The sequence below is a fragment of the Aristolochia californica genome, unplaced genomic scaffold (genome assembly GCF_029961685.1).
Source record: "Aristolochia californica isolate CCGP_79_NKW_82.1479 unplaced genomic scaffold, dmAriCali1.0.hap1 SCAF_12, whole genome shotgun sequence".
Classification (NCBI taxonomy): Eukaryota; Viridiplantae; Streptophyta; class Magnoliopsida; order Piperales; family Aristolochiaceae; genus Aristolochia; species Aristolochia californica.
Window position 1 is genome coordinate 1919024 of NW_027181793.1, and position 72089 is coordinate 1991112.

The following is a 72089-nucleotide window of genomic DNA, read 5'->3' on the forward strand; positions in this document are numbered from 1 at the left end:
TCCCTCTTGTTGTTGCGGACATAGGAGAGCCTATAGCCTCTTATTGAACTCGGAAAAAGGGACAAAACTTCCCCCTTGGCTTCGGTAAGATTAATGCAAAATAGAATTCAAAAGGGGAAAGAAAAAACCCAAAATCAAAAGAGAACCTATACCTGAAGCTTGTCAAGTAGACCTCCCAAACCCTAGAACTCGTCAAGGAGAACTCCAAACCCTATTTAACCTAATTCAATGCTTGCCTTTCTTCTATTCCTTTACCCTCTAAATAGGGTTTGACATCATTAGAGTTTAGGGCTTAAAATTGACAATTCTGCCCCCGCGACCTGTATCCTTACATACGTAATGAAAAATTATACTTAAAAGTAATATAAAATATGAAAGTAAAAGTAATTAACTCAGTGAGTCATTGCCGCCTCCTTTGGGTGACTCGGTGAGCTATTGAGTCCTCAACATATCAATCTCATTATCCACCTGATTACTGCTGTTTCGTATTGTTCATTATCCAGCCAATTTATTTCTGGATAAGTTGCATTCATTCTGTATTTGAACGTCTCCAACTGGTGCATCCAAAGTCTGCTCGGATTACATCCACAATCCCATTGGATTCATTCTCTATCTACTCGAATTGTATCAGGCTTCTATTTTTGGATTCTAATTGTTCACTTACAGTGTGGGCCATAGCTCAGTTTTCTGATTTAGCACTAGATCATGCAACCACGTGTTGCTTTTGCTTTTCCATGTGACCAAGTTCCCCTCAACAAGGATACAATACACAAACATAGATTTTTTATCATCAGGTGATCCAACCCAATCTATATCTAAGAAGCCTTCTATATTGAATTGCCCATGTTTTTTATATAGCAATCATCTTCCTAGAGCACCTTTTGAGTATCGTAGTATTCTCTCCACAGTTTGCCAATGAGTAATTTGTGGTTTGTGCATGAATTGACTTACCACGCTCACAACATATGATATATATGGCCTGCTTACCATGAGATAGATCAATTTTCCCACGAGTCTTTTATATTTTCTAGTGTCAACATCTTCTCCGGTCGTAGCACATAATTTTCATTCGCATCCATAGGTGGATCAACTGGTCTATAGCCCTTCATTTATGTTTCTTCAAGAAGATCCAAGGTGTATTTTCTTTGAGACAATATTATCCCATAGTTTGACTGAAGGACTTCTATACCCAAAAAATATTTGAGTTTACCCAGATCTTTAGTTTTGAACTCTTGACATATCATATTCTTCACTTCTTGTATACTATGAGCATCATTCCCGATCAAGATAATATCATCAACATACACAACCAATAATATTTTCCCTTTGATAGTATCTTTGATCGATCGAGCACCGATGAAAGCCAAATCGGAGAAACGTTTGATTGAATTTATCAAACCAGGCCCTAGGGGATTGTTTAAGCCCATATAAAGATTTCTTGAACCGGCATGCAGACTCCCCCTCAACCACATATCCTGGTGGTTGGACCAAATAAATTTCTTCTCGAATATCACCATTTAAAAATGTATTTTTTACATCAAGTTGATATGCGGGCCATGATGAATTAGCAGTAATAGATAGGATGATACATACCGAGTTCAATTTTGCAACTGGAGAGAAAGTCTCTTCATAATTTATCCCATAGCACTGAGTATAAACTTTTGCAACGAGTCGTGCTTTAAGACAAGCAATTGACCCATCTAGGTTGTGTTTCACCGTAAATACCCATTTACAACCAACCAGTCTTTTCCCTTTTGGGAATGAAGCCAATGTCCAAGTTTGATTTTCATATAATGCATGCATTTCTTCATCCATAACCGTCTTCCATCCCGGATGCTTCAGGGCCTCCCAATAAGATTGTGGAATAGAAACAGACGAAAGAGAAGCAAGAAACTGAACACACTTAGAAGATAAGCGATGAGAAGACATAAAATTGGTAATTCGATGAGACGTAGTACAAGAACGACGTTCTTTTCATAACGTAATAGGCCGAGTATCAAATTCAGACTCAAACATAAGAGGAGAAAGATTTACCTCGGTTGGATCCGACAACTCCACAGATGAGGGGACGGTCAATGCTTCAAGGGGTTGAGTAATATCTCCAGTAAATGGCACGAGCAAGCATGGAGTGGTAGGAGAAAATGTAAATCCTAGAGGAGCCTCATGTGGGGAATAGAAGGAAGTATCTTCAAAGAAAGTCACATCCCAAGATACCATCAACCTCCGAAGGGTAGCATTATAACAAATGTATCCTTTCTGAGTTCGAGAATACCCCAAAAAAATACACCTCAGAGACCGAGGATCAAGTTTACTCTTTAGTGGTGAAGTATCATAAACAAAACATGTTCAACCAAACACTTTAAGAGGAAGAGAAAAAAGATCTTCACCATGAAAGAAAATGGAATACGGAGTTTGATTGCTAAGCACTGATGAAGGTAACCTATTGATGAGAAAGCATGTTGTAAGAATAGCATGAGGCCAATAAAAGTAGGGTACCTTAATGAAGTAGAGGAGGTGACATTTCTTTCTTTCAGCAACACCATTTTTTTAAGGGTATAGGCACATGATGATTGATGAACAAGCTCATCACCCTCACAAAATAATTTAAACTCATTAGACAAATATTCCTTAACATTATCAAATCTAAGGATTTGAATTTTCTTCCCAAATTGCATCATTACCATTGCATGAAAGTTTTTAAAATAGAAAGAACTTTTGATTGTTCTTTAAATAAAAACAACCAAGTCACTCGGGTAAAATCATCAACAAAAGTAACAAAATATTGAACTTGAGAAATGTTAGAGACCTTTAAAGGTCCCCATACATCAGAGTGTATTAATGCAAACGGAGCAGCACTGGTAGTTGTAAGACGAGTAGAATATGTACTCCTAATATGCTTACTTAATTTGACATGTGTCACAATTGAAAGTAGACAAAGATTTATGGGATGTAACTAAAGAACGAAGTGATGAGATAGATGGATATCCAAGTCGGTTGTGCCAAAGTTAAGCTTCAGATGTAGTGGATGAAATAGCAACTGCTGGGGGAAGAGAAAAATAGTATAATCCCTCTTTTTCATGGCCGCCACCAATCACCTGTTTCATAATTAGATCCTGAAATGTACACGAAGATGGTGAGAAGGTGACAAACCAATTCAATTATTTGGTTAATTGACTAACGGAGAGCAAATTTAATAGAAATTGAGGAACAAACAACACATCTTGAAGATGAATAGACGTGGTAAGAGAGGAGGAACCCTTGCCAAGCACCTTGGTTTAGGAACCATTAGCAATAGTAACAAATTTATGATGAAGACATGGAAACAATGAATAAAGCATGTGTTTATTACCTGACAAGTGTTCGGAAGCCCCGAAAGTCAATGATCCAAGAGGAAGGGGTTAAAGAGGAAGAAAGCATACCTGAAGTAATGGTAGTGGCAGTAGTAGGTCCTGGTGGAGTAGAGGACTCCAATAAGGATTTCAACTTCTGAATTGCAGCATAGTTTTCCGCAGTAATAGTCACATTCCCAGAAGAATAATCAACCATTTTCTCCTTTTTTCTCAACATTAACTGAGGCAGGATTTGTTGTAGCTCAATCAGTCTTGCCATGGAGTTTCCAACATGAATCCACAAGGTTCTAACCACCACAATAAGTGCACAATCGAGGCGCAATGCGGGAATGAGTCGGACCCGTTCGACCACTACTATTGTGGCCTCCTCTTGTATTTCTGTGGCCTCCTAGGGATTGAAATGATGTACCCTGTTTACCAAAAAACATAGCTGATGGAGCATCAATTGGAGGAGGAGATGGATCAGGAATCCGTAACAATGTAGCACTGATATCATCAAATGAGGGAAGAGCAGAGGAACTAAGAAGTTAAGTCTTGCCACCTCTAGATAAGGGTTAATATTGGTATAGCCTTTAGCCACAAGTCGTGCTTTAAAGCGGGCCACCGTGTCATCTGGATTTTGTTTGACACTAAAGACTCATTTACAGCCTTCCGGCTTTTTACCAGTTGGTAACGAAGCAAGGCGCCATGTTTCTCATAAAGATCTGCCATTTCTTCATCCATAGTTGTTTTCCATCCAAGATTTTGAAGGGCCTCCTGATAAGAGTGAGGAATAGCAATGGAAGAAATGGAGGCAAGAAATTAACAGCAAGATAGGAATAACCGATGGGTAGATAAAAATTTAACAATGGGTTGAGAGGTAGAAGGTTGGGTATAAGCCCAAGGTTCTCTCCGAAAAGCAATGGGTCGGGTGTCAAATGAATGACCAAATATAGGAGGTGGGGAAAGAGAGCTTACCTCAAAAGATTATGGAGACTCCACGGGTATAGTTTCGGCCAGTGCATCAGAGGGTGTGTCAGGTACATCAAGATGACCATGAATTACAAAGTCATCAATGGACACAAAAGGTTGAGGAAACTCATGAACTACAAAAAAACTAGGTGGGGCACTGATAGACGGATAAAAGGGCTGGTCCTCAAAGAATGTGACATCACTAGAAATGAACAATTTCTAAAGAAGTGGATTATAACAGACATAGCCTTTTTGAGTATAAGAGTACCCCAAAAAAATACATTTAATTACCTTGGAATCCAATTTAGTAGTATGTGGGGAAGTGTTATGTACAAAATACGTATATCCAAAAACTCTCACAGGGAGAGAAAATAACTTATCGCCAAGAAAAATGTAAGAATATGGTTTCTTGTTACCCAGCACAGAAGAGGGTAATCTGTTAATAAGGTAACATGTAGTGAGGATGGCATGAGGCCAATAGAAGTGAGGCACATGCATATGATAAAGTAAGGCTTGGGCAACCTCAAGAAGGTGTCTATTTTTTCTTTCAGTAATACTATTTTGTTGTGGTGTATAGACACACAAGGTTTAGTGAATTATGCATTTTTTTTTTTTGACAAAAAGATTGAAAATTTATAAATAGATATTCCTTGGCACTATTATCACGAATAATCTTTAGGGCAATATTGAATTGACTAGACACCATGGCACAAAAGGACTTAAAAAGAGGTAATACTTTTGATCTCTGTTTTAAGAGGAACAACTACGTTGCTCAAGAGAAATCATCCACAAATATAACAAAGTACTTTTGATCGTGAAACATTAGAAACATTCATAGGGCCCCATATATCAGTGTGAACTAAAGAAAATCAGGCAACACTTTTGGTTTCATTGCGAGTAGAATAAGTAATCCGTTGGTGTTTACTCATTTGATAATCTTCTCAGTTGAGACTTGAAATAGACTGTAATGTAGGAATAATCTATTTGAGACACTAAAGAGATGGATGTCCTATTGTGCCACGAAACAGTTGTATGTTGAGCACTAGTGGTGGTTGTTAGTGCTGGTGATTCAAGCTAGAATAACCCTCCTCTTTCACGGCCTCCACCAATAACATGTTTTGTATTTAGATCCTGAAGGACACAAGAAGTAGGAGAAAAAGTGATGGAACAATTAAATTGTTTTGTAAGTTGACCAATGGATAAGAGGTTTAATGGAAACTCAAGTACAAACAAGACATCATTTAAATGAAGAGTAAGTGTAGCAAATGTGGACCACACTCCACGTACCTTAGAATTCAGCTATAAAAATAAACTTTTCAAGTAAACAAGGAGATATAGAATTCAGGAGGGTACTATTACCTGTCAAGTACTCAAAAGCCCCGGAATCAATGATCCAGGATGGAGAAATAACTGAAACCATACCTTGTATAGGAAAAGCAACAGTAGGAGAATTTTTGTTGGAGGTGGCCTCTCTGTTTATCAAACGTTTTATCATATGAAATAGTTCAAATTCTTTGACAGAAATAAGCTTCATTGTAATACAATCTAAAATATCTTAGGGTACCAATCAAGCCTCCATCAAAAAGCCGACTAATCGAGGCAAAAGACAAGGTGGAGAGAACTGAGTTGACTCATGAATCTGAGTTTACCAAGTTGACCAGGCCCGAGGCAAGCCTTGCTGAGTTATGCCGAGTCAGCAGATAACAGTCCCTCTCTGGTTTGCTGGTTCAAGTTGTGATGAGTCAGCAACTCAAGTTTCTCTATTCTCACCAACTCGAAGAATTATCAACATGCATAATCACTGCAAGTCCGAGCCTAGAAGAAATCGACAAGTAATAATTAGAGAGATATTCGACAGAGATACTCGGCAAGCAATCAGCAACAACAGAAGAAGGTCCGAACCTAGAAGAAATCAACAAGCAATAACAAAGAGATGTTCGACAGAGATACTCGACAAGCAATCGACAACAGTAAAAGAAGGTCCGAGCCAAGAAGAAATAATAGAGATATTCAGCAAAGACGATAGCAGAGCAAGAAAGACTTTCGATGCTGGAAATACCAAGTTGACAAAACCAGCCGGAAACTCTACATTGTTAATCAGAGAAACACCAAGAAAGGAATGAGTTTCGATTAACCCGAGAAGATCTCGTAAATAGCAGCGAGTAATTGTTCCAATATAAGTTACTGAGTTTGACACGATGATAGCAGCAGCAGCAAAATACAAAAAATCCACGTGATAAGATAAGATACACGAAGATCTCTCTTAACTGGCAATTTTTTTATTTTATTTTTTTTCTGGGACAGATCTGTTTAAGAGGATAGGACAAGCAACCAACTCGAAAAAAAAATTCAGAGACAAGTGGCCAGCGTGAGTCGAGGAAGGTGATTCAAATCAATGACCAGACAGCAGGATCACCAGCAGAGGAAACAAGCTGATAAAAAAAACGGCAATCATGCTTTCGTTTTCATCATTTCGGCGTCCTTTCACTTCGGCCATGTCAAGTTCAAAGTCATATTGACAAGCGTCAGACAGTGTCGAGGTGAACTTCATTTGATTGCAGCATTAAATGCCGAGAAAAAAATTGAAGGCCGGGGCGGAGAACAGATGTTCACTTGGACGTAGATAACGATTCTTCTGTTTTTGACACCTTGTAGCTAGTGGTCTGGCTGTTGATTCTTTGAGCAACATTAACCTTTGAATCCCATTCTCGCGGGACTGTGTTGCTGCACTTGATTTTAATCACGTCTTGATGAAAATAGCATTAAGTATCATCAACCTTTAGACCCCAGTACGCAGATCCGAAACTGACCTTCTCTTCCTTAAGATCAGTAATCTTTACAAATTCAAGATCAACGTCCACCTTACCAGTAGTCTAGTGCAGTATGATGCAAGATTATGCCAGAAAACAACAAGATAAGCATACTAATGCACATTAGCATGCAATCAAATGTATGAACAAGCAACGGTTTAACAGCAATGAGCAGTTATAAACTGAAGAGAAGCATGGAGTATCGATTGCTTCATATTCAAAAACAAGAAGAAACAAACTTATCTTTGATATGTAGTTCCTTCTTGCTGAATGAATTATGATCTGAGTAAAACATCTGGAATCCTGAAATCACTACTCTAATACCATATTGATTTTATGATTCCGTAACATTGAGATCAACAACTGAGAGTATAAGAGAGACGAATTGAGGAGAAGACAATAAGTGGTGACAAGAGGTGAATGAAGAGAGAGACGAGAACTAATAAGAGAGTAAGATAGAGGGAGAGAGAGAGAGAGATACATGAAGAAGAGAGGTGAGAAGTATGGTTGTGGTGGATGCCTCAACCTTACCCCTTAATCTTTATTTATAGATGAAAAAGATAGATAAATTACAAACATACTCTTCACCCTAAAATTATTACAATAATGTCACTCAAACTTGTTTGTCTTTTAACATTTCGCTTCATAAAACCTATATATGTACACAATTAGTACAAATAATAATAGAAAAGCCAAAGTGGAAGCTAAAAAAATTCAATTTTTATCCTCCAGTTAGATTGATATTTTCTTGGAAATTGATGATTGTTATGGCAGTAGTGGGGTCACATCCAATTGCTTACTGGTCATGCTTAGAGGTTTATTGTGCTCCCATTTCAATATTGAGCTTGTAAGTAATAAAAGCCTCAATTTATAGTTAACATGTGATTTACACATTACAAACAGAAGGATTGAGCAAATTTAATATAAAAAGGTGTTACGATGAAAGATAATATCTACAAGAAATTTGATTCACGTTTTCCTGCATACCCTGTGCACTTAGAGTGAGAGGCAAAGTTTGCCATCCAAGAAAGCAAAGAACCTTTAATTTTCCTACTTAGTGTTGTTGGAAAGAATAAAAAAAACTCATATCACCCTAAAAAAGATAAAATCACCACTGGCATAACCGAAAATTGTTCAATACCATTATGTTGGTCACCATCTTCATCCACAAGAAAAATTACACACAGTAACTCCAGAAATGAAGAAGAAACGGGTCAACCTGAAGAGTTCAATTTCACTAACTTCAAATAATATGCTCCTTATGTGCATTGGATTCTTGTAACTTCTTCCTAAAATGCAACATACCATAACCATCTTTGGACATACATAGTAGTAAGAACAGTTTTCAACTTCTCAATGCTCCAACTCAAAAGATTGAGAGAATTTATGCAAAAAAGTTAGTGCTCTCCTACAAAGTACTTTTAAGCACTTGATAAAGTGTCTTGGATGAGGAGAGCTGGAGAGTATGAGATGCTAAACTGAACCAAACTTTTGCATTGATTAAGAGTGGTATTTATATACACTTTACAACAGAAAGATAAATACAACAAATAGTTTAACTCTAAACCAAAGGGAAGATAATCTTTTATTGTTATCTATTATTTAGATAATCCTTTATCATGCTCCGTCAAGATAGGCCACAGTTAGAGAAGCCAATCTTATCTCTTAGCAACTAAAATTGTGAACATAGCAATGGATTTGTAAGAAGATCAGCAAGTCAGTCAACATAAGCAATATGAGCAACACGAAGTAGACTAGATTGAACCTAATCATGTATGAAGTGATAGTCAACTGCTACATGTTTCAATCTGAAGAGAAACACGGGATTAGAGCTTAATTGAGTAGCACCAATATTATCACAAAAGACTACAGAAGAAAGACTGCAAAGTCACACCAAGTTCAATAAGTAGAGAGCACACCCACCAAAGTTCAGCAGCGGTAGCAGCAACTGATCGATACTCAGCCTCAGTAAAAGAATGAGCAATAGTGTGTTGCTTCTTTGAACTCCAGGAAATGATATTATGCCAAAGATAGATAAGGTAGGCACCAGTGGAAGAGTAATCATCTTTATTGCCTATCCAATCGGAATCTGAGAACCCATGTAGAGATAAAGGAGACTTACGATGTAGACGAAGTCATTTATCCAATGTGCCATATAAATACCTTAAAATTTGTCAATCAGTTGATACATAAACTAAGACATCTTATTGACAACAAAGGAAATATCAGGCTGAGTGAGAGAGAGATATTGTAGGCTGCCAATTACTTCACGAAACTGAGATGGATCCAAGAGAGCATGAGTTCATTGTGAATGATGAAGAGTTCGTCGGCAATGGAGGGGAGAATAGGTTTCGCATCTTCCATATGAGTCCTTTTGAGCAGGTTTTTTATGTATCTACGTTGAGAGAGTAATATATCATTGCAATACAGAGCAACCTCAACTCCAAGGAAGTAAGAAAGAGAGCCAAGATCTTTCAGAGAGAAACGATGAGCGAGGCAATCAACAAATTGAGAAATATGAACATCACTATTACCAGTAATAATAATATCATCTACATACACCAGTGGAAATAGAACATGCTTACTTGTATTAAGAGTAAATAAGGAAGTATCGAAGTGAGAATTCTTGAAACCTGAATCCACAAGAAATTGACATAGTTCATGATACCAAACCCTTGGAGCCTATTTGAGACCATAGATAGTTTTATGAAGTTTACATACATAGGTTGGATGTTCTGAATCAACAGAACTTGGAGGTTGTGCCATATAAATATTTTTTGAAAGTCGGCCTTGAAGAAAGGCATTGTTGATATCAAGTTGTCGAAGGGACCAACCATTGCTAATTGCAATACTAAGTACAAGTCTTAGGGTGGTGGGCTTAACAACCGAGCTAAAAGTCTCATGGTAATCCACACATAATCGTCGATGAAATCCTTTGCCCACAAAACAAGCTTTGAATATGTCAATGGACCCATCAGAGTGCCTTTTGATTCGAAAAATCCACTTACAACCAAGAAGATTAGTGATATCATTAGGAGGAACTAGTTCCCATGTCCCTTTACGAGCAATAGCTCGATGCCACTTATGATCTTTGAGGGCTTGAGTCATAGAAGTAGGTTCAAGGTTGGTTTGGGATGGTAGGTAGGTATGAAGGTTGAGTTTTTTCAATTGGTTTACGGATATAGTTTTTTGCTCGAGTGGCCATACAATGTTGGGTGTGTTGTTGGATGTAGATTGTGTTTCGATGGATGGATGGGTAGCATTTGGCGATGGTTGAATGGGTCGTGGTTGCTACTCCATTTTTTTTTAACGTGTTGGTGTCTCAAAGGTTTGTGAATTATCATCAGACGGAGGCATGTCTTGAGGGTGCCCTTGAGGTGGAGTGGTATAAGTCGGTTGTGGTGACGAAGTTGATGAAATAGTTAGCACAGGGAGAATCCAAGTATCTATGGTGGTGGAGGTGGGACGTATTAGGTGATTATTGAGGGATGTGTACGGGAAGACTAACTCTACAAACTTGACATAACAAAAAATAGATGTTTTTGAAGTAGATGGGTCAAAACACAAGTAGGCACTTTGAGATAAAGAGTAACCAAGAAATGCACGTGGTTTAGACCTTTGATCAAGTTTGTGAGATGTATCTGGACGAAGCAAAGGACAACATAAGCAACCAAAAATCTTTAGTTTATAATAATTTAACATTTGGTGAAAATTTAACTCATAAGGAAATGATAGATGGAGCATAAGAGTTGGCAACTTTTTTATTAAAAAGACAACAGTGGCAAAGTCGTAGGACAAAATGGTAATTAGAAGGAAGACATAAGAAAGTATGGTGAGACCAGTTTCAACAATATGACAGTGTTGTCTTTCTAAGCAATCATTGTGTTCAAGTGTATGGGGTGGAGTGGTTAAGTGAGAGATGCCATTTAAAAAAGGTAATCTTTGAGGCCCATATATTCTCCCCCATTGTCTAAATAGAGTGTGATAATTTTTCTTTTGAAGTAATTTTCCACAAAGGCTTTGTAACGGGGAAAAACTTCCTGAGCTTTAGATTTTTGTTTGAGTGAGTAAAACCATATGTATTTGGTATAGTGATAAACGAAAATAACATAGTATTTGAAACCATCTTATGACAAAACCAGAGAAGTCCATAAATTAGAAAAAATTATTTCAAGTGCTTGTGTAGAGATAAGAGATGAAGTTGAAAAAGGCATCTTATTGCAAAGACATGCATGACAACAAAACTCTTTTGGTATAGGAGTAGAAATTTTTTAATGATAACTAGAAATAATGTGTGTCAAAATAGGAAGAGCGGGATAACCTAATCAATGATGCCAATTGGATGATATGGGTTTTACTTGAGAGAAGGCAAGAATTGGAGAAGACATAAATTGACAAGTCAGTCACTCATACACTCCATCTCTAGTGTTGCCCATCATACGGATTGCCCATGTGCGAAGATCCTTTATATGAAAGGAAGATGAGAAAAATTCAACGGAAGTATTATTAATAGTGAAAAATTGAGATATAGGAATTAAGTTATTTTGCATGGTTGGTACACAAAGGACATCATTCAAAGTAAATGTAGTATTGAGAGTTGAAAGCGATATAAAACCAGTGTGGGTTATGGAAAAACTAGTGTCATTACCAATCATAACAACATCAGAACCAGTATAAGGTGTCTGGGGTGATGTTAACAGCATAATGAATTCATGGCAACCATGGTCTTGCCGAAGTATGAGAAAGTGAAATTTTTGTGTTTGTTGAAATGGATTGATACGAGTTGAAATGATGGACATCACTTAGCCGAGTGCCCTAGGATGCGACAAATCTGACAAAACCCCAGATATGGACGACATTGAGGCTGGCTAGTGTAAGATGAAGCACCCGATTTGGTAGCCAAGGTTGGTCGGCCAAGGTTGGCCAACGACTAGTGCCAACTCGCATGACCAGACATAGTGATTGATCTGGTCGAGTCGACGTACATAAGATAGGGAGTGAGCAGGCAGTTTTTGATTGTGAGGTATTTTTTTCCCTTCACATGTGTGAGAGTCACACGTGTGGTGCACACAAGCAGAACGCACTTCGTCTTCAACCTTGTGCGTGTCGTCTTCTTCCTCCCGTTGATAGGGTCGGGAGTGGGGGCACATTTGGATGGGTATTGCGGGATGTCGAAAGTCCATTCTGGTGGCTCAATTGGGGTCATTGAAGGCTCTGTCGGGGCTCAACTGGTGCGCTAAAGAACCCCGTGTTGCAAAGAAGGTTGTTGCGGGACGTTGGACCTCCATTCTGGTGGCACAACTGGGGTCCTCGAAAGTGCACGAAAGCTCAGCCGGAGCTCAACTGGTACGTTGAAGAACTGTGTGTTACAGAGAGAGCGTTACAAGTTGAGAAACAGAGGAAACGAAATTAACAAAAAAAAAAATTGGAATACGACAATACAGAGGATTGATCTATCAGCTTTGATACCATATGAGATGCTTAACTGAACCACACAATTGCATTGACTAAGAGTGGTATTTATATATACTATACAATAGAAGGATAAATACAACAGAGAATTTATTTCTAAACCGAATGGAAGATAATGCCTTATCATTATCTACTCTTTAGATAATGACCTCATCAGAGAGAACACTGTTGTGTGTCATCACCTCTCCTTTTGTACTCTATATATGAAGCCTCCTCTTGAATGTTATCAAGCACCATTCTAGATTGGATTTCATAATCGTTTCGGTTCTTTAACAGTTTCCCTAACTGTATATAACTGCCTTTTAACTATGCCACAATCTTCTATACTGTTACAATCTTCAATCATCAGACTTTCAAATTTTTGTATCAAAGAGAAGTGCATGTCTACATGTGTCAGTAACTATGGGTGTCTATGAGTATGTGCACATGCTTACACGTGCAATGGAACTACACATGCACAAGCCTGCACTGCACAGGTGCAGAGCCTGGTATTTCCTACCTGATTGGATCCTAAGATGGTGAAGATTTGTGAAACTGTTATTCTTTACTATTGTCAATTCATACTTTATGTTCTCAGCTGACATAAATATTATAAAAAAGGCATAATTGTAAAAACTAAAAATTACTCTCAATGTCGTCATGAGAGCATATTCCAGTCTTAACGCACTGAAACAAATCAGATCCTAGCAGACTTGATTTCCTGGAGCTTAAAACATAGAAATTAGACAATCAACTATAGAATTATCATCTTCAGCAACAAAGAGGCACAAATAACAATTTCCTTTGAGGTGATGTTACTTGCTTTGATAAGTCTTTGGATGCTGGAATACCATCGTTTCTCTTTCTTTTTTGTTTCTTAGTGACTTTTTTTTTTCTTGCAATAGCTACTGCTAGTCACAAAACACTATCTGAAAATTAAAATTCTTCTTTCGGAACTTGAAAACCAGGAATTTTTTAGAGTTAAATGTTGGGTTACCCACATTCCATCTCTGTCTATCAACTATGTTTTTGCAATTTGGCAGTGTTAGTAACCTATATGGATGAGCACAAAAGTAGTGAAAACAAAAAACGGATTTTTCTTTCATTTTGTTATAGTAAAAGAGATATTTGAAGTCATAAATGGATATTCTCTCTTTCTCTTCTTTCTTTCTCAACCCTTCTCAGCTCTCATCTTTGATGCTTATACTTAAATCTCTTATAAATATGAGATTCTAGGATGTTAACACATATAAAAGAGCTTGGCTTCATTTGGAAGAATGAGTTAAGTGGATGAAAAGAAAATTCTGGACCCTTGCATTAGGTCACTCAAATGTGTTTTTTCATGAAGTTCAAGGTATTTGGCATAGAAGATATGGATCTTTTCACCTATTTTGTCCCAATCAGATAGAACATTCATTTATTGGGAGGGACAAATTTCATTATAAAAAAAAAAAAAATTGTGCAATAAGAATTTTCTGATATGGTACAGATGAACTAATCCTGTTTCATGAAGCCAAAATCTGCCATTTTCCATTTGTCTCTGCTCCTTATTTCTTATTATAATTGAGTAATCGAGCTTACTGTGAGACACAATGAAGGATACGGTGGCTTACTTCTTCCAGCTCATAGGATATATACAGGAGATCTGTAATCTTCTTTTCAACAAAAACCAAATGCTTGCACTAGCTTGCAACTGTTTTGATGAGATAGACCTAAAACCTTAGATGAAGGCCTAATTATGTTCTTGGTGATGCAATTACCATATGCCCTTTTAGCTTTTTATTCACAATTTGCCATCTTCATTATAAAGAAGCAATACAACTTAAATTTCTGCTTACCTTTAAATTACAATCTTCACAGTAATGTCATCACAGACAAATGCTCAAGTCAAAAGAGATCTGAAAGCTTCGGAAACTTCTGGAATAGAAAAGTAAGTCCTCTAATTATAACCTGCATATTCATATGGAGAAATACTTCAAAAAAATACAAAGTAAATGAACCAAGGAGAAGGATCCTGTTAGGATAAGACTATAGAAGGGGCAGACATATTTGAGCAACGCTGTGTAAAATCAGAAGAAAATAATCCAAAATATCAGAATAGGAGTTCATTTGTTTCATTTAACATTAAACAAACACACATTTATTCTACATTTACAAAGGGGAAAAAGTGCAAAGCACCAAGAATTCAAAGACAGGCTAAGCAGTGAAACTCTCGTTTTTGTGTTCCATAAGTAGTAGTATTAAAAATGTAATGCTTCAGATGTATTAGAAGATTTACCTAAAGAAACACCGAAACACTTAAACATTAAAAAGTAGATCAGCAAGTATTGAGTTTGAAAGAAACTTCACCAACATGGAAACTATTACACCTATTTCATTTAAGGATAGGATGGAGACTATGATTACCACTAGACATCCTCCTCCTAGAGATAAAATGGGTGAGATATTGCTTAGTTGTTCATTCATACACCATGATAAACAAACTTACCAGAGCCATCTCTCCCGGCTTTAGAGCAGGCTCCACACAGTCTCGACCATATCTGTGTTCTCTATATTGGTTAGTCCTTTTCCACAAACACCACATTTCATGAAAAATTAGTAAACAAAGCAATCCTCAATTTTTTCCTGGACCAAGAAACTTACATTATCTGTCTCTTCCCATTAATCAACTCCAAGCGATAAAAGCTGCATCCCTTGCTAAATGGGAAGGGCTTCCCTTTCCACTCTGCCACAGTACTCATTTATTTATTAAAAATGGTTTAAATTAGATACTCCGTAAAAAATTCACTTAAAATTTTCTTGAAGTTCACTTAAAAAATTATTTTGCCTGTGACATATGAAACTTGTTATGACAAAGAAACTAACAAAAGTTCACGATTATAAATATTTCAGAGAAGTAGAGACACTAATCCATTGCATACCTAAGTGCCAAATAACCCCAACAACTTCTGAATCTCCTTCTGATATGTCATCAATGACAAACTGAAGATCTATGCTGATATAGTCAATGAATTTCTTGAAGAATTCAAGTATCGCCTGCATTGCTTGAAATATAAAAATAGTATTAGATCGGCCATCTATTTAACTTACATCAAGAGCTATTTGGACAGGTAGGTGAACAAGCAATATAGATAACCATTGAAAGTGAAAAGTAATTATGATCCCTCCATGATCTGTTTCCTTCTTGGATAGCTCATTTTTGTGTTGATAGACATTTTTATATTATATAGAAGCAGCAGTTGCCTCCATATCATAGGGAAGCGATAAAAGACGAGGGTTTGGGGCTCCCTAAAAAGGAACAGTGAAGCAAGAGCCTAGTGATATTGCCACAGACCGTTATCATACAGCATTTCCTTATGAACTCTTATATGATGTCATTCACCTTTTGACTCAAACAAAAAGTTGTAGTCTTATGTCATAGCACATAAAACAAATGTTATAAAACGCAACCCAGCCACTGACCCCTAAAGTGACTGGGTCCAGCCTAACCAGTTCAACCATACTGTCACGATCACATTATATATATGCATATATATATATATATATATACACACACACACATACATATGTATACAAGAAAAAGAGAGGGAGATTTTGAGCTCTAGCCCCAGCAATCCCACCATTCAATAACAGGGCATAGAGCAACCATAGATTATGAGAATCATGCGGGTCAGGTAGCGAACCAGAGCATATTTACCTTCTTCCTATGTCTTCCTGATTCTCCACTCAAATCCATTGTTTTCTGCCCAGTTGGCTTATGGTGATTCAGGGAAGACAGAATCAATACTGATGTTTGCTTGTGCACCATTTTTTTCTCTCTTTTTTTAATGATCCTATAACTGATTGGATTATGTTGATCATCTGCTCATCAGGGTCAGCAATTTCTTCCATGTCTAGAAATCTAAAATCCATTTCATCCTCAGAAAATCCATTTCTTTCTATCTAAAACTATTTCTTCCTTTATTAAAGGATTAGAAGGTCTTAAAAATCTGAAAGTTATTACGTGCAGAGAACGCAGAAGTTCTATGAAGAATGTTTCTCTTTGACAATCATTTCCTTGTCCTTCAATGGGTTTGCTTTTCAGATTACCTCCTCCTCAGTTAAAATCTGAAGTCCTTCAGCTGGATTAAAATGAACCTTCTGATTTCCTATTCATCAGTTAAAATGTGAAGTCCTTCAACTAGATCAAAATGAAATTATAAATGATTACACAAAATATCTTTACTTATTATTGGAATCAAAATATCTTCACTTATTGTTGGAATCATCTTTAAAAACGTCATCAAAATTCCTTAAAATCATTTTGTACGTTTTATGAGTCAAATCAGCCCACTTAAATCCGACTAGGATGGGCTTCTGGTCGGGCCTTTGGACTCAGGTAAGTCATCTGATTCAGGAACCCAAGTCAGTTCCCATTGTCGAGTCATAACACCGTGATTCTAACTCTCCCTTGGGTTTTAATTCTAACTGAAAAAAAAAGTCATTTGGAATAGACTTCTGCATAATTATGAAGTTGGGTCAAAAGCAAGTGTTTCCTACTGAACATTTGTAAGAACATTCCAAGGATTGTGCAGTTGGAATCTTTCGGTGATAGCATTTTACCAAAAAAAAGTTAATCCAAAAGATTAGGTGTCACTTGCCTTGCGGCCGGTGAAGGGCTGTGCAAAGATAAGATCCTCGTAAACGCATTTCTCAGCGATGAGATCTTCAACCGATACCAAATCGTGAGAATTAATACCACCGTAGAATCCCCTCACGACATCTGACGCCGAGGATGAAAGGATGGAAGCAGATGAAGAAGACAAGGAGGAGGATAGCCGATTGCTGGAAATCTCAGCTTGCGGGGTTTTCAGTTTTTCTGCGAATATAGGAATCCTTGACGGAAAAGCACTGACAATTGGTCGAGGAGAGAATTTGTACGAAGAAATCACAGAAGCCCCTTGCATGGCGTCTGCTTCAAGCATGGACAGCTTCTAGAAATTTAAATGTTAGCTTCTATCCACATTCCCCCGTTCTCATCTCACCGAGAACTCTGGAATTCCAGCACGAAACTTTGAGGACGAAAATTAAAATATCTTCCGGACTCTGAAGGAGGGATATCCAAAATTAAAAATATTATCTAGAATTCGAAATTACAAAATTTACATGGAGTCAACACGTCTGCGGACACGGGATTCCGACTAGCCCCAGGGAAATTAAGGTCCAGTCATCCGAGTTTGGCCAGTTTTTCTACTTTCATAAGCTGGACTCAGGTGAGTTATGAAAAGATGATAATGACCATATAGATATTTGAAATATATCTAACTCAAGGTGAGTTTGTTTGGTTATACCCTTCGAATGGACTAATGTCCAGCTTCTTTTTAGTGTTTAACAAAGGGTATTTTTATGCCTTACTTTTGGGAACATATTCTTGTTATATTTTTTATGATATTTTGGCTATAACAAAACCATTTAAGATCACCTTATTCACCTCAAATCTACTTGAGTCTTACCATCTATTTTGCTTGTGTGAGCTTTCCAAGTGCACTTTTACTACCACCTAAGTGCACTATTTACACCTTGTGGTGACCAATAAGGGAGCATTTGCTAAGGATGACTAGATTCAACTTATGAAAGATTAGTCTCCACCCACTAAGATCTTGGGTTCTTGGGCCAAATTGTAGAAAAATATGCATTGTTGAGCCCCAAGTATTGTTGATTTGGAGTTTCACAGGTTAGAGATTGAGGAGGCCATTTACCCACTATTTGCAAAAGTGTTCTACACCAACTTAAAGATAGAGGAACTCTCTCCTAACAACTTGAAAATTACTTCTTATGTAAAGAAGACCAACATCTCCTTCCATTCAGATGACCTCCTTCAAAACATCCAAGATGCAATTCAACTTGCCTTTAAACAAGCAATAGGAAGTTCATACATGGTAAAGATTAAGGACCTTAGTATAGAGCAGCGAGTCATAATGGAAATTGTCACCCATGTCATCAATCCAAGAAAAGGGACATTTTGTAGATTGAACAAGGGTAACATCTTTTGGATGTGGGCCATTACTCGAAGGTTCATCCGAACTTCTGTTATTTCATGGCTAGTCGGATGATGGACATAGCCTCAAGCTCCAGAGCCAATGGGTTACCATTCGCTCAACAAATCACGCCATCCTTTGACACTCCCGAGTAGACCTCACCGATAAGGAGAGTGTGAACATGACAAGGAAAATGACAATGAGTTTAAAAAGACACTATTGGAAAAGAGGCACCGCAACAAGTTGGCTCAAGAATGAGATGAGCCCAGAATCGCATCAAGCTGAACAATATGAATTTGTCAAGAGGAAGCGGACCAATGGCACATCCTCCTCCTCAGATAGGTTCCAACAACTCGAAGAGGCTATAGATAACTTGAAGGGGACCCAAGCTGCCATACTAGCGACTCAAGAGGAGCTCAAATTGGGTCAAAACGAGCTTAGAGAGAACTAGCTGAGAATCAAATCTATGCTAGAAATCTTCCTCGACTGCTCTGCTCTACTGCCACCACCTCAATAGGATGCCACACCTATTTCTTGACCAAGCCCCGACTACCTTTTATTGTATCAACATTGGCATTTTTTTTCTATCTACATCTTTTGTAAACACACACAATATATGAAAGGCCATTGAACCACTTTTTGTCTCAAATTCAAATTTTGAAATTTCTTTTTGAGTATGAAAAGGAGGGGGAGAAAACAAAAAGGCAATAAAGCACTAAAATTAAAAACTAAAACTTGAAATTTGATGTGGATAGATTAAGGGGTAGCTATTTTCCTAAAATTGAAAAATCCACTTAGCTCTGATTCTTAAGGAAGTTTTATTTTTAATTTTTTCAAAATTAATTTTTGTCATCGTAAAAAAGGGAAATATTTTTTACCGAGTGTTGACTCCCTTCTTGATTTTGATGATAAAAAAACTTAATTGATCTAATTCAAGCATTTCATATGCATTTCCTTCAAAAGACACAAAAGTCAAAGGTATAAGCAATGACCCAATACAAACTTCTCAAAGACCTCGACCTTCACAACAATGTCATAGTGTTCTTGAAGAAACACCCTCACAAAGAAGAAGCAAAGCATTGAAGACTAGAGTTTAGGAAGTTATGAAAATCTCAAAACTCAATCTATGTAAGAGCGCAACCCCAAACCTTCCAAACTTGAGGTAAAATGGAAACTTTTGAAGTTTTAGGTCATATTTGCATTCATATATGTTTTACTAAAGTGTACGCACATTTCAAACATGTTGGAGTCACTTAGAATCATAATCAATCATGCATTAAAAATCCACATAGTGAGGATTGATCAATCAATATCTGCCAATGATCAATCAACTAGAAATGCACGGGCCAAAAATATAAAGCATGACCAATCAATCTTGATCGATTGATCGATCATCCAAAACATAGCCAAATTGTGCTATAAAGCATGATTGATCAACCCAAGTGGATCTATCGATCAATATTGTCCAAACAATGTAAAATTATGTTGATTGATTGATCAATCACTAGAGTCTAATCTATCATACAGAACTTTGTCATCTAGGGACATAAAGCATGATTGATCATGGCAAAGTCATTGATTGATCATACAAAACATTGCCATCTAGGGACATAGAGCATGATCGATCATAGCAAAATCATTGATTGATCATACTTGTTATGCATTGCTAGTAGGAATTCTGATTGATCGTCATACCCTCTATAATGACAGATCAACTGAACTTGTAACACCCAACAAGAGGATATTGATAGATAATAGCATCGTTCAATAAGTCATTTTTTTACAAAAATATAGTCATTACACACGATTGATAAATCAACACTTTACACTGATCGATCAATGTAGAGTCACCTTTTTAAAAAAAAACAAGCAAAAAATAGGTAGTTTGGCTTAGGGAACTTATAAATACCCCACCAAATGTCCTTTTGAGAAGTTAATGTGCTTTTATTGGCATACCTAGTACATATTATTTTTAATTACTTAAAAATTTCTTCTTAAGTCCTTTTTGAGAAAGAAAGAGCATATTTTGCAAATCCATTCTATTCCTTTCTCAAATTCCACTCCTTGCATACATTCTAATCAAGCTCTTATCCATGCCATTATGCATAAAAGGCTGGAGGCTTGGACTTTTCAAGGAGAAGGTTGTCTCTCCACAAATCAATGGGTGTAAGTTTTTCTTTCTTGTTTACTTTTCATTTTCTTGATAGGTGTTGGAAGATGGGCTCCAGCCCACATGACCAAGGAAGGCTCACATATCTAAGAGTATTATAAAATGGGTCACACGACTAAGGAAGGCCCACAAGATAGGCCCAAGCCCATAAGAAGTAGGACCCACCATGATTACCACAAGCTGGCATCCTTATCACATAAGTTGAAAGATCAAGAAGGATTCACAAAGGCATCATTATCTTATGGTCACATCCTAGAAGAGTTCTAATTTGAGTTATGTTTGTCTTTTGATATATATAGAGTTATTTAATTATGTTAGGACTTATCTTTAAGTGTTAGAGTTTGGGTAAAGGTAGTTTTATTGTAATTGGATTCTACTACCTTCCTCTATTATAAATAGAGGTTCATGTACTCTGATTATAAGTAGTTTATGAAGTCAATGAAGTTTTTCTCTTTGCCATAAATTCAACAATAGGTTCATCTACAACTTTGCTCAATCTAAATAGAAAGGTTGGTTAGAGCTAGAATCTAACAAATCTCTTGGAGAGATAGTATTGTAATCGTGTATTTGGACATACAAGGAGAGCTAAAATCTTTTTCTTCTAAAATTTTAAGCTAATAGAGCGAATAGTAGTGGAATTTCCCAAGCACGAGTTCTTGGGCGGTGAATACCAATAGGAGAACAACGATAACAAAATATTTGGTATTCTTTGTGATGTGTGAATTTTGTTTCAATACCTACATCTTTTATTTACTCAAATTCTTGCAAACTTAAGTTGTAATTTTGTAAAAACTCAATTCACCCCCCTCTGCCTCCCCCCTGTTGGAAGATATGATGTAATTAGGGTGGCACTAATGTAATTAGTTTAATCATTTTTTCTCTTATTCACTCTTAGTAGGATAAAGGGTATTCTTATAATATTAGTACTTTTGATATCTATAAATACAACTTAAGGGGGAAGGTTTAGACAAGTCCTTGACCCTATTCTTCCTCCTCTTTTCTCCAAATTTGTAATTCTTCCTCTTCTCCTCCTAAAACCTTATCTACACAACTCTTCTTATTCTTCTCATCCATTAATCCTCTTCTAGTGTGATTATACATCATGGAATTTTAAGTTTCAATATGGTATCAAAGCGGGCAAAGATCTGAGATGGAAAAGGAGAAGAAGATGGAAAAGAAAAGGAGGAAGAAGAAAAAAAAAGAAAAAAAAAGAAAAAATAGGAGTTTCTCGTTTTTCCTTGTCTTTCTTTCCTAATTCCTATTTTTCATTAGACGTTTAAACTCTCTTATCATATATTTCATATAGAAAATTATATACCGTTGGAAGAGTCTAGTTTCCAAATAAAAATAAATCATTAAAATCAGATTTTTATAGAAAGATAAATCGACATCTAAAGTAGCAAAAGTCAAGCAGCAGAAAAATTTTATGCAGTAGCTGAAAGCATCAAATTTCAAGTCATTTTATGCCAACAAGAACAAGACTTTATATGGAGAATTATAAATCAAAATTAATATTTGTAGGTCTATTTTCTTACCCATTGAACCAATTCTCAATCTGAGTTTTTTATATGGAGATATCAATCTCGAAAGAGCCAATGGTCATGTTGGCCAAAGAAGAAAGAGTACTCAGTTTGGCAAAATTACAATTCAAAATTTATCAGATTATTTATCTAAAAATAAGTATATTTTATGAAGACAAATTATACTTGGATGAAAGCTATTTAAGTTTAGTTTCAAAAGGAGAAAATTTTATATTAATCTGATCTATATTTAAGGAGGTATTCACATTGGAAGAATCAAATGTCGTGTTGGTGTCCTGTTCCATGCAAATATCCGAATTTACGCCAAATTTTTTGCTTCACTTTTTTTATTTGTTGTTATTGAAAATATCAGGAAACTATCTCATGATCTACCCTTAGAATTTTTTTTCTATTAACTAAAAATATCTGGAAAGAATCTTCATAAGATCATTTTATTTTCATAAATTTTCCTTGATTTATTTTTCAAAGAGAAGAAATGTTCCTATTCTAAATTATGGCAACTTCCCAAAAAGGTAGTTACTTGATTTAATGCTACAAATTACAGAAGTATCTATGTAAGGAGATTTTAATCTAAGATCATATTCAAAACGTGTGTTTCTTCTCTGGTTATGAAAAATCCTTGCAACATATTAACATCATGTTGGAGTAATACTCGGTGTATTTATCCCCTTATGAAGTGAGCAACCTCACTTAACCTATCACTCGGTGAAATCCTTTGAAGCTATAACTAGTCTAGCCTCAAGCTTTGCATTCTGTTTTTTTTCTTTTGCCTTTCAGAATTAGTTTCATTCTGGAATTACATCTCTAACCGTGGACTATATTCAAAAACAGGACACTTATGTCATTTGCTACTAATAGTTGGTTTAATATGGTTATCTCTCTGTTTGGTGTCTAAATTATCACTGATGCAGTAAACATGGAAGCAACATCCATTATTATTTTATTCACTCTTCTCTATTTTTTAGAAGAACTTGCAGCTGCTCTCGAAACCAGCAACACTCAATTCAATTATTCTTTTTTAGAAGATTAGTAACACTTGGATTATTGGTGGCTTATAACTTGGTTCCAGTGTATTATTTGGTGCATATCTTCCTTATTCAAGGATGGACTTGCAGCAGATTATTTCATGTGTCCTTATTAAGGATTTTCATTATTTGGTACTTGTTATTTGGGCATTGGCCCATATCCATTGATGCTAATGTGTCTCTTTGACTGAGATAATATTATTGAAAAAAGACTACTAGATTGCTAACTATTATCAGCATTGGTTCATCTGACGCAGAATTTGATTTTTTGAGGAAAATAAATTACATGGAGGCCTCAACATCTTATCTTCCTCATTATCCATTACCCTCTAATTTGGCAGCCTTTCTCCTACCGTCCTTTATTTGACTCTCGCTAACACCTTTGGCCAAACATGTTTGGAGCATCGCTTTGGTTGGTCTCTTTTATTTATATGGGTATTTTAAGTCCTTTGGGACTTTTTATTGGTACTCGTGGGTCTTTTGTTGTCGTCTTGTGAATGGCAGACATCACCCACTCTATTTTGTATTGGTACCTGTTGCAACTTAGGATTTCATGATGTATAATCACAATAGAAAAGGATTAAGGGGTAGAAGAAGAAGAAGAGTTGTGGAGAAAAGGTTTTAGGAGGAGAAGAGGAAGAGTGACGAATTTGAAGAAAATAGGAGGAAGATTAGGGTTATGGAGTTGTCCAAACCCTCTTCCTTAAGTTGTATTTATAGGTATCAAAAATACTAATATTACAAGACTACCCTTCACCCTAGTAAGAGTGAATAAGAGACATAAATCATCAAAATAATTACATAAGTGTCATCTTTATGAGATGAGTCTTTATTTACCATCATGCCACCATTGTGCGGCTTGTGGGCCTTCTCCTTAGTCTGTGATCTTGAGCCCATCTTCTACATACTTGGACGTGTGGGCTTGGGGCCATCTTCCAACAGTACCCTTGGGTCTTTTATCATCTTATTGTAAACGACATATATTATCCACTTTAGTGATTATTATCACTATATTTGGTTGAAACTCTTTGAGGTTGGTTTGGACTTATATGCTATCACTAGGGGTGGCTTCGAATTGAGTCGGCTCGCGAGCGGCTCGAGTTCGGCTCGGTGCCGGCTCGGTTCGATTCGGTATCTCTCGAGCTCAAACAAAGCCCGAGATTCGAAATTGGCTCGTTTAAATTAACGAGTCGAGCTCAACCAAAGCCAGATTCTGCTCGATGGCCCGCGAGCTGGCTCATTAATTTAATGAGCGGCAGATTCGGGGGGATTTGGGAAATTGTCGGCAGTCTACCATCTCCCGAATTTTTTTTTTCTGTCTCTCTCTCTCGTGCTCTCTTGGTCTTCTCCTTCCCTCTTCTTCCTCCAAAATTTTTTTCTCCCTCTCGTCGCCGGTGCCCCTTCCGCAGTCGCCACACCTAATCCTTCCCCCCGCGCATCGCCTTCTCTGCCTCTCATCGTCGTTGTTGTCGACTCCCATAGTGTCGCCCTCACCTCGTCATACCCCATCTAGAGCAGCTGCTCTGAACCCTCTCCCATCATCGTCACCCCCCTACTACCGCATGCTACCGCTGTTAGATCAATCGGTCACTGCTCTCGCCGGAACGGTACAGAACCCCCCGATACCCTTGTTGAGGGGGGAAATTCGACGCTCCTTCCCGCACAGCGTGCGATCTCGTACGTGCAGTTCACACATGCTAGTTGTGCACGTGCGATTTTTCTATATTTAAAAAAAAACTTGCAAATCCTATTCTCAGCCTGTTTTTCCTCTGGACGATGCAATTTTGTCAGCCCAAACCACCTCTAGTACTGTTTTTCCTCCAGGCGATGCAACAATACGTAAAAATATAGTGTGTTAAAGTTAGCATTTGATCAAATTTTCCTGTTTATTTATTTATTTATTTATAATTAATCATGTGCACAGTTAATTGGCTCATGTAATTATTGTATTAATTTACAATAAACTTCAATCATTAATTAATATAAAATCTAATTTAATTAATTAATATATTAATTTATTTTAATTATACATTAAAATACTTATTCGTGTTGTAATCATATTTTTTTACCTAATTTGGGGTTTAAGTGTTATTTTTAATTAAGTATACTATTATAAGTTACTTATTTTCTTGTTTTTTATATTTTTCTCATTTTGGGACACTAACACCGGAAACTGTTTTCCAGTGTAAATGAACTTCTTACCCTAACTGGGATAAAGGTAGTTTAATAGTAATTAGATTCTACTTGCTTTTTCTATTATAAATAGAGGTTCATGTACTAAAATTCCATGAAGTTAATGAACTTTACTCTTTTTTGGAAATTCAACATGGTATTAGAGAGGGTTATGTGAGTTGACTTGGTCAACCCATAGAGATAATGCAATATTTTTCTGATCTATCATCTCTAGTAGTTTAGATTCATATTCTATCTTTTTTCTTTCTTTCCTAACCTAGTACCTGTCGATTTCTTGGCGTTTGCACCTCCATACTGAATTTTTTATTTTAAAAATTAAATATTGATAGAAATATCTTTGAGTCTACTTTCCAATGAAAAAATATTTTTGGCAATCAGATTTTTCTATGAATAAAAATAGATTTTTGAAGCGGTAAAGGTCAGACTTCAACAGAGGTTCGAGCAACAGCAAAAAACTTCAACTTTTGAGCCATTTTATGCCATCAAGAAATAAAATTTACATGTCAAAAGAAATATTAGTATGTCTACTTTCTACCTTATCAAACCAATTCTCAATTTGAGTTTTGTAGAGGATGATATCAATTTTACAAGGGTTAATAATGGTCATTCTAGCCAAAGAAGAAAGAGTACTCAATTCGGTTAGATTACGGAGTCTAAAATCTATCAGTTTCTTTCTGTCAAAAGTATTATATTTTATGAATAAAAATTATTTTTTTATGAAATTTATCGAACTTTAGTTTCATAAGGAGAAAATTTCATGTCAATCTGATCTATATTTAAGGAGATATTCGCATTGGAGTCGACAAGGGTCAAGCTACATAACGAAACAAATCAAGAGGTTATAATAGAATCAAGAACGAAGTTCTTTTTATGTCAAAATAAATATCAATTTAAACCTATTTGAGTCTAGTTTATTGAGATATAAACCGTTTATGTTTATGAGCTATATCTTTGGAGATATCAATATCAGTAGTACTATATGTAAGTTCTCTTGAAAATCTTTTTTTTTTCTATTATCTCTCCATGCATTGACGTGAATAGAGTTTCCTTTTCTCATAAAATCCGAGTTTTATATCCAAATTTATCTTCTAATAAGAGAGTTTTGGTCAAACTTAATCACTCCATGATGTGCTCATTCAAGGTAAGAAATATCTTGCTTCAATGTTACTTTCAAGTTTTGCGTTTTTGTTAGTTGGTTGTGTATTTTCCGCATAGTTAACTCCTAAAATTGTGATCACCCCAAAAGAGTTATAATTGGTCAAATTTATTAAGTTCTACCATTATAGTCTCCAATATTTTTCACAAAAAAATGTCACTTTGGAAGTATGAGTCTTGCATAGTTGCGTCCTTCAGGTTGAAGTTGTTTTCATCTAGTTTTTTTTTAGTTTGTCATTTTATGTTTTCATCACTCCAAAGAAATGCTTAGACCCACTACCTAAAAAGTATAGGAGTATACCCAACATCTAGCTTGAGTCAAGTCTTTTATCCTTCACCCAAGAGGTGATTTGTGTTTGTACTACACTTAAAAAGTTAGTAGTCTCTTTGTTAAGCCCTAAAGTTGGGTCATTTTTCGGCTTTTAAACTGAGCAGAGTGTGTTTGTTTCAGACTATTTCCATTTTGAATAGTGTATGAAGCTTTTTCATATGGCTAGGAGTGATTTTCATCTCACATATTGTGTTTTGTCCAAGCTGAGTCTCTATGTTCTTTTTATCCCCAGTTTGAAGAGAAGTAGAAGTAGTATAAAAAAGAGGTATTTTGCTCCACATGTTGTGGTAATTTTTATGTGACAAAAATATTCAAAAAAGGGGAGAACAGAAAATGAAGTTTTTGCAACTATGAAGAATTTTTTCAACAAATGAATATTGAATACCAAGAATCATTTTTATTGCAAGCTGAAGTTATAAACTCCAGCTTGAGGGGGAGTGTTGAAGAGTAGACATGGAAGAGTCTTGCATGACTCTCATAGTAAGAAGTCTCATAGAGTCAGAATTAATATGGTGGAGTCTTACAAGAATCTCACGAGAGGAGGTATCACAGAAGAGTCACAGTTAAAGGTGTTTTTCATTATGTTAGTTTTCTATTTATATTCAGTTGTTCAATTATTCTAGGACTTATCTTTTCATGTTTAACTTTTGGTGTAACTGGGATAAGGGTAGTTTAATTGTAATTAGATTCAACTTGTTTCTTCTAGTATAAATAGAGACTCATGTACTCAAATTACATCAAGTTAGTGAAGTTTTCCTCATTTTCAAAAGTTCAACAAAGTTTAAAATCACAAGCACGTGTATGTAACTCTTTCGAGAAATCTCTTTGTTTTGACAATTTTCGAATTGATTTGAAACTTTTCGAATTGATGTGAAAATCTCAAAACGTTTGGAATGCAAGGAGAGCTTCATTCAACCATAGTAGGCTTGGTGAACAGTATGGGGTGCAAATTCATTTAAATAGATACAATCAAATGGTATAAAAATTAACCATTTTAGTGGTGTTTCTCTACAAAAAACAACACTTTGTTTAGCAAAAGTTAGCCAAATCAAATGCAATAAATCTCATAAGAATACTTTAAATCATGATTTGAGTTGTTAACAACATGGTAAGTCAATTACACATTTTGGTGAGTAACGCCAAAATCTCCAAAGTTTCACTCATAGGAATTTTTGAATGAGCCATTCGGACAACTATGGTCCAATCGGATGACCTTCATAAAGCACTTCTTCTCTTTTCTTCAGTCTAGTCGCCTAACAGGGTGAGTGGGTACTTAAATCTTCTATCCAGTTGGATGGTGTGTATTTGGTTGGACGACCTTCTTTAACAAACATTATTTCTTTATTTCATTTTAAGTTCTTTTTGGCAAGTTGATCATATGGTTGGGCAAATGGATCACAATAGTGCCTTTTTTTCTCTTCTTTCGATTAGATGGACATTGGCCGGTCAATCTATTTTTAGTGGGTTATTTTTTTCTTTCGTGCTTGCCATTGGCCATTCAGTCAATTGGGCGACCGACTCCAAAAAATACTTGTTCTCTTCTAACTAGTTGGCAACTGTCCGATGATCAAATCGACTTCATTATTCTTTTGACAACAATCCTGAATTTTTACATAGGTCAATTGGTTGCTCACAGATTGATCGAATAGCTGATCTTTCAAATTTCTTCGTGAGTTTTTCTTTGTTAAGATTGATCAATCAAATTTTACGAAAAAACTCTCTTGTATTTGTTATTATCAAAATTAATCTTATGGATATTTTAAGACAAAAAATACTTATGCATAAATTATAACTCTTTGACAAAAAAATGAAATGACAATTCTTTGACTTCATATGAAAATGCCCCTACATAAGTAGTCAACTACACAAAAACAATCAATTAATTCAACATCAAAGAAGCATAATATGCAAAAGGTATTTTTGACCAAAGATTGAAGAATCAGTATTTCATATATTTTCATCTAAGAATCTTAATTTTATGAATCAATTTATCGATTATTTGTAATTTTTTCCAAAGAAAAGAAGTAAAATTTTTACTACATTTTGAACGGTAAATATTAAATAGTATCGTTTTGACCTCTGTAGCTTAGGGCCTATTAGTGGGCCTCTAGGTCAATTGAAAGTCAATTAGATTACATTGTCACTTTGACCCGGATGCAATAGTGTAAGCACCGGACACCAGTTCAAGTAGATAAACTGGTTCATCCACTTGAACTTGCCTATGAGTAAAGTGTGTGAATCAGGATTCCCACCAAAATCCTGACTCATCCTCTTAAACTCACGTATAACTCGCAAAAGTGGATCTTGCTCTCCTCTCGACGCTCTTGATCTTGTACTCCTGTCTCCCTCTCGCTCATTATTAATTTGGTACATTATCAAAAATTTATGTTTAATTATTATTTTTTTAATTAATTAAATTAATAATTTTAAAATTTGTGGAAATATATTATTAATTTATACTACTAAAAATCTATCTTATGTTATTAATAAAATAATTTATTTATTTATTTATTTATTATATTAATGATTTAAGAGTGGTAATTAAAATATTGTTAAAATAAACAATTGATCAAATATCTTTGTTTAATTATTTTATTTTTTATCTTTAATTAAACTAAATAATTTTTAATTTTGTGTAAATATATTATTAATTTATACAACGTAAAAATTTATATTATCTTATTAATAAAATATCATATAGAAGACGTATTCCAGATAACCGACTTGTGTTCTGACTGATTCTGACTTGAGCCACACCAAGCAAGACCTGTTCTAGAAAACCGACTTGACTCACGTTAGTCGCCTCGCCCGTTTTGCAAACCAACTCAAATGAGTCGCATGCAAGTACGAGGCAAAAGGGTAACCTCTTTTTTACGCCTATGCAGTTTGCGACTCCTAGATGCACACGTATAAGCCTCTTTTTCAACGCTTATAGCCTTCCTTAGAGTCATGGATTCCAGGATCTTAGATTTGGTTTTTAATAATTATTAATATAATGATATAAAAATTAAATAAACTAATTAATTTAATATAATATTCCTATCGGAATATTTCATATATTATTTTTTTACCACTTTTTAAACTGTAGAATAAATGTGGGTAAATAAATTAAAAAATAAGAAAATAACTTAATTTTTTTCAAAATAATAAAAAAAAAATTATCTCTAAAAAAATGACATGAGTCGTATCTTATCTTAAACTTATATTATTAAGTACATAGCCAATACTATCCAAAAGATGGACTTGTTAAGAACGTAAGGAATAATCCACATCACACCCACTTTCACAAGCTAATGACCACGACGGCCACACTCTAGCGGCAACCACACTCTAGTGACGGCCCACTCGAGTTTCTGCTAGGTCGCCCCCTCAGGACTCATGCCGCGAGGATTCGAACTCGTGACATAGCGCCTACTCTGATACCAAATGTTAAGCACCTAGCTAATACTATCCAAAAGATTGATCTAGTAGGAGCGAAAGACATATGTACTTAACCCAGGATCACAATATATAACCATTCAAATAAAAAATTATTTGTAGTCCATATCTGGACCTCTTACCTTTCGATTCCTCGAGTTCGAGTATGTTGATAGCATAAAGGTGTAAAACTAAAACAATTAATAAAATTTTACAATTTAAGAAAATATATGATCACATAAGTTGTTACATGTAGAAAACAAAGATTTTTTTTAGTGTGAATCACAAAGATTTTATAATTTTTTTCCGAAATTCTATTATTTTGTGAGAGAAAATTTATTAAATAAAGTTACAAATCACTTTTTTTTATAAAAACAGAAAATAAAAAAAAGCTTGAGAGCATCTAAATTTTAAAATATTACCTTTATTTTTTATTTTCCCATTGTATTTCCGCACTGCCAAACATGGGTGACACTCGTGAAAGTAAACTGGTGCTAAGTTTTTACGGCGACTGCGACGGTCACGTGGCCACAGTGGGACCAGGTGCTTAAACTCCTCCTCCGGCTACCGCCACGTTCATAAATCGGTCGCTTTCTGTCTTTTCTAGTTCTCCCTCTTCGTTCCTCACTCTTCTCTAGAATCACGCTTTCGCTGCAACGCCACTCCACCCAAATTTCCAACTCAAGCTTCTAGAGTCGACATCTAAGCAATTAAGCATGCATGAGAGTGATTGGTTCTCTTCCGGTTAAACTCTGAAGCATAAATGTAGAGCGTGGGAGCCTATCATAAATAGAAGATATTTTCTCCTGCTTATTAAGAAAGATCGGGTTTTTAGCTCCTTCAAAATCGCAGCAGGGGCATTTAACCGGACGCTTCCTTCAATTCGTGCCGAGTCTTTTAGCAGAACGAGGATATTTTTGCAGTAGGATCTTGCGACTGCGTTTCAGATTTCTCTGGTTTCCGACGAGGTACGAACTCTGATTTCATTCTTGTTATCTTTCTGTTTAGAATCAGATTGAGTGGAAATGATCGGCTATCCGGTTCCTGTTTTTCGTCTCCGATAGATCTGGTGTGCGGACACCGGAATATACTGCGTATAGAATCGAAAAGGATTAGCCGTTTTTTTTTTTATGAATTTTGCGACGGAGTAGAGCATGTAGGACGTTCTTCGCTTACTGTGGTGGTTCCATGAATCAAGAGGGAGTTTGATTTCTTCTCAAGCTATGCTATTGATTTGCTCTAGAAACAAGAAACGGAGCCAGAACCGATTCCGTTTCGACTTTTGTCCGAATCTGTTGAATGGAGGCAACTGAGTGGTTGGGACCTGGCAAGTTGCAAGTACTGACGAGACGACTTTGGTGGTGATAGATCTGGTTTTCCACAACTTCGGAGAAGTGATTCACTGCCCTAGTTTTTCCCTCGTCAGACTTTGGCGTTTTCGTTTTTTTTTTTTTCTTGTTTCTACTTCTTCTTCCGGTACGCGTAGTTTGTAGCCTATTTGTAGAGCGTCTGAGTTGCATCTCCTTCTATTACAGTCATAGGACAGCAGTCGGGCCTAAAACCACTTGAATGGCGTAAACTTATCTCCGGCGGTTCTGCCCTGCCGAATTCCCCTTCGATTGCGCAGTCGATGGCGATCTGGTAATATTCAAGATTCCCATAAAATAGCTCTTTAATCAGATATTAATAAATACGAAATAAAGTGTCGTGATCTAGCGGTTTTAGATAGGGCGCATGGCATGACTACCAAATCCCACATTTACAAACCCTGCGTGGTTTCTCTTATTTTTATTTTGTCGTCGGCAAGACACTCATGAAATCACAAAAGATGACAGACACTTTGGGTTTTCAGGGGCATTTCCTCGAACACTTGGGGACAATAATTCCTTTTTCTGGAAAGAGTAACTAGCATCTGTAATTCCAGTGAAGTAGCATCTGGTGTTGGCGGGTCCACTCCATTTTGACCCAGCAATTCATCCATGTTACTATGGAGATGCAGCATCGAAATAATGTCAAATCCTCTTTGTGTTTTATTTTTTCTGGTGGAAATAGGAACATCCGCTTATTATATTCATTGCGTTGTGGCCATCTCATGTGACCTTTTGTTTTTATCCCGTGGTTCACACCTTGTCTGAGCCGCTAAAGCCGCTTCCGTACTTCTGTATAGTAATTAATGGGACCTTCTTTTGATTGGATTATCTTCCTCGGCTTTTGTATTGCTTTAGAATATGCTCTCTAATTGCCCGAGTTTCTGTGTGCTTTCTGTGCTCTTTCTTTTTGTCCGTTGGTGTTTCTGAGCATTGGCCGCCAACAGCCGCATGTTCGTGCTGTCTATAGAGGTCAACAAGGCCTTTTATAGGGTCAGAATTTCCGCCTGAAAAGACGTGCTATTTTGGGTGCGCATGGCTGGGGTAGAGTGCCACGTCATTTCCGGAGCCTTAGAAGCATTAGTTCTTTACTCAGGGTGTCTACATCGAGTTTTGAACTCTTAAAATTTTAATCTGTTAGTACTGTATAAAATTTTCATGAAGGATAAATTTTAAGTAATTAGAATTTTATTTTAAAGCATATCTAAAAGTATAATATCGCTTACCATATTATCCGATATGTATGATCTGGTGTGGTAGATGCACTATGTGAGCTGGGCAATCCCTGATTTGTGCTCATGATTTGTGCATATCCCTGATTTGTGCAGACAGAGAAAGGAATCGGACTTCTCGGCCTGAGATGCCGGGTATCCGATTAGGCAAAACATTGATAGAACACTCTTGGCTGGGTCCCCTTGATAATCTGTAGGTAATGCCCCGAAATGTTTGGTCATTTTGGTTCATCATTGCATGGGAAAGGAAACGCCTTTTTCTTTCTTCTTTTTTTACGTTGGTTGATAATCTGTAGGTAATGCCCTGAAATGTTTGGTCATTGTGGTCCATCATTGCATAGGAAAGGAAACGCCTTTTTCTTTCTTCTTGTTTTTACGTTGGTGGTGGTTAGGGCCTAAATGTTTTAACGCTGTTGACTTGAGTAGTTCGACAAAAGTATTATGGTTGTTGAAAGCATGCATAGTATGGTACTTATATAATTTTTTAAAGAGTAGTTTTATTTGAGTCTGCTTTAATGTATTTTTTGAAGTCTGCTTTAATGTATTTTTTGAATTAGTGTTAGAAAACTGGATTGAACTTCTCGGTCAGATTAGATCAAATCGAATTTGTTCCTTCTTTTGGGTGGGTAATTGTATGAACCTGTTGTCCTCTGTTCTCCTTAGGCACAAGTGGGCAAGTTGAGAGATCCTCGCGACCAGAGAAGAGATTTTGGATATTTTTTCTTTTAATAACACATGGTGTTGCATGGCATCGTCCCAGTTAAACAGGGTTTTACCTGAGTTCAATTTGACCTGGTCTCCTCAACCTAACGTTGTTCGGCTTTGGAAACCAACGGAAGAATGCTCTTTTAAGCAAGAAGACGGAAGGCTTCAGATCCAGGAAGTGCTGGTGTAGTACAGTACTCGCCAGTCTTATCTCTGTTCCCTTTCCATGCTTAAACATTAATGGAAAGTGTCTGCCCACTCAACTTGAATAGCTTTAGGCACCTCCATTCTGGCTTTTAGCTGTTTTTTCCGTAATTTTTTGTTTTTTCATGGCTTTTCTTTCCCGATAGTTGAAAAGCTTATCCAGGGACACGGTGCGATAGGGAAAAAGCTTCGCATAATACGTGCCCTATCTATGTGTCAAAATCGTTGGTCTACGGATTAGGCTGGACAGTGTGAATGCAGTAAGGCACGGAAATTATGTGAAATTCGAATTTTCGTGTTTCGCGGGCTGTGAGTAGAACTGACCGACTGGACTGTGGACAGTTAATGGTCCGCGGTACCTAGATACGTGTAGAGAGATGGAGACGGCCTAACAACCATCTCTTGTGAGGTCGGCGGCTAGTGTGAACTGCTTGGTCAACCTCTGGTGGTTGAACTTTCACACACTTACCAGTTACTAATGCAACATGTCCTCCCTTCTCTCTCCAATAGGCAGTAAGTACTTCTGTTCTTCACTCAGACAAATATTACTGATCCAAAAGAATTTATTGCAAGTTTATGTTCAGAATTGTACTTTCATTTATTGTAACGTTTCTAAATGGCTCGGTTCAGAGGGATTCAACAGGTCGGGTCCTTCGCATGGGGCCTACTATTTGTGTATAGTCGATGGTCTGATTGATTGTAGGGAAATTGCTTCTCTATAATTATTGGGGGCAATCGGCAGAGATTTTCGGCTTTGTATTATTCTGGACGGGGCTGTGTCGTCACTCTCTCAACTTGTCAGACCTCTTTCTGGATGAGCCCGTGAAAAGGGCCAGCTACAGAGTTAATTTTTCGTTACAGTACGTGCGGGCAAAAGAATTTGATGTGGCCTCTTGCCAGCATCTGGGGACTGGGTATTTCTTTGTTCACGATTGGTCAAGAACTGCGACCTCTTTCTTGATACAATCTTGAAATTATAGTATAAAAGACTTGCGTCTTCTTCGGCGCCTGTTTTAGATGTTGCGTCTATAACTGTAATGCTTTCGGCTGGGTAACTGGGCTATGGAAATTGAAGATAAATAGCTAATAATACATTAAGCAGGAAAAAATCATAAATACTCTTGTTCAAAATGTTCGTTAGGCTTAATAGTAGCTCTGTTATACCTTTTATAGTTTTGAAATCATTTAATCTGTGTGCTCTGGAGTAGCTCTGTAAGGAGCGTCAAGTTCGTTACAGAAGAGAATAAAATGGCTGCAGGAACCGGACTCAACCCCAATGGCATGGTCTTCCTTTACGGCAACTTGGATATTTTCAACCCATTTCTGCTCTTTGATGCCTTCTATGCACTCAAAAGGCTCGTTTTTGCTGCGAGTGTAGGCTCTTTATCAAATTGTCATTATATTTACTTTGTAGAACCAACCATGAAGTATCGTTCATCGTTTCGTGGTAGGAGTAGAGTGGTGGTATGTTCTCTAATTGTTTTTAACTCATGTTTTTAACAAAAATTTCGTTATGTAGTTGGGGAGAATGTGATCCTTGTAAATCTTGAGAGAGAAATGGCAACTGACTTGGGTAGAGCTTACCGTGAATGGCCACAACTTGATGAGTTATCAAATCAGAACGATTGTCAGGTACCCTTCCATTTTCTGGCCCTTTATCACTATGCTTATCAGGTTTCTTAAGCTGTTCTTGAGTAATAGCTCCTATTAAAAATCTGTTTCTTTTTCCTTGACTATGTGTTTACGCAAAGCAGTTCTGAAGATAAACTTGTCAAGATTCTGACGCCACTTTGCTTAAATTTATTTCATCTGATTATATTTATTGATTCAATCCAACGTTGCCCGGTTAACATTTCATTTTTGTCGATTCTTATTGCTTTTTATTGCAAACATTTTCCTTTTGGACTTCTTTTTTCACTTGACCGTATCTTGTGGATTTTTCAGAGCAGTTACCTGCTCATTTATATCCTTATACATTAAGTTTATTAATAACTTTCAGACTTTTTTTTCAAAAGGAAAAACATTTTTTTCAAAAAAAGATTTTTTTATCTAACTATAGCATTTTCTTAAGTTTTAGGTCCGATCCAAAGGGCTTCTGATGCTTTTATCGAGCTGTTTGTGTCAGTGAAATGTCATAATCCTGGTTTTGCATTCAAGGCAAAATGCAATGTTGCAGTTGAGAGATTTTTCATGTACTTGAAAAACAAAAGTAACTTAATGAATCATCTACCTTCTGTGTGGTTTTGCTTCTTTTTGTTCTGTTCAGTGTTTATTATTATAATTCCTTTCTGCTTTTGTCCCACATACTCTAAGCAATGGTGTGATGCCCAGGAACCTTCAACGTCACAACTTCTAGATCATGGTTCAATATCCTTCGGAAGATTTGCTGAAGAATCTCTATGTTGGGAAAAATGGTCCGTTTTTTCACATAATAGATGTAAGGAAGAACTAGAAAAATTCAGGGCCCCAGGATTAGTTGCTCAAAAGAAAGCTTACTTTGAAGAATATTATAGAAGAATTAGAGCTCTCAAGGCTTTGCAGTCCCAGCAAGATGGACTGACCATGGACTCTGGTGATAGTATTGTTTGTAGCCAAGGTCCAGAAGATGAACAGAGTACTGCAAAGGCAGAGAACTGCATTGATGGACAGGATGATGTTTTTCAGATGGAAGAAGATACTGTTCAAGTTTTTGCAGAGCAGGACAAGGTACCTACTGATATACCTCAAACGCAACATTTGGAACCTCACACCAAAGTATCCTGCACAGATTATCCCAAAACCTCTAAAGAAGGGACAAATGAAGAGATTGAAAACCTAACGTGTAATAATTTGCTTGAAAAAAAGGTGATAGTCGGCTTTAACAGTGAAAGGATACCAGAAGGGCAACCGAAGAAATATGTGGGCTTAGATGATGAAAGGATTGAAATAGAAGATACTCCTTCAGGTGCTACTCTACAGTATGAAACTCCAGTGGAGGATGTACTGCATGGAGGGTCAGGCATTAAACAGGAAATTAATCTTGTGCTTGCCAAGATTGAGGTCAATCACAAGATTAATGAAAGTCCTGCTTCTGTTGCTAAAAAGGTACATTACAGGTTAATGATTTGGGGTCTGACATGTCTGTCAGAATACAGATTTTTGAAGTAATCGACAATTTACATTCTAACATGCTTCCTTCTGTCAGTCATGGACTTCAGTAGGGGAACCATTGCAGGAGGTTGTTCGTCTAGGAAGGAGCTTGAAGAGCGTGAAACAAAATGTTACTCAAAAAGTATGGCATGAAACCTTTGTCGCTTTGGAAAATACTTCTGTCTGATACTTACATGCTTTCATCTGTATGTGAATGCTTTTTTAGGAGTCTAGTGCCATTACAATTAGAAACAGTGTGAAAGGAGACCTGAAGAAGGGAAATATGCCTAAATCACTGATAGGGTTCAAATATTCTCTTTGTAAAGTACCTGGAAAGGAGGAAAGTAGGATGAAATTGAGCAAGATACCTGTTAATAACGCTAAAGAGTCTGCACCAAGTTTCTCTCATAAACCACTGAAATATGTAAGTTCAACTGTCTGTCTCTTTACCTTGAACCTACAGAAGCTAACATGCTTATACTTTCTTGTAATATGTCAAAGGATGCTAGTGTTACTTCAGTTGAAAGAAATGCCAAAGTGCAAACCAGGAGAAGTCAAGAGGCAATGCTTATAGTTTCTTGTAATATGTCGAAAGATGCTAGTGTTACTTCAGTTGAAAGCAATGCCAAAGTGCAAACCAGGAGAAGTCAAGATGCAACTAAATCTGCACGATGTCTCAAGCATCCTCTCCCCAAAGCAACAAACAGGACAAATGATGCTATAAATTCAAGATTGGGATCTTCTAATGCACACTCTACATTGAACAAACTCAAGCATCCTGTCCCTGAAACAACAAGGAGGACGAAGGATGCTATCAATTCTTGTGGGGGAGCTTCTAATGCGTACTCTACCATGAATAAATCTACTTCTGTTTCTGAAAATAGACAGAGTAGAGGAGTCTCCTCTTTTTCTTCATGCAGATCAAGTAAAGAAGCTTCCTCTGTTTCTTCACAAAGACCTAGTGAAGAAACATTGTCCAGTGTGAGATTCCCTAAAACATTGTCTCTTTCTGGTGAAAGACGTACTGTCAATAAAGGTGGTGCACAAAGCAGCTGCCATTCCGGTCTCTCAAACAAATTACTGAGGTCTTCAGTTGATGCTAAAAGCTTGTCATTAGGGAAGGTAAATTTTTAAGTCAAGTGGACTGCTTTCCTATTTATGTCATACAAGACTTTCTTTTTGGGCCTTGCTTCTGCTTGTTGATAAGCTGGTAGAACTATGTTGGTTTAGATTCTACTTTTATTGTATGATGTCTCTGCTTAAATGCTGCTTCAAATGCTATTCTTGCAGCACATGTCAGCTGGGAAAGCTTTCTCTTGTGGCGTCAGAGACACTGCATCAGGGAACAGAAGGTTGGCTACTTAAAAAGTTAACATTTTAGGATAACAATTAGACTCACAATTTTTGGTTCTCCTCACCTTTTCATGAAATGGTCTTCAAGCTGAATCAATGAGACTAAGAGATTAAAAATGAACCCTTACTTGTTCTTGGTCTCCAACTTCTGCTTTTATTTTAAACCATGGTAAGAAAATAAATTTTTATTGAGTACTTGAGTTCTGCTCCAGACATGGATTTCGATAGGCTAAAAACATGTTTCTCAAATACTTGCTTCAAATCAGAATCAAGGGAGAAAAAAAGAAAAAAGAAAAAACTCATGCTTGAAACAGTTATCTGATGATATGAATAAGGAGGAAAAAAGAAAAAAGAACAAACTCATGCATGAAACAGTTATCTTATCATATAAATGAGGACCTTCACATCACACTTGTCATGTTATAACCATATGAATAGTTGCAGTAAGTTGTACATTGAAATACATGATTTAAATCTTAGGTGGCGTTAAAACTTACTTTATTGTCTTTCTAGTGCCTCCTAGAGATTATTGTTTTTATTGTTAGATTTTCTTTTTATTTCTCAAAATAGAAATCTAATCTGTGCTGTATCTGGAAAACCAGGAGTGTCAACTTACCTCAGACAAAATCAAATATGAGTCATCCAATGAAGCTTCAACTTGGAAGAAATGACAGAAATAACAAGCAAAAAGAGGTAAAGTGGCTCATCCCAGTCATGTGGAATTTTTTCTTTGAATGCAGTCCAGTAATCACCTTGCTGTTGAAAGAAGTTTTTGTTTTGTCCATGATGTAGATCGATGTCTATTCAATGCAAGGTAATTGTAAAAATGAACATAAATAGATAGTTTGTTTATGAGTGATTTTGTTGGAAGTTTTCTAATTACTATTAGCAATCAGTTTTAGCTAGTCAAGAAATTTTAAGTAAAAAACATCGAATATTAGTAATAATATGATCGAGACTGCCAAATGAGCAGTTCTTTGGCACCTAGACAACTTGCGATCATCTGCAACAACTTCAGAAAATATCCAAAGAAGAAATGTGAATCCTGGAATGAGATTGAGGAATTGGCACAATGATATTCAGAAAATAATTGGGTCAATAATTAAATGATTTTCTTACATAGTTTGTTGCTACGAGTAGTTGTTTTAAATAACCTCCTATGTCAGTTAGGGATTGGGATTGGCCCCTGCCATTGCTGATAACACTCCATTTCTGATGGTGTTAAAGTGATATCTTGTTCTTGGTTCTTTCTCCATTCCCTCACATGGAATAGTTTCCTTTCATGTAATTTTCTCTGTTTAATATAATTCTCAGTACTATTTGTCTATGTCAGAAAATAATGGGGTCATAATTTGATGATTTTCTCACATACTTTGTTACTACAAGTAGTTGTTGACCGTCTTCTTTCCGGTTTTGTTACTGGAAATTGGAAGAAATGGGTCTTTTAAATGCTGAATTGCCCAGAATGGTTAGTTGGTATGAACAGATCTGAATGAGATGTTGGCTACTAAACATTCATCCAATCTTCTTACTTCCCTGTGCAGGAAACAGGAGCGGCTGAATTTAGAGAACTCCGCATTAGTTCAAAGTTCGCTCCCTCACCAAAACAGACTTCATGAGAGCAGATTCTCCAAAATGGGATCCCAGCAGGGTTAGAATAATCTTTCAATGTCATTATTTTTCTCCCCTTGGTTAAAAAAGAAAACTAAGAAACTGATTGTTTCATGCTATTTTCCGTGATTTAACATTTTAAGGAATTGAAGTTCCATTTTCGACCTACACACTTGATTTTTGTGGAAGTCAATAGTATAAAGAATAGATTTTTTATTTTTCCAAAATCAAAATAGTGCCTAACTCTCACCATAACTTTTAGGGTTGCATTACGGCGTTCAGTGGATCTTGCTCACAGCGGAAGGAAGCGGGCACTAACCTTAAAGCAGCGATGCCTGAGATACGGTATATTCTGACCTGCAGTGGCCTGCGAATAGGCTGCAAAGCTTGGTTTCTGTTCATTAGTGCTAATAAAATGAACTTGATAAGAAAGTCAAAAAGCTCGGAGTTGTCAATCACTGGTGGAAGGTTGCTTTTATTGTCTATAATCTCTCTTTTTTTTTTTTTTTTGTAATAGAAATTGTAGATTTTGAATATTGTTGTCGTCAATACTCAGAATTGAATCATCGTTCAGATATATAGGTTTTTTGTTTGGAATGTGGATGATCCAATAGGCATTGTATTTTATTAAGCAAAACTAGTCCTTTGATAACGTATATGATAGAAGAAAAAAGATTTCAATAAGCTGAAGAGGGAAGACTCTTAGATTCTTTGCTATCATAATTTATATTCAAATTCTATGAAATTTATAGTTTAGATTGTTGTAATATTTCAGTTGGTCACTCTGATTTCTTGGGAAATATAATCTACTTTTAGTTTACAATGAGTCGTTCAATTCCAAAAATCCCCATTCGTATAAATTTGATGATAACAAGTTTAAGTCATTGCCGATGTGTATTTAAAATGCTTTGCAACTTAAAATGCTCTGAAGGAAAGTTCTAACAACATACAAACATACAAAGAAGGGAAGTAAGCAACTCATGATAGAAAGCATACTAAATGGCCCATTAACACCATTTGACCAAGCAATGCTTAACACAACGAACAAGATAAACCCAAGGGAAAAGAAAAGAAAAGAGAAAGAAACACAGAAGAGAAGAGACACACTGAAAGATGACCAAAACAAAATTGGCCAAACATAGTTAAGAAGGTCAACCAGATGATTCTAAATCAAGATGACATGGAGCTGAAAACTCTATTAGATTCTAGGATTTTATGCTTAGAGAAGTTTAGGGTTGAAGTCGAGAAGAGGGAGCAGTAGCAAAGAGAAGAAGAGAATAACTCGTGTGGAAGAGAGTTGTTGAGGTCAAAAGAGAGGAACTCAAGACGACTCTTATTTATAGAATTGGGTAGAAAACCCTAATACGTGATCAAGATTAAAAACACCAAAAAAATCCTAGTAATTTTAAGGTGTGGCACTATATCCCTTAATTACAAGATATGTCATTAACTTCTTTAACGCTCCCCCCAAGCAAGTACAATAACATGGAAAATTCCAAGTTTTGAACAAGTTGAATTTAGTGAACCAATTGAGATGTCTACTAGGTAATTCTTGGAAGGAATGTAACATATATACAACATCAGCTTGTAGCTTCTCTCGAACAAAACGACAATCAATTTTGATGTCCTTTATTCTTTCATCGAAAACTGGATTGGTTGCGATGTGAATAACTGCCTGGTTGTATTAATGTAGTTGCATGAGTTTGGTTATTTGGAAAACCTAGTTCTATCATCAGAGATTTGAACAACAATAACTCGCTTATTACATATGGTACGACCCTATATTCTACTTCTGTATTAGACCTAGCCACCACACTTTGTTTTTTACTTCTCCAAGCCAAATTTCCTCTTATCATAGTATAATATCCTGAAGTAAAATTTTTATTATCTTGTGAACCAACCAATTCGCATTTGCAAAACCTTCAGTATTAGTGTGTCTATGACATTTTTATATTGGGTTTTGACTCAATTTTTTTAAATATCGAAAGATTCTTTCCAATTCCAGCCAGTGAGATTTTCCACGTTTATGTACAAACTGACTGATAACACTAACTGCATAAGATGTCTAATCTTGTAACTGTGAGATATAGAAATTTTCCAACCCATCATTGGAATCTGTCGTATAATTTTATGTTTGGTTCCATAGGTGTATCTGTAGGTTTAAAACCAACAATTCCATTTTCCTGTAGAAGATCAAGTACATACTTCCTTGGAGTTGGATTATGCTATAGCTGGATTGATTGACTTATATAACCAAAAAATATTTTAGTAGCAAGACTTTTATTTGAAACACATTATTCAAGTCATTCTTGACTTGTTGAACACTCAAAATCTCACTGTCGGTAATGATAATATCATCTGCATATACTGCCATAACAATCATACCTTCTATAGCATTTTTGGTGAAAACTGAGTGATTACTTTCATATCTTCTAAAATTGAGTCGTACAATTACCATAGTGAATTTATCCAACTATGTACGAGGTGATTGTTTTAGCCCATAATTGCTTTATTTAGTTAGCATACTTTTTTCCCCTTGTTGAATATAGGATCCCTTTTCCATGATCACGAACAAGAGAAATAAGAAAGAAAAATGAGAAAAGGGGAGGAAAGCTCTCGGTAGAGAAGAGAAAAAATAAAAAAGACAGGGTGAGTTGCATCAAGTAAGGAGAGGGAGAGCGAAAACCAACTCAGGATTGAATGTGTGACTTCATTAATTCCGAATTACAACATCTCTATTTATAGGAGAGGAGGTAGAGTCCTCATACAAGTTGTTATTCAGTCCTAATTACATTATAACTCTAACTCTTCAATATAAGTAAGTCTATTTAAACTAGAACTCCTAGAAGACTAATTGGAGTAGAACTAGGAGTTCTTTATTATACACGTGAATATAAGGGATAAGCCAGCTCGTGGCCTTATCCTAGTGGGCCCCTCATGATTCTCCAGCGCACCTTGATAATTGTGCCAACTCGTGAGATCTTGTGGGCCCCACTTGATCTTCAAGTCTTCTAAATCAACTCAGTTTGTGCTTCTTGATTCCTTTACTCGAGCTTGCTTTGGGAGAGGACTCTTCTTGGTGTCCCAAGTCCTCTAGGATTCTTCTTGATGACCTACGTCCTCATGGTGGATCCCACCAGCTCGAGCACCATGGTGGGCCCCACATTGTAACATTCCCCCTCAAGCTGGGGGTGAGAAGACGTCATAAACACCCAACTTACTGCATATGGTAGACATGATCTTGTGAGTGACTGGTTTGATGAGGATGTCTGCAACTTGATTTTGTGAGGAGATGTGCTTCAGGGATAAGAGACCAGCTTGGAATTTTTCTCTGATAAAGTGGCAATCAACTTCAATGTGCTTTGTCTTCTCATGGAAGACTGGATTTTATGCAATATGTATTGATGCTTGGTTGTCACAATATAGATCCATTGGAGCTTCTTTATAAAATTCCAATTCAGTGAGAAGGGACCTTATCCACAAAAGTTCACTTACAGTGTGTGCCATGGCTCTGTATTATGCTTCTGCACTGGACCGTGCTACCACATGCTGTTTTTTGCTTTTCCATGTAACCAGATATCCTCCAACCATTGTCCAAAACCCAGAAGTAGATTTTCTATCATCTGGGGATCCGGCCCAGTCTGCATCTGTGAATCCCTCAATGTTGAAGTGTCCATGTTTTTATAGAGGAGCCCCCTTCCAGGAGCCCCTTTCAGATAGCGAAGTATCCTCTCAAATGCTTGCCAATGACTAAGTTGTGGCTTGTGCATGTACTGACTTACCACACTAACTGCATATGAAATATCTGGCCTCGTTACACATAGGTAAATAAGATGCCCTACTAACCTTTGATATTTTCCAATATCCACGTCTTCTCCAGTGCCTCCACATAACTTTGTATTTGCATCCATAGGAGTGTCTACCGGTTTGCATCCCAACATACCTGTTTCTTCTAGTAGATCAAGGGCATATTTTCTTTGGGATAGAATAATCCCATGTCTGGATTGTAAGACCTCAATACCCAAAAAGTACTTCAATAATCCAAAATCCTTTGTCTTGAATTCAACACATATTTTTTCTTTTATTTTTTGAATGCCCCTCAGAGTCACTTCCAATTAAAATGATATCATCAACATAAACAGCTAGAATCACCTTACCTCTTGCTGTGTTCTCAATAAATACTGAGTGGTCTGCAGAGCATCTGTAAAAACCTGCCCGTATGATGGCTTGACTAAAATTTTCAAACCATGCCCGTGGGGATTGCTTTAGCCCACATAGATATTTTTTAAGGCGACATACGGACTCCCCCTCAACCACATATCCAGGTGGTTGTTGCATATAAATTTTTTCTTTTATATCGCCATTGAGAAAGACGTTTTTGACATCCAGTTGATATATTGGCCATGATGAATTAGCTGCCAAGGATAATAATATACGTACCGAGGTCATTTTTGCCACTGGAGAGAATGTCTCATCATAATCAATGCCATAGCATTGAGTGTATCCTTTAGCAACCAGTCGAGCTTTTAGTCGTGCAATAGTCCCATTCGGATTATGTTTAATTGTATAAACCCACATGCAACCAACAAGTTTTTTGTTTGTAGGTAGAGGAACCAGTGACCATGTATGATTCTCATTGAGTGCCTTCATTTCTTCATCCATTGTTGCTTTCCACCCTGGATGTTGTAGAGCCTCTTGATATGACTGTGGAGCAGATATGGAGGAAATTGAAGAAAAAAACTGACAACATAAAGGTGAGAGGCGATGATGAGACACAAAATTGGAGATAGGATGAGAAGTAGAAGGTTGAGTGCATGAACGAGGTTATTTTCTTATAGCAATAGGACGAGTATCAAATTCAGGACCAAGAACAACTGGTAATGAAGGACTTACCTCTGGTGGATCCGACAACTCAACAGGTGTGGTATTGGCCACTGTCTCTAGGGGTTGCACAATCTTTGTATCACGAGGCACAACCGGTCGAGGAGAACTTGGTACTGATGACATACCAGGTGGAGCGCTATCTGAATAATATGAGGAGTCTTCAAAGAGTGTTACATCCCTGGACACAAATAAACATTGCAAAGAGGGACTATAACAAACATAACCCTTTTGTGTTCGAAAGTATCCCAAAAAGATACACTTTATAGATTTAGGGTCAAGTTTGCTGTGTCTAGGTAAAGTATTATGAACAAAACATTGACAACCGAAGACTTTCAATGGTAATGCAAACGGATCATCATGAGGTAAAAGTTTAGAGTTGGGGGATTTATTCCCAAGAACAGTAGACGGTAGACGATTTATAAGAAAACATGCTGTAAGGACAGCTTGGGGCCAATAAAAATATGAAAATTTCATGGCATATAATAGACCTCGAGTTACCTCAAGAATATGACAATTTTTCTGTTCGGCTACACCGTTTTGTTAAGGAGTGTAGGCACATGATGTTTGTTGGATAATGTCATCATCTTGACAAAAGGAGTCAAAGTCTTTTGAAATATACTCTTTGGCATTATCAGACCGGAGGATTTTTATCTTCTGACCAAATTGTGTGAGTACCATCGCATAAAAAGATTTAAAAATAGATGGTATCTCAGAACGCTCCTTAAAAATAAACAACCAAGTTGTGTGAGTGAAATCATCAATAAAAGTGATAAAATATTTGGCTTGAGAAATAGTAGAGACACTCAAAGCCCCCCCCCCCCCCCCCCCCCCCCCCCCCCCCCCCCCCCCCCCCTAACATCAGTATGAATCAATGAAAAAGGAATGTTACTTTTGACTTCTAGACGAGGAGAGTATGTACTCCTTTGATGTTTACTTAACTGACATACCTCACAACTGAATTCTGACCTTATCTTAAGAGATGGAAACATATGATGAAGAGATTGTATAGAAGGATGTCCCAACCGTTTGTGCCATAATCGTGTCTCATTCTCAATAGTAGATACCATATTGATCTTTGGCACGTCCAAGTAGTAGAGTCCCCCTTGTTCATGGCCTCCACCAATCACATGCTTCGTTATAAGATCCTGAAAAACACATGATAGTAGGTGAGAAGGTAATCGAGCAATTAAAATATTGTGTAAGCTGACTCACAGCGAACAAGTTTAAAGGAAAGAAAGCAACAAAAAGAATATCATTGAGCGGAAGTGAAGGGGTGACAGAAGTGGAACATTTTCCTTGGAATTTGGTTTGAGAACCGTCTGCTATAGTAACAAACTTGTGTGAAAGACTCGGAGATAAAGAATGTAATAAAGTTTTGTTACCTGTAAGATGCTCGGAGGCTCTTGAATCAATTATCCAGGATGAAGAGGAGGCAGATAGCATACCTGAAGCAGTAGTGGTAGAGGGGCTAGGAGAAGACCCTAGCATGGTCTTTATTTTCTGAAATAATTCATACTCTTTATCAGTAATAATTTTCTGTGCAGCAGTGTTGGGGGATGATGTGCTTGCGCATCACTAATGAGGGCTTGATTAGCCCTTGTTGATTATGACTTGTCATTAGCCTTATAGCATATTTCTTTATAGTGGCCATATCTACCACAGTAAGTGCATGCCCTATAACCGCACTGGTCTATAATGTGGCCCCGAAATTTACAATGAGTGTATTTAATATCATCTGTTCTGCCAACACTATAGGGTCTTTGCAGTGTATCAAGGCTTGAATATAGTTTAGTACATGTCTCCCAAATATGTTTAGCAGTGTCAAGATGAATAACATTACTAGAGACATGTGCTTCCATGCTATTTATCAGCCAACCAATTACCAAAGTATCATTCTTCAGCCATTTCATATAAAAAATATCATCTTCATCAATAGGTGATCCTCGGGTAGTGAGGTGACCAAGTAGGTCTTTGGTTATGAGAAACCTCCTAACCGAGGTGGACCAACTCATAAAATTTGATACCCCACGTAAGGGTATGGTGGTGATTTTCAGTATATCACCTTTGATATTCATATTCTCATCAACCATGATAGACTCTTCTTCTTCAAAAACTTCAAATAAGATCACCAAGTAGCACTTCTTTAATCAACTCGGTATATGTAAATATAGCATCAATGCTAAATATTTTTTTTTTCCAGAAAACCACTCATAAGTGGCTGAATAGCAATCTTCTATTATCAGGGAAATCTTTTCCCATGAAAAAAAATTCAATAATCTGAGTATGGACTGGTCTCGGCAAACAGAATTTCCAAACTGATAAAACTATTTTGATAGCTCTTTCTAGATTGAGGGGCATGCATATTCATAACATAATAAGATGAAAGCATTCACATATTCATCCTTGAATCATCATCTAAAAACGAGAAACAGTAGCATAATTTTTTATTTTTTTTTGAACACTTCTCTCTTGGCTAGTGTTCTTCCTTCATACAAGAGCTTTATTTGAGTGGTGTTGATCATCATTTCTCTAGAGCATTCCTTTGTTGAGGGATCCTAAATATGTTGCTCTGATACCATGTTGAATTTAGGATCCCTTTTCCATGATCACGAACAAGAGAAATAAGAAAGAAAAATGAGAAAAGGGGAGGAAAGCTCTCAATAGAGAAGAGAAAAAATAAAAAAGAAAAGGGTGAGCTGCGTCAAGTAAGGAGAGGGAGAGAGCGAACCAACTCGGGATTGAATGTGTGACTTCATTAATTCTGAATTATAACCTCTCTATTTATAGGAGAGAAGGAGGTAGAGTCCTCATACAAGTTGCCATTCAGTCCTAATTACATTCTAATTCTAACTCTTCAATATAAGTAAGTCTCAATATAAGTAAGTCTATTCAAACTAGAACTCCTAGAAGACTAATTAGAGTAGAACTAGGAGTTCTTTATTATCCACGTGAATATAAGGGATAAGCCAGCTTGTGGCCTTATCCTAGTGGGCCCTCATGATCTTCCAGCACACCATGATAATTGTGCCAACTCATGAGATCTAGTGGGCCCCACTTGATCTTCAAGTCTTCTAAATCGACTCAACTTGTGCTTCTTGATTCCTTTACTCGAGCTTGCTTTGAGAGAGGACTCTTCTTGGTGTCCCAAGTCCTCTAGAATTTTTCTTGATGACCTACATCATCATGGTGGGTCCCACCAGCTCGAGCACCATGGTGGGCCCCACATTGTAACACCCCTCAACTACATAAACTGGTGGTTGAATAATGTAAAAAAAAGGCACTTTAAAATTTTCTTCTATGGATAGAAGAACTCGTATTGAATTGAGCTTAGCCAGAGGGGGAAATGTTTCATCATAGTCAATGCCACAGGATTGTATATACCCTTTTGCACTAACTATGCTTTATACCGAGCCAATTTGCCATCAATGTTATATTTTATTGTAAAAATCCAATTGCAACCCATTACCTTTTTTGTTGGTGGGAGAGATGATAATTTCCAAGCACAATTGTTGCACATGAATTGCATCTCCTCATCCATGATAGCTTTCGACATTGGATCATTTCAGGTTTCATGGGTATAGAGGAGGATTGAAAGCTACTAAAATGATGGACAAATCGAGGACAATCTATGAGTGAATATATGATTTGCAATTGGATGAGAAGTAGAGGCTGTTTAGAATTTTCAATTGCAAATCATATATCCACTCATAGATTGTCCTCAACTTGTGTGTCCATTTTGGCATCCTTCAATCATCTTCTAATCCTACCACCCATAAGAACCTAAGTTATGATCAAAGGAATTACATCCATACACATGAGGAGGTAATAGAAAAGGAGTTCAGTCAATGAACAATTTTGAGAATAGTGTGTGATGTTGTAAGACACTAGAAGACTTTTTATTAATAAGAAAGTATGCAGTAAGAACAACATGTGACCAATAAAATTGAGAAAGATTCATGGATAACAAAAGAGTCCTTGCAACTTTCACTAAGTGTCTAATTTTTCCCCTAAGACACCATTCTGTTGTGGTGTACAAGCACAAGACGATTGATGATTAATACCCTTTTTTGACATAAAGTTTGAAATTGAGAAGAAAAATATTCTTTGGCATTGTCAAATCAGAAAACTTGAAATTTCCTGTAAAATTGAGTTTCAACCGTAGTACAAAAGGAATCAAATATAATATATACTTCTGCTATCTCTTTCATTAAGTATAACTAGGTAACTCAAGAATTATCGTCCACAAGTATCAAAAAATACTTAGACTAAGAAATGTTTGGTACATTGAGCCGTCCCCAAACATCAAAGTGAACCAAAGAAAATGAACTTCAACATACTTTATCTTGCATGGTAAAAAAGTTAGAACCGTCGTGTTTTCCAAGATCACAAAACTCATAAGATAACTGAGTAAGATATTTAAAGAAGAATATTATATTTTTAACATGACAAGGATGGTTGACTAAGCTGATTATGCCTTCTTGATTAATTTTTTTACTGCTGTTAAAATTGCATAGTCCAAGTAGTAGAAACCCCTCTCTCATGGCCGCCACCAATCACCTTTTTCGTCTTGATGTCTTGAAAGACATAATGTGAAGAAAAATATTGGAAGATATAGGCAAACTAAGATGTCATCAATGTAACTATCTTATGATCTTTGTCCCTTACTCCTTCTAGGGTGAAAGGTATACTTGTAATTTTTGAATTTTTGGCATCTATAAATACAACTTAAGGGAGATAGTTCTGACATAAGTCCACAACCCTAATTCTCCCCTTATTCTCACCTCAAGGTGCTCACCTTCCTCTCTTTGCTTCGACGCCCCTTTTTTCTCTTCTCTCTTCTTCTTCCTCCTTCTCTACTTTAATGAAGAGTGCAACATATGTTAGGAATTAGACGCCTTAATTCCAAACTAATGAGAGAAATAATAATAAATGCGGAAGAAAAACAAGCACGAAAAAAACAACAAGATTTATACAGGTTCACCTAGCGGTGAGACTACGTCCTGTCTTCCGCCGCTGTAGTAATCCACTATGAAGATGAAATAGTTTACAAGAGAGATCACACACACTCATTAGTGTTTATCTCTAACATTTCTAGGCCGCAACTGATGCTCCTCGAATGATAAAACCCTAATATCGGCGCCCCAAATATAAAGAGGAAACTAGGGCAACTGTGATACAAGAGTAAAATTCCCAAACTGTCCTTAATGAAATAATAGTTAATATATCGTGGACCGACTATTAGCAATTAATACAAGGTCGATCCACGTACCGACTCAGCGTAGGGCGTTGATTAAGCTCCACAACTTAACAATCTCCCACTTGGAGACTAATCCATCATCAATATCTCCTCTGCAGCGGCAACAACTTCTCAATCCTCAGAGAGAAGTCCAACTGAAGTTGCTCATAACTTCAATTTCTCAATCGTAATAATCTTTGTTAACATATCAGCCAGATTCTAACTTCCTTGAATCTTCTCAAGTGCTAAGACTCCATCCTCCAGAGCCGATCTGATGAAGTGATAACATCTCCGTATGTGCTTTGTTATGGCATGATAATCATGATTCTTTGCTAAATGAATAGCACTATGACTGTCACAATATACCACATTCTTCCCATGCTTGAGACCTAATTCTTCCCAGAAAGATTGCAACCATACCATCTCTTTGCTGGCTTTGGTCATAGTGACATATTCTGCCTCAGAAGTGGAAAGAGCAACTATCTTCTACAACACCCAATGTGTATACATATCCAGAGGTACTCTTCCTACCATCAATGTCTCCTACCACGTCAATATTTACATAACCTTGTAATCCCTAGTCTAACTTTATGAAACATACGATTGAGTCTATAGTGCCTCTCAAATACCTGAGAATCCACTTCACTGCTTCCCAATGTTGTTTGCCCGGACTACTCATATATCTACTCAAACCTCCCACTGCATGAGCTATGTCTGGTATAGTGCACACCATGTGATACATGAGACTGCCAATAGTAGAAGCATATGGCACATTGGCCATGTTGGCTCACTCCTGCTTTGTAGAAGGTGATTGCTCCTTGGATAGCCTAAAGTGACTACCCAATGAGTACTCATTGGTTTTGCATCATTCATGTTAAATCTACTTAGCAACTTCTTCACATATTCTTCTTGTGACAGTTTCAAGACATCAATGTCCCTAGTAATCTTCATCCCAAGGATTTGTTTTGCAGGACTCAAATCCTTCATAGAAAACTTCATGGACAACTCCATTTTCAACTTATCTATTTCCTATTTGCAAGCACTTGCTATCAACATGTCATCAACATATAGTAGTAGTATGATGTAGGAGTCATCAAAGTTCTTCACATAACAACAATGATTCGCCTGGCACATCAAGAAACCATTACTACTCATAAAGGTGTCAAACTTCTTATACCATTGTCTTGGACTTTTTTAAGACCATACAAAATATTTTGAAGTTTGCACACCATTTTCTCCTTTCCGTGTGCTTTGAAACGCTATGGCTGCATAATGTAAATTTCTTCCTCTAAATCACCATGAAGAAAGGTTGTCTTTACATCCAACTGCTCTAAGTGAAAGTCTTCATTTGCCACTAGTCCAAGCACTAGTCTAATAGTATTCAATTTCACTATAGGAGAGAAAATCTAAGTGTAGTCAATGCCTTCTTTTTGTTGAAAGCCCTTTACCACCAATCTTACCTTGTACCACTTGCTGCCATCATGTTCATCTTTTATTTGGTTTGGTAACTTGGTCAACTGCCATGTCTGAATGGATAACAGTGAGTCCATCTCATCCCTCATGGCCAACTCCCGCTTGGTGGATTCATCATCTTCCACAACTTCCTCATAACTTTTTGGTTCACCTTTATCAATGAACAAAATATAATATAATGCAGGGGAGTACCTCTGTGGTGGTCTGGGAGTTCTGGAAGATCTTCTAAGTTCAGTCACAGGAATATCCTGATTTATTTCAGGGGGTATGTTTTCCAGGTCTTTCTAAGCAATATTCTCCATCTCAATAACTAGAAGATCTCTCAACTGAATTAATTCAGACTTCTTGGCTTCATCACTTGTGCTCTCAGACTCTATTCTCAACTTGTCCTTGTACAAGGTACCTTCAATGAAGATTACAACCTTGCTCCTAATAACCTTATGACTTTGGTTATCCCAGAAGCAATAACCAAACTCGATACCACCATAGCCACTATAGAAACATATTTTAGATTTAGCATCAAGTTTACTTCTAATAGTAAAATCAATATGAATATAAAAAACCCAACCAAAAACTTTCAAGACAGAAAGGTTTACCTCTTTGCCGTTCCAAACCTCTTCTGGTATTTTACAATCCAATGTTGTTGAGGGACTTCTGTTGATGAAATAGGCAGCAGTGCTAATAGCCTCAGACCAGAACATCTTTGCTAATCCTACATGCAATCTCATGATCCTAGCATGCTCGTTCAAAGTCCTATTCATCCTCTCTGCCACACCATTCTATTGAGGTTTTCCAGGAATGAGCTTCTTCATCTTGACTCCATTATCAGCACAATACCACTTGAAATCATCATCAATCTATTCTCACCCATTATTTGACTGCAAACACTTCACCTTCAAATCTGTCTCATTCTCAACCATTGTTCTCCATCTCTTGAATGTATCAAAGACATCATATTTCTTTATAAGGAAATAAACTCCTACCTTTCTTCTTGTATCATCAATAAATGTCATATAGTAGTTAGAACCACATAGGGAAGTAACAATTGAAGGCCCCCACACATCAGTGTGAACCAACTCAAATTTTGTTGTCTTTTGCTCCATTCCGGCTTTAGAAATGCTAACCCTTTTCTTTTTTCCAAAAATACTACCTTCAAGCATTCTGTTGTTTACAGTTTTCAACCCTGGTAGCTTCTCTTTGGACTAAAGAACTTTCATTCCCTTCTCACTCATGTGACCAAGCTTATAATGCCACAAGTCAGAATCAGTAACAACATCAACAACTGCAATCATGTCTCAACAACTGAAAGTGATGTAAAGAGTTCCAGTTATAACTCTTTGTGCAACAACCATGACTCCCTTAGTGTGTTTCCAGGCAACACTATTAAAAGTTGTTGAATTTATGGAAAAGAGAAATACTTCATTGACTTATTATAATCAGAGTACATGAACCTCTATTTATAACAGAGGAAAGTTGTAAAGTCCAATTACAATTAAACTACCCTTGTCCCAATTACACCATAACTCTAACACTAAAAGATAAGTCCTAGAATAATAAAATAACCCAATATAAATAGAAGATTAACATGACTAAAACACTTTTAAACTGAAACTCTTATGTGGGTCTATATCTTATGGGCTTGGGTATGTGGGCCTTCCTTGGTCGTGTGGGATTGGGCCCATCTTATGTGGATCCATATTCTATGGGCTTGGACCTTAGAGATGTGGGTTTTCCTTGGTTGTGTGGGTTTGGGCCCATCTTCCAATACTCTCCCTCAAGCTGAGGTTGAGAGAACATCATGAACTTCCAGCTTGTTGCAAATGATGTATAGAATCTTCTTGAATAAAATAGTAGTCCTCCATATCTTCCAACACTCCCCCTTATGTTGGTGGCTCTTCCATGGGGCCCTGCTGCCATAAGATAAGTGAGAGTAAAATCACTCCAAGCCATATGACATTGCTCCATACTCCAGTAGGGCACACTCCTATCTTCTGTAGGTAGTGGGTTTATACACAATGCTCATAAGTGTAATAAAACTTCTCCATCACCGTGTCGCTCCACAGGACAACGACTCTCAAGTGGTAGGAGTAATAAATGCCAATTAATGGGGGTATAACATAGATGTAGTAATAAGCTCTTCCATCACGGTGTCCCAACCCGGGCACTGACTCTCACAGGTGGAAATTAACGAGTAACATAGATGTAGTAATAATCTCCTCTGTAATGGTGTCCCAACTCAGGCATTGACTCTCACAAGTAGAAATTAATGGGTAACATAGATATACTAATAAACTCCTTTGTCACGGTGTCCCAACCCTAGCACCGACTCTCACAGGTAGAAATAGGTAATGCCTGTCATTCACAAGACGACAATAAAAGACCCATGGGTATATATATAAAAAAGTCTCAATGGACTTAAAACACCCATATGTATATATGATGGACTTAAATTCCCAACCGAAGCAACACTCAAAAGGTTACAATAAAGGTTGGCCCAAAGATATGTGTGAGAGTCAAATAAAGGATGGTATGAGAAAGGATACTGAGGCTACAACTTCTTCAATAATAAAGTCTCATCCAAAGAGACACAATAGCAGTAGCTGAAATGGGCATGGGCTATATAACATGAATCAAAATAATAAAACTTTTAAAAGGACCCATGAAAAAATCCGATGCAATATGTTGATCAAGGAATGTGTTGCGAATACCTAGAAATAATAATCCAGCCTAAAAAAATATTGAGTCGCGCGGAGTCAAATAGTAGATCAATATAGCCGAGTCATGCAAGAATAGGTATAGACTTTTGGCTTGGACACATATACCGAGGAAAAAAATAAGTGGACAAGTCTGAGTTGGCCCCACGTGCTTGGTTAATCCGGCGGAACAGAACCGGGTTGCTCAGTAGACACTTGACCCGCATTTAATCAGCGCTTCCAACTTAGGAAAAAAATAATTTGGCCATATTCCATCCTCTTCGCTGATGCTGAAGGACTCGGTGAAAACAACCTTCATCCAAAAACGAAAACCAATATTCTCCAATAGCCAAAGGATTTCCCGATAAGAACTGCAACAGAGTTGGCGCAAGAAGAGGAGCTAGTGAAGGACTTCTGAAATTTCAGCAGATTAAAATCAATCTCGGCTGATAAATAGGTGAAAACAGAGAACCAAAGATCTTGCCGCAACCGAATAAGAATAAGCTGTAATCCAGGATAATTTGATCTGGTTGTATAATGGAATGGACAACGAAGAATCAGATCAATTTATGATCTTCGCCAACCTGGGATGGATAGCAACAACGGGATTTTCTCTGAGTCTCAGGAGTAGAGTCGTCTTCTTCGATGATGCTGGCTTTTGAACAGGTCTAAAAACCAAAGAACCACCATTACTTTAGACGATAATCATGACATCTTTGGAGAAGCAACAGGCGAAAAATCAATCAGCAAAGGAACTTTTCGAAATCAGTAGAGTCATCGTCCTCGCTTTCAAAACAAAACCAAAAAAAAAAATCTAGTTGGCAACGACAATCTTTCAACTAGTGGAAAATATTGGGATGGAGACGAGCCAACAGATGCAATTTGTGGTATAAACAATTGAAAAAAAAACCTTGATGTATGGAATCGGTAGTTTATAAACCAATCAGTTGGATACTAAGCAACATGAGATATGCCCATTGGAAATTTCCAGCAGAATAATAGTAGGCCAAATAAGCAACAAACAAACAAGCAAGATACTAGCGGAAGAGAAACTTTGTCAAAGAGAAACTTTGTAGAAACTATCGGCAATTCCGACGACATATAATGAGAAAATTCCCGAAAATACAATAGCGGTATATAAGTGAAAACGTAAAGCAACTAACTGGTGGAGGGACTGAAAAAAGATAAACACGGACCTAAAATACTAGAGATAATAGATCAATAAAGGATCACATTACCTCTGTGGGTTGACCAAGTCAACTCACAGAGCCTGTTTTGATACCATGTTGAGTTTATGGAAAAGAGAAATACTTCATTGACTTATTATAATCACAATACATGAACCTCTATTTATAATAGAGAAAAGTCGTAGAGTCCAATTACAATTAAACTGCCATTGTCCCAATTACATCCAAAATCTACAATTAAATATAAGTATTAGAATAATAAAACAACCCGATATAAATAGAAGATTAACATGACTAAAACACCTTTAAACAGAAACTCATATATGGGTCCATATCTTATCAGCTTGGGCCAATCTTCAGTGGGTCCATATCTTATGGGCTTGGGCCTATCTTCCAACACTCACAGATATGTGGGCCTTCCTTAGTCGTGTCGGTTTGGGCTCATCTTTTAACAAAAGTCACATTATGACCCTCATCATCAAGTTGCCCTACTGAGATCAAATTACGCATCAATTTTGGTACATGTCTAACGTTGTGAATTTTCCACACTGTCCCATTTGACATCCTCAAACTGACATTACCAATACCGACAATTTGTAAAGGTTCTCCATTAGCAAGATACCCCTTCCATAATCTCCAACAACATAATTCTCCATGATCTCATGGTGCACAGTGGTGTGAAAAGAAGCCCCTGAATATAACACCCAATAGTCAATAGGGCTATCAATAGACACGAGTAAAGCATCATGTACTACTTCAGTCACCGCATTTGCTGCATTGTTTTTCTTTTCTTCCTTCTTCGGTGTGCTTTAGTTCTTGTTTATGTGACCAGACTTGCCACAATTCTAGTACTCCACATTCCTTCTGAATTTGGACTTGCTTCTTCAATTCCTTGACTTCCCTCTACTATTTCCCTTTTTTGAGTTCCTCTCGAAGTTCCTGCCCCTAATATAGACATTTAGGGTAGAATTAGATGTCAATGATTCTCTGAAGTCCTTTCTATGATCTTCCACCACGAGAATAGTATCCCGAACAGCATTAAAGATCAACTTCCTGTTGCCTACAAAGTTGCTAACCGTTGCCCTCATAGGCTCCCAATAATTTGGTGGAGACGCCAAAAGAATTAAAGCATGAACCTCATCATCAAATTTAATTTGAATGGGCGTCAATTGGTTGACAATCATTCTAAACTCATTCAGATGTCATTCCACTAATGTATTTTATGTCATCTTTAAGTTGAAGAGTTTTTTCATGAGATGTACCTTATTATTTGCAGAAGGCTTCTCATACATGTCGGACAAAATCTTCATCATCGCCGTTGTCGTTTTCTTCGACGCCACGTTGTGAGCAACGTTCTTCGACAGTGTTAATCGGACTACTCCCAACACCTGTCTATCGAGGAGATTCCACTCATCATCTTTCATACCTTCTAGTTTCATATCCAAAAGTGGTGTGTGCAGCTTTTTACTGTTCAGATAATATTCGATTTACAACCTCCAAAATATAAAATCCATACCATCGAATATGTTGATTCCAAGTGTTGATCCTTCTCCGATAGCCATTGCTCTCAATCATGAACCAAAGTTCTGATTCCACTTGTTAGGAATTAGACGCCCTCATTCTAAACTAATGAGAGCAATAATAATAAACATGAAAGAAATGAAAAGCAAGCATGAAAAAAAATATCAAGATTTATGCAGGTTCACTTCGAGATGAGACTGCGTCTTGTTTTCCATCATTGTAGTAATCTACTATGAAGATGCAATAGTTTATAAGAGAGATCACACATACTTATAGGTGTTGTTTATCTCTATCATCTTTCAGTAACAATTGATGGTCCTCGGACGATAAAACCCTAATAGCAACACCCCAAATATAAAGAGGAAACTAGGGTAACCATGATACAAGAGTAAAATTCCCAAATTGCCCATAATGAAACAATAGTTAATATATTGGATCGACTATTAGCAGTTAATACAAGGTTGATCCGCGCATTGATTCGACATATGGTGTTGATTAGGCTCCACAACTTAACAACATATGGAATTCTGAAAATTGACAGGGTATATAACTGTGATTTTCAGAATTCCATGAGTTTACACACCCCCCCCCCCCCCCCCCCCCCCCCCCCCCCTTTCCTTGGTGATTAATCAATTAGTACTGGGATTGCATGAGTTCCATGGAGATGACATAGAAAAAAGTGCCCCCATGCATGAGCTTATTTTAGAAGAAGATGTTGTTGCCTCATTACTCTATTGTGAAGGTTTGTTCTAGAAGATCAAACGAATTCTCCACGGAGGGAAGAAGACAATCACTGAACTCAACCTTCTATTGGTAATTTTTTTTTGTTTTTCTTTTGTTCCAAAACTTTTGTTCTCCTGTTCTTGAATTCATAATGAAAAAGGCTTGTCGTTGCTGTAAAAGAAGCAGTACAAGAGTTGTTTGTGTTAGAAAAAATTCCAAGTTCAATCAATTACACTCTTCGATTTACATAATTTATACACATAGAGTACATAAATTACATGATTCTTTCCTGTAATCTCTCGGAGGATAGATTAGATGAAATCCTCCTCTGATTTTTCTCAAATGATTAATCAAAGGAAATCCTCTGATTTATCAGGATACAACTCTTGTTAATAGTCCTCCTCAAGTTGGTGCATATAGATCTCTAATGTCTAACTTGCCAAGTGGGTTGTAGAGTTCTTGCCGCATATCGCTTTCGTATGTATGTCTGCCAACTGGTCTTCAGATTTAACAAATGCAAATTGAGTTATCTTGGCCTCAAGGTTGTGCCAGATGAAGTGTTGATCTACTTCCACATGTGTAGTCTAATCATGTTGAACTAAATTATGCGAAATAGCAATAACTGCCTTTTTATCACATAATAAATTCATCTCATGGCTTGGGGCAAATCGAATTTCGGTTAATAGTCTCTGAAGCCAGAGAAACTCACAAAGACCCTTAGCCAGCCCATGAAACTCAACTTCATCACTTGATAATGCTACCACCTTTTGCTTCTTACTTCTCTATGTAACTAGGTTCACTCCAACAAATGTAAAATAGCCTGAGGTGGATTTTCTATCTGAAATATTCCCTGCCTAGTAAGCATCTATATAACCTTCAACCCTTAGGTGATTGTTTCTGGAGAACATAAGTCATTTTCTAGGGGAAGACTTTGGGTCCCCAAGAATTTGACTCACAACATTCATATGATCTTCACTTGGATAGTGCATGAATTGGCTTATTACACTTATTGCATAGGTGATGTCAGGTTGTGTATGGGAGAGATGCATAAGTTTCCCAACCAACCTTCGGTACCTTCTTTTATCTGTTGGCACTTGATTTGGGTATTCTCCAAGCTTATGATTTTGGATTATTGGGGTGTTTGCAGGCTTACACTCCAATAGTACAACTTCAGATAAGAAATTTAGGATATATTCTCATTGAGAAAGGAATATGCCTTGCTTAGATCTAGCAACTTCAATTCCTAGAAAATATTTGATTCTTCCCAGATTTTTCATCTCAAACTTTGTTGCCAGTTTCTCTTGAAGTCTTGCTATTCCTTCTGGGTCATCTCTTGTAATGATCATATCATCTACATAAACTATCAAAGTTGTTACCTTACCCTATTGATGCATTAAGAATAGTGTATGATCTGAGTTACTTTGTTGAAAACCATATTTCCTCATTGCCAAGCTCAATCACCCAAATCAAGCTCTAGGAGATTGCTTCAAGCCATACAATGTTCGTTGTTGCTTGCACACCACCCTTGCTTCCAAATTTGCCATATATCCCGAAGGAACATCGATGTAGATTTTTTCTTTAAGGTCTCCATAGAGAAAAAACATTTTTAACACCAAGGTGGTATAATAGCCAATCAAGGTTAGTTGTAAGAGATAACAACACCCTCATAGTACTTAATTTGGCCATAGGTGAGAATGTCTCTTGATAATCTATGTCATATGTCTGTGTGTATCCTTTTGCTACTAACCTTGTCTTGTACCGTTCAGCTGATCCATCTTATTTGTACTTGATGGAGAATACCCATTTACACCCAACTGTTTTTTGACGTTCAGGTAACAAAACAAGACTCCATGTCTTATTTTTCATTAATGCCTCCATTACTTCCTTCATAGCTTGAACCCACCTAGGGTCTTTTAGAGTTTCATCAACACTTTTGGAAATATGGTGAGAGGAGATTTCACTTACAAAGTTCTTGAGGGGTTCAGATAATTCCTTTGTAGATACATAATTGGCAATCAGATATCTTGATCTGTGTTCCTTCACTTCAGAAGAATATCTATTTGGAGGTTTGTCGTGATTATGTCTAATAGATAATTCATAGCCGCTCACATGAATATCTACATCATTAGAATTTTGAGGTGTGGCAAGAGTACTTACCTCATTCATATTCTCAGGAGATGGGTTGCTAGATAGTGAGGAGATGAGGGGTGCTGTAGCTTTAAATTCCTGAGATGTTTGCTCTGGATTAGGTTCAACTATTCAGCTTCCAGAGATGTCAATGTACTAGTATCCTTGAACCACTCAAATGTCAACCAATTTAGATTTTCTTCTCATATCTCCTACTGAAGAGAAGAATTGGATGTGACAGGAGAGTAGAAAAGATCAAATTCTAGAAACGTGATATCCATAGGCACATATGTGCGCCGAGTAGTTTGATCGTAGCATCGATACCCATTTTTATATACCTTATAAAAAAATACACCAAATAGCACAAGTATCAAGTTTCGTGGATTGTTTTTTTTGGAGATTAACAAACACTACACAACCAAAAATCAGAGGTGGAAGCATCAACACCGTAAGTAATAAAACATAGGTTGACAAGACCCGTAGTGGAGTCTTGAACTCAAGCACTTTGGAGGGTAAGCGGTTAATAATATGGACTGTCTAGTCCAATGGTGGCTAGGCACATGAAGTAAAAGAGCTCGAGCCGTTTCAAGGATATGGTGATTTTTTAGATCCGCAATACCATTTTGCTGACGAGTTGGGGGGCATGAGGTTTCATGAATCAGTCATTGATATTGGAAATAATCACGAAACTGTTGATTCACATATTATCCACCATTATCAAATATAAGAATTTGAACCCTAGCGAAGAACTGAATTTGAATCATTTTATGAAAAATATTGAAATTTCTGGAAGACCTCATCCTTCTGTTTCAAAAGTTAAACCCAAGTTATTTGAGTTCAATCATCAACAAACATCACAAAACTGCGAAAACCCGACATAGTATATTTAGGGGAAGGACCCCACACATCAGAGTGAATCAATGTAAAAGGGAACTCACTGTTAGTCAAACGTAAAGGATAATGGGCTTGATGACTTTTAGCTAGAATGCAAATTACACAGTTAATGTCCAGGAGTGACAAATCCAAAAATAAATCTGAAAACACATGTTTCAGATAACCAAACGAGGGATGACCTAACAGATGATGCCACAACCACATTTTTCCCACTTTGAGATCACTCGGGTGGCGCATGTGATATGCTCGGCCCATACAGAAATCTTCCTTGTAATAGAGACCGCTTCTCTTAGTGCCACACCTCATGATCTCCTTGTTGAGAACATCCCAAATAAGAAAAAATGCAGGATACATAAGCACAACACAATTAAGTTCTTTGGAAACTTGACTTACGAATAATAACTTGTGAGAAAGAGTAGCCACAAGTAATGTATTTGATAATGGTAGGGATGGTGGCAATATCACCGTTCCCACTTGTGTTACCGAAGAAATTACTCCATTAGCATTGACAGTGTTAGTTTGGTGAGGAGGAGAGGTTTGATAAATATCATTCGCATCAAATGTCATATGGTCCATTGCTTTATAATCAAGTATCCACGCATTGCAATCAGCCTCTCTAGTAGATCCGAGGAAATCATTACATGGGTCCTCATCCGTCTGAGGAGGAACACCATTCAAATATAGCAACTTGTCTTTGCCTGAGATATAAATCTCAACAACCTGGGATTGGTCCAAGTTTGGTCCGAATTTGGTCCAGGTCGAGTCTTGGTTGTTTGGTCTGAGTTGAGTCCGGTTTGAATCTGGTCCAAGTCGAGTCATGTTTGGTCTGTTATGAATCGAGTCTGGTCCAAATCTGGTCTGGGTGAAGTCTTATTGGGTTTGGTCTGAGTCGATTCTCGTCGTGTCTGAGTCGAGTGTGGTCCGAATCTGGATCAGGTCTAGGTTGCTGGGTTAACTCAGCTTGGAGCTCGGTTCAAGTCACGAAAAAACACCTAAGTTTGAGAAAAAATTCTGCACGCCTACCTTCTTCGTCCCAGCATCGTCCCCACGAAGGTGTTTTTCTAAACAACGTTGGACAAGCTTCAGACAGGCGCGAAGGCTTTCGTCAGGTCAAGAGGGTCATGTACGGAATGGCGTTTCGTATGTTAACGAGCTTGAGAGTAAGGTTGCAGGATCGACGCTGGGGCCGATATGCAATGGAGAATTGAGACCCGACACAGCGAAAGACCCGGCCACCATTTACCACAACACTGCTGCCAAACTTGGCAGAGAAACTCGACTCGATGCGGCAAAACCTTCGTGTTATAATGTGGGACCCACCATGGTTGCACGATCTAGTGGGACCCATAATGAGAACGTGAGATGCCATGAGGAGTCACCATATGAGCTGGAATGAGTTGTATGATAAGAAGCACTAGCTGGAATGAGTTGGAAGATTTGAAAATCAAGTGTGACCTTCAAAGATACCATGAGCTGGTATCCTTATCACATGAGTTGGAAGATCAAGTGAGACCCACAAAGATAACCACGAGCTGTCATCTTTATCCTATGGTCACGTCCTCATAGAAGAGCTTTAATTTGAGTTATGTTAGTCTTCTAATTATGTTGAGTTATTTTATAATGATAGACTTATCTTTAAGAGTTATAGTTTGAATGTAATTAGGATAATGGTAGTTTAATTGTACTTGGACTCTACTACTTTCCTCTACTATAAATAGAGGTACTTGTACTCAAAATTAAATATAAAAAGTGAAGTAGATCTCCACTGCTCTCTCGTGAAGATTTTTAATCTAGCTTAAACTCTTTCTTTCCTTTTTTCTCTCTTCTCTCCTCTCCACCCGAGAGCTCTCTCTCTCCTTCTCTTTCTTTCTCCTTCTCTCACCTTGCTCGAGATTTCAGTAAAGGGATCCTAAATTCAGTGAAACTGAGACAAGTCTATGGCACAACTGGTTGTGACGATCATCTGCACAATCTCTTCATCGTCTTTTTTTTACTCTTAAAGAAAGGTCAAAGTTAAATTATGAAGTCTGTCACCTAAGAAAACACGAGAGGACTCCATACTCACCTTGTCCAGAACTTAAAAGTGTTATTCCTTTTTCATTGATTCATAAGGATGTATGGGGACCCTTGAGTGTCTCAAATATTTTTTGAGTCAAATACTTTATTATATTTAGTGATGATTTTACTTGTACCGCATGGTTATTTCTCTTTAAAGAATGTTCTGAAATACCATCCATATTTAAATCCTTTCATGCTATGGTACTCACTCAGTTTGGTCATAAAATAAAAGTACTTCAGTCTGATAATGCCAAAGAATATAGTTCCAGAGACCTTGACTCCTTTTGTCAAGAGAATGACATTATCCATCAAATATCGTGTGCCTACACCCTCTACAAAATGGTGTAGCAGAACAGAAGAACCCTCATCTTCTTGAGGTAGCTCACAATTTACTATATACCATGAAAGACCCATACGTATATTGGCCCCATGCCATCCTTACTGCATGTTATCTTATAAATAGGCTACCCTTCCGTTCTCGGTAATAAATCCCCGTACTCCTTATTGTTGCCACATGATGATCCTTTTTAACTTCCCTTGAAAGTCTTTGGGTGTAAATGTTTTGTTCATATTACCTCCCAAAAACACAGTAAACTTGATCCCAAATCTATCAAGTGTATCTTCTTAGGATACTCTTGTACACAGAAGGGCTATATTTGCTACAATCCCCCTCTCCAACGTTTACTTGTGTCCAGGGATGTCAATTTTTTTGAAGACTCTTCATACTATTCTCACAATGCTCCTCCAGGTCTATCTTCAGTACCAGCTTCTCCTCGACCGGTTGTGCCTCATGCTACAAAAACTGCTCAACCCCAATATACACTAGCTGACACCACACTCATTGAGTTTATGGATCCCACCAAGGTAAGTCCATCTTCTCCTGTTGTTTTTGGCTCACAATATGATACTCATCCTATTGCCTAGCGAAAATAATCCAAAACTTGCACTAGGCCCTCTTCTTCTCATCCCATATCCAGTTTTTTGTTTTATTGCCTTTATGTTGTCAATTTCTTTAATCTTTCTCCTCCATATCAATTCCACAGTCCTATCAGGAGGCTTTCAAACATCCAGGGTAGATGAAGGCGGCAATGGATGAAGAAATGCAGACACACTATGAAAATCAGACATGGGCTCTATTTTCTCTTCCAACAGATAAGAAACTTGTCGGTTGCAAGTGGGTTTTTACAGTGAAACACAATCCGGATGGGTCCGTTACTCACCTTAAGGCTCGCCTCATTGCTAAAGGCTAGACACAGTGTTATGGAATTGATTATGAGGAAACATTCTCTCCGGTGGCAAAAATGAACTTGGTACGTATTTTATTATCTTTGGCTGCTAATTCTTCCTGGTAGATATATCAGCTAGATGTGAAAAATGTTTTTATTAATGGAGATATCAAGGAAGAAATTTATATTGCAACAACCACCTTGTTTTGTGGTTGAGGGGAAGTCGGTATGTCAATTGAAGAAATCCCTTTATGGTCTGAAACAGTCTTCTTGTGCTTGGTTTGAAAATTTTAGCCAAGCCCTCATATGGGCTGGATTTCACAGATGTTCTGTAGATCACTCTGTATTTATTAAAGACACACCTAAAGGCAAGGTGATTTTAGCAGTATATGTTGGTGATATTGTTTTAGTTGGTAGTGATCCCGAGGGCATCCAGGAAACCAAGGAAAAGATATGTGCAGAATTCAAGACAAAAGATCTTGGACTACTGAAATATTTTAGGGGTATTGAAGTACTATAGTCTAGACATGAGATTGTATTATCTCAAAAGAAGTATGTCCTTGATCTACTGGATGAGACATGAATGATAGGGTGTAGACCAGCAGAAAATTATGTGCAGGAAGTGGAGAAGATGTGGATATTGGAAAATATTAAAGACTTGTGGAAAACTCATTTATCTTTGTGTAACATGGCCAGATATATCACATATAGTAAGTGTGGTGAGTCAATACATGGACAAACCACAATTCAATCATTGGCAAGCACTAGAAAGAATATTGTGATATTTGAAATGAGCTCCAGGAAGAGGGCTTCTCTATAAGAACCATGGTCACTTCAACATAGAAGGATTCTCAGATATAGACTGGGCCGGATCCCCGGATGACAGAAAATCTACTTCAAGATATTGTACGATGGTTGGGGGCAAACTTGGTTACATGGAGAAGCAAGAAGCAGAATGTAGTTGCACGGTCTAGTGTAGAAGTAGAACACAAAGCCATGACACACACAGTTAGTGAGCTTCTATGGATCAAATCCCTTCTCATTGAACTGGGATTCTATATAAAAGCTCATTTGGATCTATATTTTGATAATCGGGCAACAATACATATCACATAATATCTGGTCATCCATGAGAGAACAAAGCACGTTGATGTAGACTACCACTTTATACTAGAAAAATTCCAAACCGGTATATTATCTCTCAAACATATATCTTCACAGAGCTATGTTACAAACATTCTCACCAAAATAGTCACTCATAAGATCTTGTCCACCATTTGCAGCAAATTGGGTGTTTACAATGTTTTTTGACCCCTAGCTTGAGGGGGAGTGTTATAATGTGGGACCCACCATGAGAACGTGAGATGCCATGAGGAGTCATCACACGAGATGGCCCGAGTTGGAAGATAAGAGGCATGAGCTGGAATGAGTTAGAAGATTTGAAGATCAAGTGAGACCCACAAAGATACCACGAGCTGCTATCCTTTTAACATCAATTGGAATATCAAGTGGGACCCACAAAGATAACCAAGAGCTGGCACCTTTATCCTATGGTCACATCTTCGTAGAAGAGTTTTAGTTTGAGTTATTTTAGTGTTCTAGTTGTGTTAAGTTATTTTATTACGATAGACTTATCTTTAAGAGTTATAGTTTGAATGTAATTAGGAGAATGGTAGTTTAATTGTACTTGACTCTACTACTTTCCTCTACTATAAATAGAGGTGCTTGTACTCGAAATTAAATATAAAAAGTGAAGTAGTTCTCCACTTCTCTCTCGTGAAGACTTCTTCTCTAGCCTAAACTCTATCTTTCTTTTTCTCTCTCTCTTCTCTCCTCTCTACCCTGAGAGCTCTCTCTCTCTCTCTCCTTCTTTTTCTTTCTCCCTCTCTCGCCTTGCTTGAGATTTCAGTAAAGGGTTCCTAAATTCAACACTTCCGAAAAGGGACTGGGAATCTCCCTGTGTCGTTGCTGAAATGGAATTTTTCTCCCCCAATTGTCACTGAATTGGTTAATCCAGTGCTGATACCATGTTAAAAATGTTAGGAATTAGAAACCCTAATTCTAAACTAATGAGAGCAATAATAATTATCGCAGAAGAAGGAAAAAAAACACGAAAATACAACAAGATTTATACTGGTTCACCTCAAGGTGAGACTACGTCATGTCTTCCACTGCTGCAGTAATTCACTTTGAAAATGAAATAGTTTACAAGAGAAAACGCACTCAAATTTACAAGTATTTTTTTTCACTAACCTCTCTCAGGCTGCAACTCAATATCCTTCTCCGATGATGATTAAACCCTAATAGAGGCACCTCCAAATATAATGGAAAAATTAGGTCAACCGTAATACAAGAGTAAAATCCCCAAATTCCCAAATTGCCCTAATAGCGCACCGACTTAGCGTAAGGCGTTAATTCGGCTCTACAACTTAACAATCTCCCAATTGGAGACTAATCCATCGTCAATATCTCCTCTGAAGTGGCAACAACTTCTCAATCCTCAGAGAGAAGTCCAACTGAAGGTGCACACAACTTTAGTTTTTCAATCATAACAGTATTTGTCAACATATCAGCCGGATTTTGACACCCTTGAATTATCTCAAGTGCTAATACTCCATCCTCAAGCACCGATCTAATGAAGTGGTAACACACTTGTATGTGTTTTGTTCTGGCATGATAAACATGGTTCTTTGCTTATTAAATAACACTCTGACTATTACAATACACCACATTCTTCCCATGCTTGAGACCTAATTCTTTCAAGAGAGACTGCAACAATACCATCTCTTTGCTGGTTTTAGTCATGGCGACATATTCTGTCTTAGTGGTGGAAAGAGCTACTATCTTCTACAACTTACAGACTCAACTAGTTGTTGTATTACCCAATGTGAATACATATCCAGTGGTTGTCTTCCTGCCATCAATGGCTCCAACCATGTCAGCATCTACATAACCTTGTAATCCCAAGTCTGACTTTTTGAAACATAAGGCTAAGTCTGTAGTGCCTCTCAAATACCTGAGAATCCACTTCACTGCTTCCTAATGTTATTTACCCTAATTACTCATATATCTGCTCACAACTCCCACTACATGAGCTAGTCTTCATTTGCTACTAGTCCAAGCACTATTCTAATTGTAGTCAATTTCACTATTGGAGAGAAAATCTCAATGTAGTCAATGCTTTTTTTTTAAAGCCCATTACAACTAATCTTGCCTTGTACCGCCTGTTGCCATCATGTTCATCTTTTATTTGGTAAACCCATTTATTCTGCATGACCTTCTTCCCATTTGGTAACTCGGTCAATTGCGATGTCTAATTGGATACCAGTGAATCTATCTCATCCCGCATGGCAACCTCCCACTTGTTTGATTCATCAACTTACATGACTTCCTCTTACCTTTCTGGTTCACCTTTATCACTCATCATAATATAATTCTCTATAGGGGAGTACCTCTATGTTGGTCAGCTAGTTCTTACAGATCTCATGAGTTCAGTTACAGGAATGTTCTGATTTACTTCTAGGGGTATGTTTTCCTGGTCTTCCTGAGCAATATTCTCCATCCCAATAACTGGAAGATCTCTCAACATAATCAATTCAGACTTCCTGGCTGCTTTACTTGTGCTCTCAGACTCGGTTCTCAACCTATCTTTATAAAGGGCACCTTCATTGAAGATCACATCCTTGCTCCTGATAACCTTACGACTTTGGCTATCCTAGAAGCGATAACCAAAGTCGGTACCACCATAGCCAATAAAGAAACATATTTTAGATTTAACATCATGTTTACTTCTAATTGCAGAATCAATGTGAATATAAAAAACACAACCAAAAAATTTCAAGAAAGAAAGGTTTACGTCTTTGCCGCTCCAAACCTCTTCTGGTATTTTGCAATCCAATGGTGTTGAAGGACCTCTGTTGATCAAATAGGTAGTGGTTCTAATAGCCTTAGACCAGAACATCTTTGGCAATCCCACATGAAATCTCATGCTCCTAGCTTGCTCATTCAAAGTCTTATTCATCCTTTTAGCCACACCATTTTGTTGAGGTTTTCCATGAATGGCCTTCTTCATCTTGATTCCATTATTAGCACAATACCTCTTTAAATCATCATCTATGTATTCTCCCCCATGATCTGACTTCAGACACTTCACCTTTAAACCTGTCTCATTCTCTCCCATTGCACTCCATGTCTTGAATGTATAAAAAATATCAGATTTCTTTTTTTTGGAAATAAACTTATACCTTTCTACTTTCATCATCAATAAATGTCACATAGTAATTTGAACCACCAAGGGAGGTAACAGTTGAAGGCCCCCACTCATCTGTGTGAATCAACTCGTATTTTATTATCTTTTGCTTCTTTCCACCCTTTGAAAAGCAAACCCTTTTTTGCTTTCCGAAAATACAACCTTCACGCAAACTGTTGTTTACAGTTTTCAACTATGGTAGGTTCCCTTTGGACTGAAGCATATTCATTCCCTTCACACTCATGTGACAGAGCCTATAGTGTCACAAACCAAAATGAGTAACAACATCAACAACTGTGAACGTGTCTTCGCAACTGGAAGTGATGTAAAGAATTCCAGTTTTAACTCCTCGTGCAACAACCATGGCTCCCTTAATGACTTTCTGGGCAGTACTACTAAAAGTCACATTATGACATTCATCGTCAGGCGGCCCTTCAGTGATTAGATTACGCATAAATTTTAGTACATGTCTCACCTTGTAAATTTTCCACACTGACCCGTTTGACATCCTCAAATTGACATTACCAATATCGACAATATCCAAAGGTTCTCCATCAGCAAGATACACCTTCCCATAATCTCCAACAACATAATTCTCCATGATCTTACGGTGTGCAATGGTATGAAAAGAAGCTCTTGAATCTAACACCCAAGAGATAATAGGGCTATCACCCGACAGAAGTAAAACAAGTTGTACTTCTTTTGTCACCACATATGCGGCATCATTTTTATTTTCATCCTTCTTCGGTGATCTGCAGTTCTTCTTTATATGACTAGACTTGCCACAATTTCAGAATTCCACATCCCTTCTGAATTCGGACTTGTTTTTTCCATTCTTTGATTTTTCTCTACCGTTGCCCTTGTTGGAATTCCTCTCTAAGTTTATGCCCCTAGTATCGACAATTAAAGAAGAATATGATGTCAATGATTCTCCAGAGTCCTATCTACAAACTTCTTCGACAAGAATGGTATCCCGAACATCATTAAAGATCAACATCTTGTTGCCTATAGAATTGCTGAAGTGGTGACAACAACTTTTTACTATGCAAATAATCTTCGATCTACATCTTCTAGAATGCAAAATCCATACCGTCGAACTTGTTGATTCCTAGTGTCGATCCTTCTCCGCCAGCCATTGCTTTGAATCACAAACCAAAGCTCTAATAGCACATGTTAAGAATTTTATGCCCTAATTCCAAACTAACGAGAGAAATAATAATAATCGCGAAAGAAGGAAAAACAAGCACCAAAATACAATAAGATTTATACAGGTTCGCCTCAAGGTAAGACTACGTCCTGTCTTCCACCGTTGTAGTAATCCACTATGAAGATTAAATAATTTACAAGAGAAATCACAATTTTTTCTCATGAAGTAGGTATGATTCATAAGGTTGGGGAAGGAAAAAATCAAAATAATAATTAGGGTCATATTCCTGTTTTTCATCGAATAATAAAAAAAAGAAAAAGATAATCATTTCACAAAATTGAATAATTACTCTCTACAACCTTCAAAATATAGAATCATAAGTAGAAAGATAATAAATAGAAAATATGAAAATTGAAATTTTCACAAAATGGAACCCTTGAGGTTGAATTTCCCTCAAAATCAAAAGAAAAAAGTGGAAGACTTACCTTTTGTTACATTGTGGCACCCACCATGGTGCTCGAGCTGGTGGGACCCACCATGAGGACATGGGACATCAGGAAGAGTCCACACCCAAGCAAGCATGAGTTAAGGAATTAAGAATCACATGCTAAAATGAGTTAGAAGATTTGAAGATCAAGTGGGACCCACATATAACTAACAAGTTGTCAACCTTACCAAGATGAGATGGAAGATCATGAGGGAGCCACAAAGATAAGGCCACGAGCTGGCCTCCTCCCTTATATTCACATGAATGAAGAAAGAGTTCTAGTTCAATTCATATTAGTCTTCTAGTAGATTGGTTTGAATAGACTTATCTTAGAGAGTCAGAGTTGGAATATAATTAGGATTGAAAAGCTAATTTTATAAGGACTCTACCTCATCCTCTACTATAAATAGAGGTGTTTTAATTCAGAATTCATCATGTTACACATCTCATTCTCGAGTTACTCTCTCTCTCTCTCTCTCTCTTTGCTTGGCGCCACCTTTTTTTCTCTTTTATTTTTCCTTCTCTCTACCTGAGAGCTCTTCTTCCATTTTCTTCTTTTTTTTATTTTTTTTCTTTCTCTTGCTCAAAATTATGGAAAAGGGATCCTAAATTCAACATAGTATCAGAGCATTATATTTAGGATCCCTCGTCAAAGGAATGCTCTAAAGAAGTGATGATCGACACCACTCAAAGAAGGCTCTTTTATGAAGGAAGAACACAAGCCGAGAGATAAGTGCTCAATTTTTTTTTCTTTTCATGTTATTGGTTTCCAAATTTAGAAGGGGATTTAAGGATGAGTATGTGAATGATTTCATCTTATTATATTATGGATATGCATGCTTCTCTATCTAGAAGGAGCTGTCAAAACAATTTTGTCTGTTTGGAAAATTTGTTTACAGAGACCAATCCATGATCAGATTGTTGGTATTTTTTTTCGTGGGATAAGAGTTCCCAGATATAGAAAATTATTATTGAGTCTCTTATGAGTGGTATTAGAGGAAAAATCAGAATAATAATTTAACATTAATGCTAAAATTCCCCATACATCGAGTTGTTTGTAGAGTACTATTTGGTGTTATTATTAGATTTTTTTTATTTTTTTTAAGAAGGGCTTATCATGGTTGAAGAGAATATGAATATCAAAGGTGATATACTGAGAATCACCACCATACCTTTACATGGGGTATCAAATTTTATTAGTTGGACCACATCGGTTCGGAGGTTCCTTATAACAAAAGACCTACTTGGTCACCTCACCACCCGGGGACCACCTATTGATGAAGATGATATTTTTTATAATAAATGGTTAAAAATTGATACTTTGATGATTAGCTAGGTAATCAATAGCATAGAAGAACATATCTCCAACAATGTTATTCATCTTGACACTGCTAAACAAATTTGGGAGACATGTTCTAAACTGTACTCTTGCCCGGATACTCTACATAGACCATATGATATTCTCCAAAGAATGTTGAATACTATAAAAGGAGAAAATATCCATGAGTACTTGGCCCGCTTTAGAGGTTTTCTTCAAGAGTGGAACTTAGCTCAGCCTTCAACCACATATATTTCTATCCAAGACAAACAGAAGGAAGCTTAAATTACTGCTATTTGTCTTGCAAATGTTAAACCCCGTCTTGAGATTGCCAAGAGTCAGCTTTTGAGTGCTTCTGTTGTCCCCAAGTTTGATGATATGTGCGCAACACTACTTCGTATTCCAGACACTTCTTCCTCCACTACTGAAGTATCATCCGTTATGTATTCCGATCATAGAGGATCATGACCTGACCGTGGCTGAGGCCGAGGTAGAAGTTATAGAGGAGGCAGAGGAAGAGGTGGAGGGACTGGTGGTGACAGAGTAGATGGAAGAGAATGTACTCATTGTAAAAAAATTGGTCACACTATAGATCATTGCTATTACAGGGCATGCACTTACATTATAAGTGATACAAAAGAAGAAAATCCCACAAAATCAGCAACACAAAATTTTTTTACTGATGAAGAGTATGAGCTATTTTAGAAAATGAAGACAATGTTGGGTTCTTCTCTTAGTTCCTCTGCAACTACTGCTACCACTACCGCTTCAGGTATGTTATCTGCCTCATCTTCATCCTGGATAATTGACTTAGGAGTCGTTGAGCATCTTACAAGTAACAAAAAATTATTACA

At 37.1% G+C, this 72089-nt stretch overlaps 2 protein-coding genes across 7 annotated transcripts; one reads left to right on the plus strand and one right to left on the minus strand.

Annotated features, from left to right (window-relative positions):
• Positions 1–3091: 3091 nt before the first annotated feature.
• LOC137946361 (uncharacterized) lies at positions 3092–17633 on the minus strand. Of its 5 annotated transcripts, none has more exons than XM_068792631.1 (6): positions 17203–17633; positions 15484–15598; positions 15206–15287; positions 15051–15102; positions 14401–14512; positions 3092–3113 (listed from the first exon to the last, which is right to left on the minus strand). In XM_068792631.1, exons 1-5 carry the CDS (start codon positions 17524–17526, stop codon positions 14450–14452), a joined length of 636 nt encoding a protein of 211 aa, XP_068648732.1. In that variant the 5' UTR covers positions 17527–17633; the 3' UTR covers positions 3092–3113; positions 14401–14449. The 5 variants fall into 5 exon arrangements, with proteins under 5 accessions (XP_068648732.1, XP_068648729.1, XP_068648731.1 ...); XM_068792628.1 differs by lacking the exon at positions 3092–3113 and adding an exon at positions 5737–6116; XM_068792630.1 differs by lacking the exon at positions 3092–3113 and adding an exon at positions 9277–9506.
• Positions 17634–31006: 13373 nt separating this feature from the next.
• On the plus strand, positions 31007–40696 carry LOC137945804 (uncharacterized). Of its 2 annotated transcripts, XM_068791836.1 has the most exons (11): positions 31363–31379; positions 35128–35293; positions 35439–35551; positions 36251–37003; positions 37104–37190; positions 37275–37472; positions 37550–38170; positions 38339–38400; positions 39004–39094; positions 39946–40052; positions 40275–40696. In XM_068791836.1, the coding sequence occupies exons 3-10, from the start codon at positions 35477–35479 to the stop codon at positions 40018–40020; spliced, it is 1962 nt and encodes a 653-aa protein (XP_068647937.1). In that variant the 5' UTR covers positions 31363–31379; positions 35128–35293; positions 35439–35476; the 3' UTR covers positions 40021–40052; positions 40275–40696. The 2 variants fall into 2 exon arrangements, with proteins under 2 accessions (XP_068647936.1, XP_068647937.1); XM_068791835.1 differs by lacking the exon at positions 35128–35293 and having other exon boundaries at positions 31007–31379.
• Positions 40697–72089: the final 31393 nt, after the last annotated feature.

Excerpts from the sequence above, each read along its gene's own strand:
- LOC137945804 (XM_068791835.1), top strand. The coding sequence starts at position 35,477 with ATGGCAACTGACTTGGGTAGAGCTTACCGTGAATGGCCACAACTTGAT. Across the intron at positions 35,552-36,250 it reads CAAATCAGAACGATTGTCAG|GAACCTTCAACGTCACAACT; the intron begins GTACCCTTCCAT and ends TGTGATGCCCAG. Across the intron at positions 38,401-39,003 it reads ACTGCATCAGGGAACAGAAG|GAGTGTCAACTTACCTCAGA; the intron begins GTTGGCTACTTA and ends CTGGAAAACCAG.
- LOC137946361 (XM_068792631.1), bottom strand. The coding sequence starts at position 17,526 with ATGCTTGAAGCAGACGCCATGCAAGGGGCTTCTGTGATTTCTTCGTAC. Across the intron at positions 15,599-17,202 it reads AGCCCTTCACCGGCCGCAAG|GCGATACTTGAATTCTTCAA; the intron begins GCAAGTGACACC and ends CAAGCAATGCAG. Across the intron at positions 14,513-15,050 it reads AGCCGGGAGAGATGGCTCTG|GTTATAATTAGAGGACTTAC; the intron begins GTAAGTTTGTTT and ends ATGAATATGCAG.